At 46.1% G+C, this 72,089-nt stretch overlaps 1 protein-coding gene across 1 annotated transcript; it reads left to right on the plus strand.

The window, feature by feature from the left end:
* Positions 1-12,818: 12,818 nt before the first annotated feature.
* LOC121837332 lies at positions 12,819-58,186 on the plus strand. Its single transcript, XM_042292931.1, has 2 exons — positions 12,819-13,438; positions 58,165-58,186. Exons 1-2 carry the CDS (start codon positions 12,819-12,821, stop codon positions 58,184-58,186), a joined length of 642 nt encoding a protein of 213 aa, XP_042148865.1.
* Positions 58,187-72,089: the final 13,903 nt, after the last annotated feature.

Raw genomic sequence — 72,089 nt, forward strand, 5'->3', positions numbered from 1 at the left:
CTGCAAGACCGTCTGTTTGCATACATTTGGTTTTATTCCCCACCTCTTTGTTATGAAATCTCAAGAAATCATCAACATAAATGACCATGGCCGTGATTCTCATGTCTTTTAGGTTATCCTTGATGCTCTTTCTACGTGCTACCAGGAACAAATCACAGAGTTGAGGGGCTATGCGAGTCCAAATGCACACTCTAATTTTTTTTTAGAAAGTGTTGGCCTTGGTGCGCAACTACTATCGATGTTAGGTATCCACTGAGCAGTTCAAGGAAGGTATCTACGTTGATCCCCGCCGCATTTTGGAACGGTATGCTGCCTTGCTCTTCAATGATGTTGCGAAGACTTGACATGAGGCTGGCATGATTGCGACCATGGTTTTAATACCAAGACGCATGGGCGTACCAACCGGGGAAGACGGCAAGGGGGCGCTTGCCCCCCCCCCCCCCCCCCCCCCCGAAACAGCCGCCACTGAGCAGGGCAAACACTGGCCGGCGGCGCCCTAGGGACTCCAAGGGTACCGCCCCCCGGCCCTAGGGGGGGGGGGGCAAAAGGTTTGGTTCCACCCCGCCCAAACACATTGGTACGTCACTGCCAAGAAGATATCTCCAGAAGTACGAATTTGCGAGCCAATAGGCGATGTGCAAATGTAGAGCGCCATCGTAGCCCGCCCAGAACTACGTCGGGCGTCTTGGTGGCGGCGAGGAAACGAAACCAGTCAGCCGACCAGCAAGGAACTCATGTATGTAATAATAATAATAATAATAATAATAATAATAATAATAATAATAATAATAATAATAATAATCATCTCTGTTTCCACAAGCAGGTATTTTCCTGGGGGCGTGCTAGTCGAATCAAAAAGGCGGAAGCCCGTACGCTGGTGCGTCTGTTGGCCCAACCCCCGGAAACGAAAACAAAGCTGAACATAACAAAACAAAAAGATCGTAGTATACAAAAAAAAAAAAAAAAAAAGGCTACGCAATCGGTCGCGTTTGCGAGGCCCTAACACGGCCCGAGTGTCCTCAAAGGACGTCCAAACCGAAATCGCGAAGCGCGCGCTGAAAACAAGCGACCGTACTTCGTGCAGCGATAACGCACAATAAACCTTCGATGCAGCGGATGCAGCGATAAACCTTCGATTCGTGCACGACGTGAACGCAAACGTGAACAGGGCTCATACGTTTTATTTGTATTATTTGTTATTCACATGCTGCTTTTGGAAAAAACAATCGGCGACAACGCGAAGAAACATGCAGAGGTTATCGCACGGCGCGAACCCATTTATAAAGTTCTATTGAACTCGGGCCTAATCTTTTCACACAGTTTTACAGGATGTTCTTTTTTTTTTTTTATTCCTAATGATGTTGTTTTGTGTTTTTTTTTTGTGTGCATGTTGTAGCGTCGGCTCCATTTTTCTTGATGCGAAGCAGCTCAATGTATGCGGACGATATCAAGGCTGTGAAGCGAGGAAAAAAAATTCGTTTTAATAATCTACGCCACCAGCCATGATTGAAGATGTGTATGGTTAACACGAACAAAAGCTGAAAACACAACAGACACCTTCGTTAGAATTTCATATATATTAAAAAAAAATTACTTTGGAGAGCCAGGAAAAAATCTCCTTGCTTAGCAGCGATTTCAATACACTTGATCTGGCATTGGTAAACAAGGTTATTAAAACCCACTAAAACTAAACAGCAGCGCTTGTTCATGAAATATTCTTGAAAATTTAAAGCCAAAGCGTGGTTATGTAGAATAGAAGACATATCAGGTCAGGCATGTGGCTGATATCTACTTTGCTCTCAACTTTCACAGAGACGGAATTTTGCTGTCTTTTTTCTCGAACGTCACAGTTGATTACATCAACCGCTTACGTTTTTCGCAGTAGCTAAAACTTCGATGTCGGCGTCGAAAAAAAGTTACGCCATGGACGTCGAATGGAACAACACCGTCGATGCAACCTTCATATCAAAGTCAACTTTTTTTTTTTTGTCCTCTATTGAGGTTAAAATTTTTTTTGTTGTTGCTTTTTAGTGCAAAAGAATTCGTGTGGAGTTTTGTAAAAATCAATGCCGTCATTCTGCCAGGGTTCAACAAATCTTCAATCATTAATGGGCGGTGCAACTGATCTGTGGGCGGGGCTTAGAGAGGGCCATGACCTCATTTAAATTACGTCTAACAGCGTAAATATCGTGCGCATTATTTTTACTTGCGTAAAAATGACAAAAAAATACGTGTCCCTTCGATGCTCTTTAAAGACCCTCAAGACTGCTTACTTGTAGGAATGCGAAAGTATTTCTACACGCAGCCCATTTCTACAAGCAGCGAGCCACGTCTTCCTTTTTCACACGGCACTCCGGCGGTGACGTCACGGTCCCCCACTGCGCAGGCGCGGGGAACTCCGCCGCCTCCACGTCTTTCATGACGGTGCATCCGCGTTGCTTTGCTTTTCTTTGTGTTGTATTTGTGGGGCGCGTCCGCTTTGACCTTGAACGGCCCGCCGACTTCCGTGACGAAGCATCTGTTATGACGTGTCACAGCCAATGGGAACGCGCCGCACCCGTTTGTTTAGGTTCCTGTTTTTCTCAATGAGAGCCTACACCGGGTTGCGCTCGACGGAAAAGTTCAAGCTCTCGCATTACAAAAGCTTCTCTTTTTTTCATTGCAGTGTTTATTGACACGAAACTACTTGTCTCCAGCGCGAAGCTTTCCTGGAGATGCCACTACAACAGGTAACCGGCCAGATCGTTCGGGCCTTTGCATTACTTATTGTTGTTGTCATCGCTGTTGTTATTTTGTCTTAATTATAAACTATACTCCGCGACAACTTTTCTTGGCAATGCAGTGGAAGGTACAGGCCCGCATCCCCTCTCCCCTTTTGAGTGGACGCAGGCTCTCCTCCTCCCCCATTTCCGGGGAGAGGAGGAGAGCCCGCGCACACTCAAAATGGAGAGGGCACGCGGGCCTGTACCTTCCAGTGCATTGCCAAGAAAAGTTGTCGCGGAGTATAGCAAGATTACAAAAAAACATTATATTTAAAAACAAGTTAGAGAACAATATCCAGAGAAGGGACGTGGCGTCCGTTCAGGAGTAGTAATTACTAAACGTCCGCGTCGCCAGCTGTTTTTTTCTCGAGCTTCTGTTTCAACGCAATTCGTGACTCCTTTGCTGGATTGTGGAGACAGAAAAACGAGCATCGAGGTTCCGATGACGGAATGAGATATTCCAATTTATTTTTATTTCTCGATTTCTTTTTTTTTTTTTTTTTAGCGTTACAGATATTTATTTGTTTCTACTTTCGCGTTATGTCCCGCGCTAGTGTCAATGTCGTTTCTGTTTGAAAACCTAGCCCCCCCCCCCCCCCCCCAAAAAAAAAAAAAAACATATCCAATCTCGTTTGTTTTTTCTTTCCGACGTTATTTCAGATTGCCGGATGGTAATGTAACCCGAGTTTTCTCCGCTAAATGTCAGCTGCAGTGCAAAGTTCATACGCTTTGAAACCCCTTACACACCAAAACAACTTTCAGTAAAAAAAGAAAAACAGGCATTGCGTTTAAAGTTGCGTTCACTCTCACCAAATCAAACAGCACAAAGTTACCAGCGGCCGTCTTGAAACTTAAAACTTCTGCTGTGTTTGTCAAGTTCCGTGCCAGGTTTCAGGCCTTTTGGGAGCCGTCGGAAGTTTGCGGGGAATTTTGTTTCGACATGGAATATATTTAACCAGTGCGCAAACAAATATATTTGAGAGAATATAAACGCAAAGCTAAAGCAGTCGCGCCTTTGTGTTTTCCAATATTTATTGGCCATCTCCGGATTCTTTGGCTTTGTTCTTCCTTAAAAAAAGAAGTCCTCAAACCAAGTCAGAAATTTTTTTTCTTGTTATTGGTGGGCGGCATTGTAAAGGGTAACGAGATATTTCAACCCCAATATAAAATATATTTAGAGGTAATTTTCTTTTTGAATATTTTATTTCGCTATTTTGTTTTGTGTTTCCGTTTTTTGTTCACCTTAGAACTTTTATTTGCGATTATCCCAACTCTATATTCCGCTTCAGATTAAACAGTTTTAGGTAACCTTACGAAACATCTTTTCGTACGAAAGAAAACTGCGGGTCAAGAGTGCGCAAGCGCAGAACGCGAAAGAAATGCTAGCTTTATTGCGTACGCCCTCAATACTTGAGATTGTGCATTTCGGTCTTGCGAGCTTTGCGGACCCCTTGCGAGAAATTCTCAAGGGATCTGGGGGCGAGAGCACTGATTTCAATATGGCGGCCACGCCGACAGGCAGAATGGGCGACGTGACGTTCACGAAATTCTATGTTAAGTTCAGCTCGGCTATCCTTTCCGAGACCTGCCACAATCGAGCCAGATCGCCATGCAGCTGCAGGAATGTACGTACGTCGAAAACTGTCCATCGCCCGCGATGAGGCTGTCACAAAAGAAACTTTACACGGTCTTTTTTACCGCAAAAATACACTAGGCATTGCCGAACGCTCATTCTCCACCCAAAGGTAGAGCTAGAGGTCACAACCAGATGCCAAAGTTTCAGCCCGATCCGATAACTTAATCAAAAGTTATAAATGATTTTCTGAAAATTTCAATGGGAAAATGGTGGTCGACGGAGTTTTCGAACACATGGGGCTCTATGGCACCAGAAACCGAAGACGGGCAAAAATGGGCTCCATTTTCCCATTGAAATTTTCAGAAAATCAGTTATAACTTTTGATTAAGTGATCGGATCGGGCTGAAACTTTGGCATCTGGTTGTGACCTCTAGCTCTCTTTGGGCGGAGAATGAGCATTCGGCGATGCCTAGTTTATTTTTTCGGTAAAAAGGACCGTGTAAATTTTCATTTGTGACACCCTGTAGATGAGCGCTGCCATCCGCTCACCGCTACGCCTTACTCATCGCACAGTATGTCACCGACGGACGGAGGACTCATCAAACAATCGCCGCAGTTGTTGCCCCGCAATGAACATCAGAATGTCGTGAATTTCTAGTCACGATAGCATTGACAGAAGGGTAGGTTTCCACAGGATGATTGACGGAGGCACCCTGGCCGAATTTCGCTACGCACTCGTACTCGTAACCTCCGTACCTCGCAGAAAATCGCGGTTGACCAAGGAGCTGCGGCTAGGCTTAATTTAAAATAAAATAATGAGAACCATTTTTTATATTTATTTTGGGTAGTATAGTGGAGCTCAGAGCACACGGCTCGAGCATGCTCTGTGCCTCGTCGGAACCCAGTGACTTTAGTCGGAACAGCCGAGCGGTGACAGCATGCCGGCCGGCGAAGCGACCGTTTCTCATTCTCAGCATTGATCGCCGAACGTTGAGGGAACTCCCACGGCCTCAATCCCAGAGGAGCCTCTGCGCCACGCCTTGTTGTCACACTGCCAACGGTTGCGGAACGCACAACTAAAATCGCTACAAGCTGGTGGCCTAGCGTACACAATGCGGAGGGCAAGTCGTCTGCTTCTTTCGCAGGGGCTGCGGTGACGTCAGAACCACGGCGAGTTCTGATTGGCTTCGATTGAAAGGATAGTGGGTAGATCTCAATGCTATAGATGCCTCGAGGTCGACACTCTAAGAAATGCCTGCGCGTCTACTTGCCCGCAAAACACTCGAAGAGCCAATCTCTGCGATTTACGAAATCAGTTCAGCGAATGATAAGGCGGAACATCTGCTTAGACCTCAAAATTAAGTATGCGCTGCGGCATTACGCGATGCAAGCATGACGCCTTGAATAGGTCGCAGAGATTGGCTCTTTGAGTGTTTTGTGGATAAGTAGATGCGCAGGCATTTCTTAAAGTGTACCGACTATTTTTTTTTTTTTTTCAATCAGCCAATAAGAGCTTCCGTTTTGACATCAGCGCAACCCCTGTGCAAAAAGCAGACCAACTTGCGCTCCATACTCTTGGGTATTGCGAACGCTATAAATCGGAACTCTACACTAAAAGTGTTTAGGAAGTCCGACCATCAAAAGTGAATCGCCATGGCGCTCGTAATCTTCGTGTGCTCACAATTTCCGGCTCAACCAGTCACGTAGAGTGAACAGTGAATGTTTTGTCCGTTGCTAGGAAACGCACGAAGACGACGAGGGCCGTCACTAAACACTTTTGGCGCTGCCTGATTGGGTTCATCGGAGCGTTGGCTGCGCTTGACCTTAATGCCAAACGGAGTGTTATGCCCGCAGCGTCCCGCCATTGTCCCTTTGAATATCATTCTTGGATGGAGGGACAAAAACAATGACGTGACCATGCAAGGTCTGAGCGAGCTTCAAGCGCACGGAAAACGTGTTTACTTTGTCGATGAATTGATTTCATTTCACGATGTTCCCTATACTTTCCCTCGACTCCCGCTTTCAGCCGTCCAACCCATTGTTCTTGTCCAGCGACCGGCACTGATCGTGAGCTTATCACAAGGTTATATAGTGTATCGTAATATTACATTGTTATCGCTCCTTTGTTTCAGAGCAACCAGGCGGTCTGATTGCGGAGGCATCTACTCAGCAAAGCAAAAACACCATTAAAAATTTTCCGCAGCATTTAACAAAATACCACGCGGGTCACAACACAAACAAAGCAAAACAAGAAAACGCGAGAAGGCAGCAAAATAAATCATAAACCGAAATCAATGAAAAAGGGCGAAGACGGGACGCGACATCTCGGCCTGTGTTTGTACGTTTCGTGACACTTCGTTTATTTCTATAACCTAGTTACCTATACGCTGTAATTCTTCCAGGGTAATAAAATTAACTTCGAATTCAGAAAAAACGGGATTTTGTTTCGTTTTTTTAGCCCAAAAAATTAACCGGAAAGTTAAAATTCATATACGCTATGAAACTGGTTATACCGATTGTTAGACTTACACCTCTGGTTTCTCATAGATAGAATAAAAGAGGCCAAGGCAGCAGAGTGACGAGGCAGAGTGCAATCGACGAACCGTAACGAAAGGCAGCAGCCGCGTATAAAAAAAAAAAGGAGCAGTGCTTCTTCAATAACACCCTCAGGTATATCAATAACAGCTCCGGTAATACTTAAAATGTTCTTGATAATTACTTTCGGTTACTCGGACGGCTTCGTCGTCTGAAGGAAAACGGGGATGACTATAAAAACAAGTCTTGCAACGCTGGACATGGCTCATAATCCTTATATCTTCATCGACCATTAATAGGCTAGGTGGCGCATGCTACCGCCCGCTATAAAGTGTACAGCCGTAAACGTCCATCCATCCAGACCCGCCCAAGCTGGCTTGGCGACCTTTCGCAGAAGAGCGATATCGCAGCGCTCAAAAATAACTCGTCAAAGTTTCAATGTGCTCAGGAACTTTTGCCATGACGACATGTGCACTGGTGTGCCAGTCCATCCAGAACCGTGTTTTAGCTCAAAGCGTGTTCCCTCAAACAATGCCGCAGTCAGGCCACACGAACCGGAATTTTGCTGCATTAAGGCGCGGCTCATACATCCTTATGAACTTTTCCTGCGACGCTGTTATAATGCACGAAGGCGCCTTTGGATATACCGAATTTCCCGTGTGGTTGGTGCCTCTTAGTGCTTTCATTGCTGGAATTCATATGTGTGTGGTAAGTTTGAAATTGCTCCTCACATCTGACTTTCATTGGTTAAGTTCTGTCACGCGAAAAAACATATCGATAATTAATTATATTCCAATGCTATAGTATTATATTATATATATATAATGGAAGACAGACTCATAAATGTAGGACCTAAATTAAAAAAAAAAAAAGATATCTCGACGTCAGATAGTCTATGCGTTAGAGCTGTTTCGACGGGCCAACTGATTGCGTATCTGGCGCCCTGAATCGCTTCGCTGACAGCTACTGATTTAATATTTATTTAGCTATTACATAAGAAAGTAAAGACGATCGTGTATTAAAATTGCGGAGCTCGAGACCGTTCGAACAAAGAAGCGACCGGCGGCTTTTTCGGCTTTGCTCGCCTGGTTGAAAGGCTGGTAACTAAAATGATAGTGTGACAGAAATATGCTGTCCTGAACACCCCAAGCGCAATATTTTTGTGAGTACTTTCTTTAGGCAAGATATGAAAAGATTGCGATGTCGTGTTCGCGCAGTGTACCTTTTTGCGCAGTGTACTAGTGAGATAGGTACTAAGACAGCAAATCTGACTCGGCATGAATGACGCAGATGGTGCGCCAAGCTGAGTATCTTCTTTTGGTTAGTTTTATTAAACTGCTTGCCTCATTTTGCCAGTTAGGAAAGTAAAAACCTATTTCTTCCGTGCTCTCTCTCTCACACTCATTAAATAATGCAACAACATATATTGTCAGCACAAAAAGACTGATAAAGGAACTTCATAAAGCTTGGGCTCAATTGCCAAGAAATCGTAATTTGTAGAGTTTAGACGACTGAGGAAGCTATCAATGAAAATATGATGAATCTGAGATTATAAACTGCACAAACTGTTCACCCTGCAATGGGTGACTCAATCTTACCCCCTTGTGTTTAATTAGCGTAAATGAGGAAAAGCTTAAAGATAATATTTTTTTTAGGAAAAGCTTAAAGACAACCTTTTATAGGAAACTTTTACGTGACTGAGTTGGAGTCTTGAAAAGAGAGGAAACAAAAAGGGTGGTTTACAAAATATGTCTAAGTATTGCACAAAGTGCATAAGTACTGTAATTCTACAACGCATATTTTGTAGAGCGGATGACGACGTTGTTAGTACATCTTGAGATTCATTCTGACCATTTTGTTATCAATTAAAGGGAAGCTGAAGAGTTTCTTGAGAAAAAATCTAGTTAGAGATTAATTCTAGAGTATTTTTATGCCGTGAATCTGAATGTCACGTTCGCTTTCCCCGACGATGTAACTAAATGCGAGGAAACAGAAAACCTCCGACCACTCGTTACATTATACTAGGATCCTTCGGCCGCCAAGCGTGGGCCGCTCGTGTAAACCAGTGTGGCGGAGTTGGCAATCCGGAATTGGAATGATTCCAGAATCATTTCGCTATTTTACGACCCCTGAATGGAATGGGAATAGAATGGGAATTGAATGGGAATGGTATGGGAATGGAATGGGAAAGGAATGGGAAAGGAATGGCGGCAATGCTGGGAGGAATGGAATGGGGATGGAATTAGACGTCTTTTGCCGGAATGGAGTGGGAATGGAGTGGAACTCGGTTCTTACGCGAACTGTGTCGATTATTATCTAGGGCCTGCAGGGCTGATGGCGAAATTCGCTAGAGCATGGTAATTGGCTCTTGAAACAGCATTATTGCACTGGAGGTGACTGACGGCTTGATCGTCGCACTGGCTTATCCTCCTACGAAGATGAAAATGGAGTCCCTCAGTGAAGAAACTACTGAAACTGAAAGTAATAAAGCTGTTGTTTCTGGCGCCGCGAGACGCGACAAAGCAGCTGCTATAATCATGCGATATTAGCATGTAGCTTTTAACCATGGGTGTCGAACTGAACCCGAACCGAAAACTGGAGTAAAACCTTTATTTTAACTGAACCGGAACAAAGCTATAACCGAAATCAAGAATTTGACATTGAACCCGAACCGAAACGAAACCGTAATTTCATGTGGTGGTTCATTGGAAACGGTTTGGGGCATTCAAGTGTGAGCCGCGCCTTCTGGCGGGTGGCGGCCCAAGGCCAGTTAAATATTCGCGACCGCGGCGTCAGCGGCTCAGTTTTCACAACAAACGGCTACGACGACGTGTAGATATCAATAATAAATAATGCAACAAGTAGTTATATTTCACATTTATATGCAGCACAAATTGGCATCAGCGAGGAGGCGTACACTTCTATACTTTGTTTCACCTTATCATGAGCCGCAAAGGACGCTACGAGCCACCGGAGCCATGCTCGGAGGATGTCACGTGTCCTTACGGGTGGGCGGAGCGACGCGGGGAACGCGAAGTCACGAGACAAGTTACGAACTATGTATTGTAGGTCGTAGCGTCCATCCCAGTAAAACGGAATATATCTGACAATGCCGAAATACTAAAGAGCTATTCTTTGTGTGTGTATTTTCTTTTTTTGTTGTAGAGCAATCTTCCACAAGGAAAAAGAACATGAACATCAAAGTAAAAATAAAAAGTTGACGGCTGTCGACGTGTTTGCTCCGCTGTGGCGAAATCTGGAGGCGTCAACAGGCGAAGCCGCGACGAGCGCGACACTGCAGCGCCGGTCGCCAGTTGCCCAGTGCTTTGGACGCTGCTTGAAAGCAATTTGTGTGTGTGTGTGTGTGTGTGTGTGTGTGTGTGTGTGTGTGTGTGTGTGTGTGTGTGTGTGTGTGTGTGCGTGTGTGCGTGTGTGCGTGCGTGTGTGTGTGTGTGTGTGTGTGAATTTTCTAGAAACAGCAAATCGCGCCTTGAATTTTTTATTCTTCTTTGGTTTTGATTAATTCGCCTTTCGATTGGCTTTCGCTGTCAATATAATCTTCAACTCTGTCGTTCGAGCAAGTCGTTCGGGCGAGCGGCGTGGATAGTTTGCCGCTTCGATCTGGGTGAGCATCGTACCGGCGTGCGGTCGTATATCAGTACTGCAGGTGCCTGTAAAGACCCCAGGCTAGCAGTCGTACTGCGCTGGCTAAATTTCTCATTGACAGTGGGCAACAATGTCGTCTTAATCTGGGAGACTAAACACTCCTGCTTTCTAAACAACTAACGACTCATTTGTTTTTTGTGGCTACTTTGCGAGTACGGTGTGTACTATCGTCGCGGTCTCACCATGCGTGCTGGCTGATTGACTTCACATCTGAGTGCTGTGCTTTGGTAGTTTCCAAGCACCTGTGTAACCACGTCATGTTCATAGAACGGTGTTTACGTTATAAATTCAAGATCACAAGACGAAATTAAGCATAATTTTTTTTATTTAAGTCTGTTCAGACAATACATTTTGTCTGCAGTACCAAGGCAAAAAACCAGAAGGTCTGACGAGGCCTTGGTACCGCTACATAAATGAAATATTAAAAAGACAATAACACTCGTCGACAGCAGAGCACAGTAAAACAAGAGTCGCTCTTAAATAAAATGTAATGAATAACAAAATTTACATTTCAATTACATTTAGATAGTAAACATTTTTGATACTATAAAACTATACTATAATACCATAACACAAAAAAGCCTACAAAAAAAACAAAAAAAACAAACAACGACAACAACATAGATAGCAAAGACGATAAAACCAGGTATTTCAGATCAGTTTGCAACATTTTTGGGCAAGAGAGTTTTTTTCACTATGCTTTTGTATCTGTCTAGCGATATATTTGACGTAATAAGTGTATGAAGATAATTGTGTGTATTAAGGAAGTTTAGAATTTGAAATGAGAGCGTTTGTCGGCCCATGTATCCTGATTTTGGGGAGTATATACTTGTCATTTCGAGTGTTGTAATGGTGGTCGGGTCTAGTGCATGCAGATGGATAGCTAGGTTGTTGAAGTCTATGGTCATGGAATATGTAGAGTGCTAGTTTATAAATGTAGAGATGCTCAAAGCTCAAAATTTTATACTTCTCAAAAAGCGGAGCTGTATGTGCATCATAAGCAGAATTGTGCATTAGACGAACAGCTTTTTTTTGTAATAAATGCAGATGTGTGATATTTGTTTTTGTCGTCTGACCCCAGACAAGAACGCAGTAGTAATCCTTGGTATATATCAGTGCATAATACAGTTGGTACTTTAGCCATTCCGGTAAAAGATGCTTTGCAGATGAAATTAGGATTATTGATTTTGAGATTTCGTTTCGTATTTTATTTACATGGTGCGTCCAATTGAGGCGTTCGTTAAACCATACTTCAATAAACTTATGATTATAGACTCGCTCAATTTGAGCTCTTTTGAATTGCAGTTCAATATGTGTATTGTGGACGCGATTTATTGAGGAAAAAATTACATATTTTGTCTTTTCTGTATTTAGAGATAAACCGTTAGCCACCAGCCAGGACGAAAGTTCAATTAAATATTTGTTTATTGTGGTCTCTAGTTCGCTAAGATTGGCCCCAGAAAGAAATGCATTTGTATCATCGGCATACAGTATTAATCTTCGGTAAATGGTATATTGGAGGAGGAAGAAGAAGAAGTCACAGGCCAGACATACCGTTCCATCAGTCTGTGCATTTTACACTGAATTTCCTTATCCACGGCCATAATTTGTCAGTTGGATGGTGGCTTCGACGAAAGATTTTCATCTACGCCAGCCTCAAAACAGCCGGGGTCAACAGAACGTTGGTCAGCGCTGGAAGAATCCTTCAAGCTTGGCAGCTGCAACGGAGCTTTAGAAGGCCTCTTAGCAACTACAGCTGCTCCAGTACCATGGTGAGCGGCGGCTTTCTTCTGCAGTTGCACGAATCAGCTCGACTAGCCCTGCGTGTCTGACAGCGTAATCGCTGGAACCCAGTACTGCCGGCCAGTCGTTCAATCGTAGCGCAGTTACTCGCCATCCTGACCAGTTACCTGCCCAAGTGGCTCGCGTCGATACTTAGAGGAGTGCCTCGACCTCCCGACTACGTTTCACACACTTCAGCGAATTCCCTTATGCATATGGATTCTCCAACGATCCACATGATAGAGTGCACGACATGTAACAAGTCTATAATCAACGATGGTAGGCACATGTCGTGTTCGGATTGCAAGTCCAATTACCATCTGGGACAATCTTGCTCCGGGATTGCTGATAAGACCTTCATCACCATGGGACAAACGAAACGAGAAAAATGGAAGTGCCGTGCGTGTCGTGGGAAGGATGGTCAGGTGGGAGCATCTGAGCCGAAGTTGTCAAGCTCCTCTGAAGGAATAGGACTGCTCTCTTCACAACTAACAGCTATGAATGAGAAACTGGAAGGATTACTGTCATTGAAGGGCAGCGTCGATTCCCTTATGACACTGTCGGCCAAACTAAACGAACTTTTAGCCCTCAAGCCCATTGTCGAGAGTCTAAGGGAGACTGTGGACGGCCTACAACACTCAATGGATTTCTTTTCGGCCGACTATGACCGCCTCCTCAAGTTGGCGACCGCCAACGAACAGAATGGCAAAGCCCTGCAAACGGAGCTTTCTCATTTAAAGTCAACCGTGGAGGCGCAGGCATCCGAGATCCAAGAGATGCGGGTCGCCCTAAACGACAACGAGCAGCACAGCCGTCTGCCAAACCTGGAAGTGCACGGACTTCCTGTCTCACCTCACGAAGATCTTATGTCGTTTGCTGAGACTCTATCGAAAAAACTGAAGATCACAAACTTTCAGAAATCCGACATTCTTGCTCTTCACCGCTTGCCAGCCAAATATGCAAAAAACCCACCGATTCTGATCAAATTCGCGTCTGTCCACATGAAGGAATCCTGGATGGCAGCGCGGGGTACGCTTCGTTCGCTGGGTCAGGATAGTTCTCTTCCCAGACTGTACTTAAATGACAACCTGACCCACGCGAACAAGGAGCTGTTTTGGCGGGCAAGACAGAAGGGCAAGGAACAGGGCTATAAGTTCGTCTGGGTAACCAGAGCTAAAATCTACGCAAAGAAGGCGGTGGGTTCTCCACCTGTGAGAATTAACAGTTCGCTAGACCTTGAAAAGATTCTTTAGATGTATGGCAGATTTCGCTCAGGTTTCAAACTTTTCATCTCTTCGAATTTTTTTTGGAAATTGTGAGGAAACGTTTTTTTCTGTAGTACACGTTAATATTCGGAGCATACGTAAACATTGGGCAGAATTCGAAGTTACCTCAAGAGCAATTGCTTCTTCAGTAGATGTATTTGTCTTAACAGAAATTAACATCCCCTCTTTTGCAACAGATCAGTTCTCTTTACCGGGTTATCGTGGTACTTTTTACACTCGAGATATGGGCCATGGTGGTGGTATCGCAGTTTTCGTGAGTGATAAATGGTCATTTTCAAATATTTCGTTGACGTTCGCTCAGGCCGAGTTCATTGCCCTTTCTGTGGAGAATTCGATCAATTCCATATGTTTGCTCGCAATGTATAGACCACCGTCCACAAATATAGGGTCTTTTCTCGTAGAACTCGAAGAAAACATTAGTGATCTGAGTTCGTATGGTCAATTATGCATTATAGGAGACTTTAATATTGATATCTTGAATGGGTCTAAATCTAATGTATGCAATTACCTCAACACTTTGGCAACTCACGGTATTGAGTCCGTTATTAATTGTCCAACACGTGAAGAGTTCCTTTTAGGGAGACTTGTCTCCTCATGCATTGACCACATTAACCTAAGAACATCTTCGACTATCGTGAAATCAGCAGTTATTAAGGAAAAACTTGCCGACCACTACTTTGTGGCCTGCCGCTGGTCGATCGGCGTTCTTAAATCGCGCGAAACATCAGGCCGCATTAATGTTACAGGTATCGACACCACGGCCTTTGATAAATTGGTCTCAGCTTTTGACTGGAACCACTTTTTGAGGACCGTTAACTACACCGACGTTTATCCAAAGTTTGTGCTGGTTTTCAAACAGTTCTATGAAAGATGCCGGAGAGAAATATTCGTAAAGAAACGCAACCCTGATCTTGTATGGCTGAATGCGAATATTTTAGATGCGATAAGGGAAAAAAATGCACTATGGGCTCGCTGCCGTCGTTTACCCAATGATGCACACCTACGAATACTCTTTAAATCCTGCCGTAACAAAGTAAACGCGATGATTCGATCAGCTAAGCGCATTTCTTATCACAGAAAATTCTCCCAATCTCATTCGGATGCCCGTAAAACTTGGTCTTTGATAAATGAACTCCGTGGACACCAAAGACACTCCATTGATGATACGCTGGAACGACATTTTGGAGATAATTTGCAATCGATTGTAGAGGATTTTAACGTTTTTTTTGCTACTTTTTCTGGTCAGGCGAGAGATAGCCTAGATGCATTTGATAACCTAGTCTCTTCTTCAGCGTTCCTTCCGCCTTTTCAGGAAGCTGATCTATATTCCATTTTGTCTAGTTTCAAGAACAACAAGTCCCCTGGGATAGACGGAATTCGCTTATTTGACCTCCGCAGAAATATTGACATTCTGAAAGACGTACTTTTATTTATGCTAAATGGTTTTATTGAAACCAAGATACTTCCCGATGAACTTAAAACATCTATAGTACGTCCTTTGTATAAAGGTGGTACCAGAAACAATATTGCAAACTATCGTCCGATTTCTCTCTTGCCCATCATCGCGCAGATCCTCGAAAAGCATGTGTTTAATATAATGACATCTTTTTTAGAAAAATTTAATATCTTATCTCCAACTCAATTTGGTTTTGTGCAAGGAAAAGGCACTCAGCCTCTTCTAGAAGATTTCGCAGATACCCTATACTCAGCATTCGATCACAATCTTGTTACCTCCGCACTATTCTTAGACGTGTCCAAAGCTTTCGACACAGTGAGCCATACGATACTGTTGAAGAAACTGTACAGCATAGGTTTTCGTGGTTCATTTTTTTCCCTTCTTAAAAACTATCTTTCTCATCGCTCTCAACTGGTGTGTGCATCTGGATTTCAGAGTTCTCGAACTGAACTAAAAGCCGGAGTACCACAGGGGTCTATTCTATCACCTCTTTTGTTTAACATCTTTGTCAATGACATCGCCACCATGGTACCGGGATGTAAGCTATATCAATACGCGGACGACACTGTAATTATGACCCAACACATCAACTATGCCAATTCCATCAGCCAGTTACAATCTCAAGCAATAGCAATTATGGACTGGTTCAAAAAAAACCTTCTTGATATTAATGTTAAAAAGACAAAACTAGTATGCTTCTATAATCCACACAAAACAGTCACTCTCCACATTCCATTAGTTCTGCACTCTTCTTTCTGCCATCAATGCAACTGCATTCCGGTTGAGTATACAGATAGCGTGAAGTATCTAGGCATATATTTTGATAGTGGTCTGAAATGGAATGTTCATTTTACATACATCTGTAAAAAACTGAGAAGCATTAGTTGCCTATTATATAATACAAAACATTTTTTTCCTGTATCTGTTCGAAGAATGATTGCCCATTCGCTTGCATATAGCGTCCTTCGCTACTCGATCACCGTTTTCGGCCATTCTTCTGACTATTGGAAAACCAAGGTGGACTGCATCCTGAAAGCTATCCTGAAAAGTATCTCTTATAAACTTAAAATACCTGACAACGCTAATCTTTTCGAATATTTGCAACTACCCAACTTCCAAACCCTTTATGTTCATTCAGTGGTATTGCGGCACTTTTGGAATTCTGATTTCAAAATCTTAAGCCCACCCACACGTGATCTTCGACATACTCACCCTTTTCACATACCTTTTTCCCGCACTCGTTATGGCGAAAGTACGCGTGCGTTTTATGTGCCATATATTTTTTCTCGCTTACCACCTGAACTTCTAAACCAAACATCCCTCGGCAAAGTTAAAAAGATGCTTAGAGGTATTTCGTTTTAATAGCGAACTATTGGTTTCGTTTTAGTAGCGAACTATCGCAGACTCATTTTGCTAAGTAATGTGTGCCAATATTAAGCGCCTGCCTTTCTGGAACATTAATGAATATTCTGTTGTTTGTAGGACATTTTAACAGAAGACCTTCCGTGATTTTTTTTGTGCATATTTTCCAGTTTTGTGGTATTTCATTTTGCTTTGACATTGCTATTGATTTCCGTTTTAGTCTGTACATAATATCTTTTCGCGTAAAATCTTCAAGTTATAACTAGAGTGACTAACTTCATGAAATTATGTTTACATTTTTTTTGTCTGTTTTATATTATTGTATTTTGAGTAACTACCCATGCTACATATCGTTTATTTTTTATTGGAGGATGGCGTCGCACAAGCCACGTGTTGGCTTTGATGCATCCGCAATACCAAACTTTTCTATGATGGTAGCAATAAACAATTATTATTATTATTATTATTATTATTATTATGTATGTCATTTATATAGACGAGAAACAGTAAAGGTCCCAGTATCGAGCCTTGCGGTACGCCACATTTTATTACCCCTAGAGGCGATTTTATGTTATTATAAACCGTATACTGTGTACGAGACGTAATAAGCTTATCCGCAGTCCCGCGTATGCCATATGTCTCGAGCTTTCAAATGAGTATGTCATGTTTTATGGAATCAAAAGCGTTTCTAAAATCGATAAATAAGCCGATTGTAAAACGTAGATCTTCAATAGTACGTAATATTTTTTCTTTAATGTGCAAAAGCGCTAGTTCGGTGGTTTTCCCTTTTTGAAAACCATACTGTTCTTTGATTATGACATCGTACCTAGAAAAAAACGTTTGAAGCCTTCCATTAATTGCTTTTTCAATTACTTTTGAGAACAACGGCAACACTGATATTGGTCTGTAGTTTCCTAAGTCATGTTTCGAGCCACCCTTACTGATTGTTGAAACTCTCGCTATTTTTAATAGATCAGGAAAAATACCACTTTCAAATATACAATTACATATATGAGTAAGAGGAATTGAAATAATGCTAGATACAAATTTAATAGGTGCTACTTTAAGCTCGTCCACCCCGCAAGCTGAATTGTTTTTAAGGGACATGATGAACATAATTATTTCGTGCTCAGTTACTGGATAAAGAATGATTGAGTTTGAAATATCGTTTTTATGTACTTTCTGCGGTCACCAGGCTGACTTGGAGACGTGGATTCACCAGCGGATAGGAAATGAGTGTTAAATCGTGTCGCTAGTTCAGTTCCAGATACCGATTCCCCGTCTATTTTTAAATCGGGTAAGCAGTTGTGACGCGGCTTAAGTCTAATGATTTCGTCAACAGTTTCCCATATCTTTTTCGGATCATTTTGCGCGTCGGCAAACTTACGTTGAAAAAAAGCCGTTTTTGTTTTTCGAATATCGGAGTTCAGGCGATTTCTATACTTTTTGAAATCCGTTAGGATAGTAGTATCTCGAGTCTGAACAAAGCGATCGTACATCCTATGTTTTTCACCTATCCTACGGAAAAGTTCCTGCGTGATCCATGGCTTTCTAATTTTCCTGTTTGTTTTTTGTTTTGTCGTCCTCGTTTCCGCAGCAGGGCTTCTCACGACCTCATTTTATTTTATGCAGATGACGCAGTGTTGAACTCCTTTTCTTGTTAACGACTGGGAACTGTGGACTTTCTTTAAGAACCGGTTTGAACTGGTTTGCGCTTGGCAGGACCGGTAACCGAACCGTTGTTTCAAAAGCATTACTGAACCAGAACCGAACTGGGGCAAACAGCAATGCTACTGAACTAGAACCCGAACCGGAATAATGACCGATTCGACTCCCTGCTTTTAACCCAGTCGGTGTTCTAGTGTTTGCGTGGAACACAAAGAATTGGAATGCATATGTTAAGAAATCGCAAAAATGGTAAAGCAAACGTAAAAGTTTACATTCTGAGGTAGGTTTCATATTAGGGTGCTACAGACGGTCGTGCTGGCGCCGTGTACCGATTCCATTTTGTCAACCATTTTGTTCTTAGCCCGAGACTGAGGCAGGAAAAGAGGAAAGTTTCGAAGTAGAAGAAAAATGAACAGTCGAGGACAGGCTAAGAACAAAATGGTTAACATCCACCAGCTCGCCTGCGCAATCACTACATTAACAATTCCATTTTGTCATCGGTTTTCTGTTCTTGCCGTAGTGCATGAAGATTTGGGGCAGGTATACGCGGCGTCGCTTCTAACAGCTCACTAGCGGTGATGTCGCGCAAATACTCAAAGCAGAGAGCAAGAGAGTTTCTTGCGCCACTCACGAACTAGGCATTTTAAAGGCATTATCAGACAAACAACACGCTAACCGTGTATCCGCGGGGGATATACGGTTCTTCGTTTGCGAGGAAAATCGGTGGTTTTAATTTTTAGCGTTTGCTGCGAGTCGCAAGCTTTTTTCGCTTGATCGCGCGATCGATGTCTGCAGGGACACCAAGAGTCATGAAGAGCTTTGTGGGACCACCCTTTGGCTTAGTAGAATGAGTGCTTTCAGGGGGGCTTTTGCATACTTTTTCAGTCGTCTGCGTGTTTGATGTCATCAGCTTTATGCGGCTTTTCTCCAGTAACAATATACGTGGCTGTCAAAGGGCATTTTTTTACGTTTAGGAATTAGAGGAATGGAATGTTGAAGTTCAGCCATTCCACGAGTTGGAATGGGTCCAGTGTCTCCATTCCAAGGAGCTGGAAAGAATGGAATTGTCGGAAACTCTAACTCCGCGGAAAGGAATTGGAATGGAATGATGGTGGCGCCATCTCGCAGCTTTCGTGTAAACAGCGCGTGCAATTGCAAATTTGCCAGGTACATTCCCCCGCACTGACACCAGTCTGACGTCTTTGTCCGACCGTTTTGAAAATCGTAAGAGTGCACGTGCATAGCTTTAATAGGCACTGAAGATGCTCGAGAGCGGAGATTCGGAAAAATCTGGATATGACCTCACGGTCCGGGAAGGAGGGGCTTCAGAGGGACTCTGAAAATGATTTTCTGCATCCTTTGTTCATCAAATTGATAAATAATCTCGATATTCGTGATCCCGAAGACCAAATAAAGACGATTTAAGCGTTTTTCTTCAGATACAAAACCGCTTCAATTCCTCTTTAAAGGGATACTTCAATGAATTTGAAATATACCCGTCGTGTTCAGAAAGAGGTTCAATAGGATCCACAATATCTGTAAATGACGATCGCACATTTGTATTTTCAGCACGATGGCTGTATCTTTCGTTATAAACGGCCCACTTTGGCAAGCGGTCGAGAGCAGCCAGTGGAGAGCACGTGAAATCAAGCAAAATCGTGACGTAGCCTGCCTCGGAACAGGCAGAGCTGCGGCGAAGATGACGTCGACTATAAGATTGCAAGCAGGGCATCTGGCCACCGCTATGTCTCTGCTCGTGCGGGCAAGTGCGCGCAATTACAAGCTAGTTAAAGCTACGTTCACGCGCACGCTGCACATACTTGCACGCATGGGGTACCAGTGAGGCTATAGTTCTAGGCGAGACTGGCATCGTCACTGCCTGTCAATGTTCCTAGACGGACATTACAAACAATGTTTTAGCGATATCCACCAGGTGCCATGTGCTAATCGCACAATTTGTTTTAAAATTCAATTTCGTGTCTTTCCCACGAGAGATTGTGGTGTCCGATGTGCAACTGGTCCCTCGAACACGTGCAGACCAAAAAACGAGCGCCGAAATTTCGTTGTAGTATCCCTTTAAACTAACGTCAAGAGATTGGGGTAACGTACGATGTCTGTCAGTATCATCCATAGAATATAACTACTCAGGAAACAAGCCATTGGGGATATACTATCGTCCTGTCATAATTATCTAGGTGCTTGAATTAACCCCTTTGTCTCGGAATACTTTGCGGATGTAATCTGCTAACTGAATTCTAGGGATCACAACGCAACGATAATTAAAACTAATGAAATCAAATGAAAAAATAAAGTCATAAGAAGGTGACAGGAGCGCTCTGTCGTCTACCTCGCCCTCTTACCATTCCTTTATTTTTTTTTTAGGGTGGTTACTTTTCTTTATGAATAACCTTTAAGCATAAATCTTTGTGTAAGAAAATTAGCCTTTTCCTTTTGCGAACTGAGTAAAACAAATTTTACAGTGTATGTCCCTGACATCCGCAATAAGTGCTGGTTTGGTATTAGTATCAAAATTTTAAAGGGCAGTAATTAGCGTTCGTAAGTTTCCTATGATAAAGAGTGTGTCTAATTTGAACTGGAACAGATTTCTTTTCCCTTTTTTAAATAAAGGTTGAGAGTTAGACGAGTTCTGTCTTCACGTTGCATTTATCAGGCTCGGTGGACTATAGAGAAGAGGAGAATAGTCACAGTAAGGTGACTAATTAACTAAGATTTGTTAATTAACTTTTGAATTATTCGCTTTAGCGTCATGTTAGAATTGCAATATTGACGGCCATTACTAATAGAGACCAAACCATTTTATTGTAATTTGCCAAAGCTGTCATGTTGGTTTCTAAATGTTAACAAATCACTTTTCGCGATTCTTTTTTATTTGTATGGCTCGATTTGGGGGGAAGGGGGGGGGGGGAAGTTTCGTTTGACAAGAGCGGCGCAGGCCCTGCTCACAATGACGCTGGGAGGAAGGACGTCATCTTATCAATCATGTCGTCACTATGTCGGCAGCGTGTCCTCGGGTCCTGGGTGGGTGCACCTACGACGCAAGTAACGACGTGACTGCAACGACCAAGTCAATCTTCCAAGTTTCATAGTGGGCAGGGCTTACTGCGCTCTTTTTGCGCGCTATTTTTAAATCGGATGAAAAAAAAAGGGGAATTTGGTCAATAGATATTTTAAAAAACCCATTACATTTTCGCAATTTTTTTTTTACATTTGTCTGGGCTCTAATAATGATTGCTAGTGAATACCACAATTCTAACATGACCCCTAAAACAAGGAATTAAAAAGTTAATTACCACATTTTAATTAATTATCCAACTTAGCATGATGATTATCCCCTTATCTAATGCCCACCGCGCCTAATAAATATATGGTGAAAACGGCACTTGTCTCTCACTCTTTTTTTATCGTTTCGTGTTAAAATCAAACACCTTCTATACTGCTTGTAGACTCGTGTACTCCCAATCGAAGGATTGGGAGTACATTCAATCCTTCGATTGGGTGATCAGTGAGCAATTGGTGTAGTCTCAACAGGCTGACACTTAATCCCACTATGACTGTTGTTATGTCATTTGCTAAGAAGCTAAGGCCTTTTTATTTCTGTTACCAACTCGGCAATGCCTCATTGCAAAGGGTGGATTGCACTCGTGATCTTAGAGTTTATATAGATTCTTCTCTGTCATTTAATACACATGTCAATAACATTGTCAACGCGTATTTTCGTACGTTAGGTGTCATATCCAGAATTACACGAGAGTTTTCCACGTCGGCAGTTATACTTTTCATTAATTAGGTCTAAGGTAGAGTTTTCCTCAGTTGTGTGGAATTCTATTGGGCGTACGCACCAAGAGTCGATTGAAAATGTCCAGAAACGTTTTTTCGATTTTTTTACGACCGCTATGCTGGTTGCACTGTTTACTTTGAATATAGAAGACTTTTAGAGCGATACAATTGTTCTACTTTGAGTGCCAGACGACGCAACAGAGATCTTATATTTTTGTTCAAATGCCTTCACGGAATCATTGATTGCCCAGACCTAACTTTACCGATAAATATTCATGTTCCGAGAAGATTTTTGCGAATTTCTCTTCCATTTTATGTTAATGAATTCTTCCGAACCTGCCCCATGACACGTATTCAGACCTTGTATATTACTTTCAATGATTCTTGCATTGACATTTTTAACCCATCTTTTGCAGCGTTCAAGTTTTCTCTTACAAATCTATAACCATCTTTACAGCGTTCAAGTTTTCTATTGTCAATTTGTAGAATTCTTCTTCTTTTTGTTGTATGTTAATTATGCATCATTATCAAGGCTTCAAGCTGTTCATGAGCACAAAAAATAAACCAATCAATCAATCAATCAATCAATAAAGGATAAGTTCATAATAACATCAAGTTATTTATAAAACTCCGCCTTCTCCAGTGTACTTTTCTTTTTATGTATATATATATATATATATACTCGAGGATAACTTCCAGCGACATTTCTTAATAAGGGAAGACTGCGCATGTGCAGCTTTGATCGGCACTTAGGGTGCCACGATTTTAACGTTAAAAGAATCGGCATCTTCTACTTTTGGCAGTGATCACCTCGTCACAAAGGACAGAAAACACACCTCCTTCCTTCGGAATGTTGCGATTCCGCCGCGTAATCGCGAGGCAAAAGTTAGAATATTCTCCGACTTGCAGCCGCGAGCGGCGACCATGAGAAACACGCGGCGTGACGTCAATGGGTGTCTTGTAGAAAGATAGCAAGTTGTGCGAATACGTGCTGGATAAAAGGTAACTTTTCTATAAATCTTGTCGTTCCAACATAAATATAAATGTGTCGAAAATTTGGTATCGCCGACAAAACTTTTATTATGCGGAGTTTTAGTGGCGCCATCTTTCCTAGGTCCACAAATCCGTCAGCTCTATCTGCTACCGCGAACAGCCGCCAGAAGCCGGAGGGGGGGGGGGCGACAGAGCCGGACGGGTATGGCCGTACCCGGATGAGACTTTCCTCCTTTCACCATACTGTTCGCGCTGCGCCCGCCAGCACGTGGTCACGCCGCCGCGAGCGGATGAGTTCTCGCTGCTTACTGATGGCTCTAGAGAGAGAGCTTCACCGGAACCCCGCGCAACCCCCATTGACGTCACAGCGTACGTTACTCGGAAGATGGTGAAAGAGTTGAGAGGTGCCGAAAACCTCAATCTTTGTCCATTTTCAAAATAAAAACTTTGGCATGCAGGCAAAAACGGTTTTTTGTTGTTTACTTCAGAAAGGTCGAGACACCAACTCCCAAATTATTTAATCAAAGCACTGAAATTGTTGCAGAGCTCCTTTAAGCGCACGGCCGCACATAGCTCTGACTTCAATGCTACAGGAAGTTGCCCCCAAGTATAATCCAACACCCGGGCGTGACCCGCTTTGATTTAAAAATTATATGCTATGCTTTGCTCGTATGCATTGTTACATTCGGTGACACGTTACTAATGTTAATAATGCAGTGTGAAACTTCGCCTCCAGCGCGAGTTTACTGCCTTTGATAACACTTCGTCGCACGCGCAGTCGAAACACGGCGGAAAACAACGAGCGCGTGGTTCATTAGTACTACATCATATATCGATTAGTTTTAGAACTTTATTCAATGCTGGTTCTATTTCGCCCGTGTTGTCTCGAGAATAGATTATATAATCTATTCTGAAAACAACATAAGCGAGGTAGAACCAACATAGGCGAGATAGGAACTGCAAATGACACGCCTATGCAGACTTGTCCTCTTCACAGGTAATTACCAGTGAATGAATAATGGTGTCTGGTAAGTAATTGATATAAGGCGGGAAGAGAATGGTGTCTAGCGCCGTTTCTTGAGGCACCTGCGTGGTAATCGGTTTTGCTGGGGACTGGCGGTTCAATAGAAAAACAAGTGCGACATGCGCGCCATAGCAGATAACTTTCAAAGAGCTAAGAAAGACATCTAAAACTGTACCACACCATAATTACTGTGAACGAGTGGTATGGCCAGTAGTATCGAAGGCTTTCTTTACACCAATAAATTTCGCTACACTCTTGTTGTTCTTTTTCAGAGAGACGTTGATTAATGGAGAAAGAGTAAGGATAACGTTGGCAGCGGACTTTTTTGCTCGCAATTCCTGATGACATAGCCAAACGGCCGTACTTGATTAAGAATGCAGCAACTCTTTTTATAAATAGCCTAGGCAGCTGCTCACTAATATCGGCCTATATAATCACCGAGGTAATTTCGGACTCCACTTCTAAACATAGGTGTTGCATTTCCAACTTATGGGCCCTTTGCATAAGCATAGAGTTAAACGAGTGACTAAACATTCGGTGTACAAAAGGTGCATTAAGTATAGCAATAATAATTTTCAATGTTTTGTTTTTTTACAAGGAATGCTGTCAATACAAGCAGTTTTATTTCTTTTTGTAGGCGTTTTGGCAATAATATATATAATTTCTTGAGCAGACACTTTCTTCTCGAGAAGAAACTATGGCAAGTGGCAGTCGGCATCTCACCCTTGTTCCAGTGCAACGCCCCAAGCTTTTGGGGGACCCAAAGCATTGAGGACTACTATTCTAAATATTTCTATTGTCACACGGGACAGATTGGTCCCGCGATTTATGCTTATAAAGCCCAGCTTAATCCATATGCTATAAGCAGAACCACGGTCTCCAAAGCTATAAATAAAATGGTCAGATCGATCGTCGTATTGCACTCTGTAGAGGTATTCGAGAGTTTTATAATAGGGGGCCTAAACGCATTGGGTCCCCCAAGCGCTTAGGAGGTCGCACTGTGCATGCGCGGAAGCTCTGCGCATGCTCTGTAATACGCCTCAAGCTCTTCAGAGGACCCAGGGCGTTGGTTGAGGTCTTCCGAACAGGATGACCCCAAGGCGTTCTAAAACAACCTATTGTTCAGTCGTTAAATGGAAACAAGACCCTCTTTTGTTTATAATTTTTGCCTGCTCCATTTTTAGGGGAGAAGCTCCTCAGGGTTTAGCCTTGTCCGTCCGGCGTCCGTGCTCACATCGATCTTGCTGGTGCTCGTGCTCGTGCTCGTGAGCTCACGTGCTCGTATAGGGCAAAAAAAAAAATGATGAAAAAAAAAATGTTTGCGCAGTCGACAGATTTCGAACCTGTGCGGGGAGACCCCAATGGATTTCTAGTCCATCGCCTTAACCATTCGGACACGACTGCGGGACCAGTAGGGGGTTCTGAGATGTGGTAGCGACTCAAGAGCGGGGGATGTCATAGATGAAACGTTGCATGTAGTTGCTCAACGCCTATACAAGAAAGGGAGCTGCGGTCAAATGCTTATATAATCGCGTTAAACTTTGCATGCATTGGCTCAATGTTTATAGACGAGAGGGCCCTGCGGTCAAATGCTCAAATGCGTATATAACCACATTCCATACCACAGATTCTCTTTCTCACATGGATGAAAACGAACGAAAGGCCCGGCATGCTGCAGCTCAGCGTCTACGCAAACAAGCACCACCAGAGCTTCGCCCTAATCAACATCATTCACCACGTGGAGATGCGGTCATTTTTTCTTTTTTTAGAACTCAATTTTTAAATAATACAGTGGTCTGTTCTATTGTGGCACTGCTGCCAGCTTACCGATAGTACCATGGGAACAGGGGCACACGAGGCATGATCCGCGGGATCGCCCTTGGCCGCTGGGCGAGGCAGGCGATGGCCTCCCCTCCACTTCTAGCTCAGCATAGTTCCTCGAAGAGATGCAGATGCACGTTGCGCTCCCGCGTAAGCAGCTCGCCTATGCACGCAAGTACCCACCCACGTTAGGTCGTAAACTCACCGCTTGGTGCCGTCTTTATGCGGAAAATGTGCGCTGTAGTCTTTGCTTCAGAAAATGTTTCACGGTTCCCTCTCGAAGCGAAAATCTACGAAAAGCGAGCGACATAAAAAGACGCTCGAGCAAGAGGTGTGCGACCTCGGTGGAAGGAGCGAGAGGTGTCTCAACAAGGACCGGAAGGGGGTCAAAATTTGACTCGGGATTCGCGCATCTCTCGGAAGGGGCGCTGTTGGTATAGGGATCCTGCACAGGCGCCGTTGCGCGCCGCTCGGGCTTGAAAACGTGCACAAATATGGGCGGTTCTTTAAGCTCCTAGTCATCGTGGGAGCGACCGCTAATCCCCTAAAATCGTTTAGATGAAGTGATCATCCGATCGATCCACTTATCGCAAGATTCAAATATCAAACCGCGCTAATTAATATATAGTCAGTAAATAAAAAATATAAAAATCTGGCGTAGGTTTAACTTTTTTTCTTATTTATTTCATAGATGACACGTCATTTGAGCCTTTAGCGCAGCTTCGTTTTGGATCCGAGAAAATTACGGGGAAGTCGGCGAGCTAATCGCTTCGGTCGAAAATCGCCTCGGAACGCACACTCCGCAATATTTTGTCGTTCCAGCGGGCCGGAGGGTGCTTGCATTCTGTACATTTTTGTTTTCTTGTGACCCACTCACGCATGGAAAGTCCTCCTCGAGAATGTTCCCTTTTCTTACGTTAAGTTTAAGGAAGTCAACCGCGAACCGCGACACATATATAGATATAACGTGTCTATTGCGACATCGCGTTTTAATTACAAATGTTAATTAAGTTTCACGCGACAATCACTCGGTCGGGTTGTCACGAGGCCAGCTGCCGCTTTGTTGTATTTACCGTCTTCACCGCGGGCGATCTTTATTTCTAGGCATGTTTTTCGTTTTATCTTAGTTACAGGCGTATAGCCATTTCTTCATCCAATAACGTAACTTTGGAGAGAAATTCAAATGACATCAAAGGGCGAAAATGTTCCAATCTTTCCTATTTTTCTCTAAAGTTCAGGCAAAATTTATAGGGGAGAGGCACATAGTGTGCATGATATCCCCCCGGTGTGCAGATATCTGGGAATATTTAAAATCTAGTCAATCAATAAATAAAAAACGCCGATCAAGCGAACAAAGTAGTAAGCCCGGGAGTGCGCGCACGGAAACTAAATTCCTCCTCTCCTAACAATAGGTAATTCATCGACCAATATTTTAGTTGACTACTATTTTTAATAACCTCTATTCATAGAAATATTTTTCACATCACGCTGTGCAGTCTGCTGGTATTCGCATCACAGCCGGTCAGAGCTCGGTCACGTTCAGTGTCTGTAGCCACTGAACCTGCGTAATAATTTAGGCATACACGTACATACTCTGTAGAACAAATGCTACTCGCAAAGATGGCCAGTACACATAATCAGCAGCCTTTCTGAGGCCGTTTGAGTGGCACAGTCCGACGGACATAAGAGCATTTCTTTGAAAACGTGGCACGCTTCACACTTGCTCGGGTCCTCCGAAGGCAGCTTTTATTATCTCGCCAAGTAGTGCTTGTTGTTTGTGATTAGCAGGACTATATACCCAATTTGTATACATGTATAAATAGACACGGAGTTGCGCCGAAACAAAACAATCGCCGCGAGTGTATACGAACGACTCAATATTTGTAAGTGCCCCCGCGACCTTTAACTTTCCATAATTATACAACCGGCACCGGAACCCCGAACAGCAAAATGGCACGCATAGCGCACCACCAAACTTTCAAATGCATTACGAAAGCCACCAACGTAATATACGAACGGCTGCTGGCTGCTCGAGAAACGCACGTCATTCGATATGATAAATGTCAAATTTGCATGGGTTGCAACTGGGTCTTCGCCGTTCTTCTAATCTTACAGAATTTTGCGACCTTTTTGACTATATACCTCATTGGGGCTGGTCTCGATTCCCACTTGTCACGTTCGCGACCGACATTAGCGTCAATATCCTCGGATATGCTACCGCCAAAGTCGCTGACAGCTAAACACAGGCAGTGCGTGGAGATACCCGAGCATCTAAGCATCGCTCCCAACCAATCAGATTGCGGCATTCGCTGATAAAATAACGTAATAAAGTAACGTAAACATAATAAGTCACGCCCTGCGTTTCTTGAGCTGCTGCCAGTGACGCCTCTCGAGGCGACATGATGTCATCACAGGTGAAGCGACAAGTGTGGAGGGAGGCGCCCCCAACGAATACCAAAACCACAGCCGTTTTGGTCACCCCAGGGTGCCCGCCGGGCCGTCGAGAGCGACCAAAAGAGCTGTGGTTTTGGTCATCGTCGGGGGCGTGTCTTTCCACGCTTTTAGCTTCTCCTCTTTTGGCGTCATGTCGCCTCCACAAGCTTCCTACCTCCATGGTATAAGCCTTCAGTGAGTACAGTCATTCTTTAGAGCCTGTTTCAAAAGACATTTCTTTATTTCTCTCTCTAAAGCCTAAAAGTCATATGAACACCCACCCCCTTTCCCCCAACCCTCTCCCCAGAGGGAAAAGCAAAACATTTATTATGTGCGAGGCGTTGGTGAAAGTCTTTAAGAGACCACGCCTTTATCCGTAGAGTCCGTATTTGCAGACAAAAATAAAGTTAAACGGAAACTAAAGGATAAGCTCAGAGGAATATGTCTTCATAGACTCCGGAAGTCCCTCCGGTCGTTTCACTTCCCACAATTATATACAATACGCGTTCCAAGTTTGCATTAATGCAACAAACTTTCGATGTCTCAGAGGCCATAAAAATTATATCTAAGTAGTGCGTCGGACGGACTATTATATTGTTCTAGAATGTTCCGAAGCATTTTCGTCATTGGACATGACGAACAAAAAGGCATGGCTGACCAAGCGACTTGATGCTATATAAGGTGCCCCCTCCCCTCCCCTAAGAAAAACGCACAATACCTTTTTTTTTCACCGAAAAAAAAATATTCATCGCCAAACGTTCAGTCTCCACTTTAATGCAGCGCTAGCGGTTCAGGTAAGATGCCAAAGTTTCAGAATAATGGTCAACTCAATCAAAAGTTATTAACGATTTTCGAAAATTTTCAATGGGGATGGCGGCCGAAGAAGCCCACAAGTGCATAAGGATTAAGGACTTCGACCGCCGGAGACGGGCCTGTATTCCCATTGAAACTTTTAGAAAATCGATTTATAACCTTTGAATAAGATCCCGGTATAGTTCTGAAACTTTGATATTCGATCTGGACCACTAGCGCTATATATTGATGGAGATTGAGCGTTCTACGATGCGCAGTTTATTTTTCCGGTGAAACAAAAAACACTAAGTATTTTTTGGGTACACGTTGTACATGACTTGCGCGTGACATCCTCGCGCTACGCTGGTGATCACTTCTACTTGCCCTCGCCAAGAAAAACAAACTTAGTGGCCCAAACCGTACGCTGCCGAAGCTACGCGCTCACTATCAAAGTCATCACAATGGCACATGTTGCAGACGTCAATGCAGGCTATACTTACAAGGAAGCCGCGGAGTATATGTCTCGGAATCAAAAGTTGATCGCCGGCGCGCTGGCAGAGAGAACGAAAAAAAGACACTCACCGGGGCGTTCAACCGCCGCGTCCTGGACCATCCTACGACACGTGACACAGTCAAAGCCGCAGGTGGGAAATCCTGGCTCCTGTGCCATTTGAAGGGGCGCCGAGCGCAGGGACAGGCACGTTAGGCGACGTCCTCGCGGCCTCAAGGCTCCGGCGGACGGTCCATGAGGGGGGGTGCCGCCCCGACCGGTGGTCCTCGGCACCCGATCGCAGTGGTTCGGGCCTCGAGAGCGTCTGCTGCCGGTCTGCGATTCCCGCGAGCGGCGCCCCCGCGCATGAGCAGTGGCGACTCTTGGCGTACACCGGTGGGGCACCTATACGACCAATCGATGCGGCCTCCAGAGTCGGAGGCGCCGAGCTCTCCCCCGTCTGTCTGTCTGTCCGTACTCGAGAACTCGGGGTCGCTCAGTGGTGGTCCCGTGCGCTCGCTGGAGTCTAGGCACCCGGGGCTCCGCTTCTCTTCTTGTTGCGTTACGCGGACGTCCGGCACAGCGCTCGTGTGGCGAAGAATAGACGCTCCTCTCGGGCCGCCCAGGTCGCTTCCTTGCCATGTGCACGGTCGGCGGAACACGTGCGGGCCTGCGGGGCAGTAAAGGACACTTGAGAGCGAAATGGAGATCGACCAGCCTGGTAACTGCTCCAATTGAGGAAAATGATACGATTGAAAAAGGGGGAAAATATAGGTTTTCAATGGTGTAAAAAGGAGCAGTAAAGGACGCGCCATAAGCGTTTGATACGGACAGGTGACGATTTGACCTTTCGGCGGCGGACGAGAACTTGGTGACAGGAATGAAACGTAGGAGCACACGTGGGAATTTCACTGACCAAGGAAAATCTGCTTCTGCCCAGTGTGTGGATTAGTGTGTAAGCCTTCCGATAACAATTGCTAACTGCGTGGCTCTAGCGAAGAGGATCGAGACTGCAACTCCTGATTTCTTTTTCAACATCATTCAAGTGCATGTGCGTCTTTACTAGACATTTCCGACACACGGCACGGTGTAATACTCCCCAATGGTCACATGGGCCTTAAAGGGTTCGAAATATAAACCATAGTCTCTAAACGCCACATTCCGGAAAATGAATGTGGCATATAAGGCCTCGTGCCATGAAGTTTGCTTGAAAGGTCGCGCCATCTTACGGCCAAACTTTGAAACGATGGCCAGTCCGTTCCGTCGAGGTTCCGCCAATTGGAACGTTGTAAACCTGCGTTCTAAATGCAGTTGTATGTTGTTTTCGGATAGTGTTTCATGACAACGGTTCAAAAGAAGCCTCCAGGCATTGACGAAAATGACCCCCCGAAGAAAAGGAAGACGCATCGGTACTGCTGCGCAGAGGACTGCCATACCACTGACGGCACTCCGACCGTAAGCCTGTTCTGGTTCCCTTCCCAACCCTGCAAAAAGGAACAACAGCAGATGTGGATTGCGGCAGCGTGCTTGCAGTCGCCGAGGGTGCTGTAGCGATAGTCGCACGCGCTGTCAATAATTTCCCGCGAGAGAGGATTTAGCTGCATAAAAAAAGTAAATCATACTTGATCTTCAGGCAATTATTCATCAACGGTCGTCTTTAGGTGACAACCACTGGACGCTATATTTAAGGTAACTGTTTACACCGCATGCTCGGTATGAGTTCTCATTAAGGGTCTCCTTAATCCGGTGTCGCAAACCACCTGTGAAATAACTCGACATTAACTCTGAGCGCGTTCACGTCTTTATTTTATTTTTCTCTATTTTCCTTCCCCCTTTCTTTCCTTTCTCTCTACTTCTTTTCATGGGGAACCAGTTCAGCATTCCCGCTAGACCAACCTCCCCTGCTTTTCTCAAGCCACCTCTCTCTTTCTCTCTCTCCTAAGGAAGACAATCACTATGGTGCGCAATGAGCGTTTTGGAAGCGTTGTGGAAGCTTGCCGTCAACACAGACTCAGCAACAGCGAGCTCAACTATTGCCGCCAGCAATTACAACCTATTGTCAGCTGCTTTTAATTTCGCACTCACCTAGACCGGGATTGTACACGTGAAAAAGATGGTCAACGGGCAGGCGAGCTGGGGCATATTAATCATGATGTTTAAACCTTGATACAGGGAAGGAAACTTGAAGATATACGCCGCTTTTTTTCTGTTTCTCCTCAAATATTTTCAAGTTTCCTTCCCAGTTTCAGGGTTTAAACATTATGGTTGTACAAGTGCTTTCCTTGTTGGGAGTGACCATATCTCGGCATTCTCACTCATGACTGCGATCACTCACGATCACTCACGCTCACCGTCAAATTTGAGGTGATCGTGAGTGAGGCCGCGAGTCTCGAAAAATTGTGAGTGTGAGTGTGAGTGTGATCGTGAGTTATGTGAACTCATGAGTGTGAGTGTGAGTGTGAATCCTGAGAACCCAAGAGCGTGAGTCTGATCGTAGTGTGATCGTGAGTTCTGAGCACTTTTGAGCGTGAGTTTGTGTCCTGAGAACTCATGAGTTTTAGTGTGAGTTTTAAAAGTGATAAGCATGAGTGCGAGCGGGACTACGAGGACTCATGAGTGTGAGCGTGAGCTTGACCTCTAAGTAAAGTACTTATGAGCGTGAGTTTCCAGATCTCTTGAGTGTGATTGTGAGTTTCGATTCTTGTGAGCATGAGCCTGAACCAAGGGGTGAGTCGTAGGGTAGAAATATGAGTCCGGTGATTGCATTAGTCTGCGTGATGATGTGAGTCTGAGGACCATAGCCATGATGAGTCGCGGTGAGCGCTGGTATTATCTTAGCTGGGTTGATCACGTGAGCTCCCGGGCCATCTTAATGGACGAGGAGACTCTCGCTTCGCAAATACTGCGTGGGGTTCAGGGTTGATTTGGGTGCCGCTCGCCTGGTCCTTTGCTATGTAAACACGCTAGGTCCTGTGGAGGGCGGAGGAGGAGGGGGGGGGGTGCTTGTTCTTGTAGGCTCCTCATTGCCAACGCCCTCCGCAATGTCTCAACCAGCTGAGGATGGCAGAGGGGCTATGGAAGAAGGGGGAGGGGGGGGGGGTTCGCTTTCGTTTCTCCTCGGCGTTCGCTCTTCGGTTCATGGCGGACGGCGAGACGCCAACGGACTGATGGCGCCTCGAGGCGGCGCGGTAACGTCGGAGTTGGGGAAGCGCTCCAAACGGTTAGCGTTCCTCTCTCTGTGGCATAGAAAGGCTCGTGTGAATTTCGGCTCCTGTTGCCAAGTTGGTGCAGGTGAGCATAGTATTTTATGATTGCGTCTATAGCGCTCGCACAGCTGCGATAAAATTAGGGGCTCACATGATCCTCAACAGCACCCAGTCGCCCGAACAGTTTTATCTTTCCGCGCACCTCACCGTACCTTTCGCAATTGAGTCATCAATCAGGAAGTGCTGCAACAAAGGCGGTGTCATGATCGATCGAAGCTTCAAGTGAAATCTTTCACATTGTGCGATATAATGCTTTTATCTGTCGTTCGTGACAAAATAACGCAAGTGCATGATAGCCAGCCGGCAATCGCCAGGCGGCGCCACGAGAGTGCTGCATTCAGTGCCACAAGCGGAGGTGTCTCTGTTAATGGGGCGGCCAGTCTGCTCATCGGGCCGTGCACTCTAAGAAAAAATGGAGGAAAAAAGTAGCAACGGCGCGCCTTCCTCCCTTCTACCGACGCGCCCCCAAGCGGACACGAGAAAAGGGGAGGAACGAAACGTTTTTCTCCTTCTCCAGGCAGACGGGTGAAAGCTTTCGCCCTCCCGACTCATCGCCTCTCGGTTTCGTTTTTCGAGCAGGTCGCGCACATTGTTTAATTAATAGCTGTTGAGTTGATTGAGCTTCAGCAGCAGCGAAGGCCGCCTGTAATTCCGTCTTCTAGTTTAAACGTCCAGAACATTTCGGTTGCATTGACGTTTTTATCACTAATTTTATGAAACGAGCAAACGAAGCCGCTAGAAACAGCGAAGTTCCGGAGCAGTGCCAGCAGCTCCACGTACACTGGGGGATGGCCGTCTGCGGATTGCGTGACTCGCGCGGCACGGAACTACAGCCACTGCAGCACTACAGACTACAGTAGCGAAAGCACGCGGAACTGTGTCGACGTTTTCGACGTTATGGAAACCGCAGGAACTGCGTCCAAGACAGGCGGGTTTTGCTGCCGGCTGCCTGGGTGCCTTCCCCCCTGAGTTCGGTTCTGTTTTCCAATGCCGAGTGCAACCGGCGTTCAACGTGGTTCTGTGTTTGTGCGTGTCAGCAACATAGCTGCAACATCGTGATGGCAGTGTTGGGTTGTGAACAGAAGACTGGAATTATCGCTGATGTGACCATGTGTTCGCGTATCAGTGGTGTAACAAGAAGATGAGATCGTAAACTGTTGGGCATTGATGCCGCTGGTCGGGTTGTGATCGGAGGGGGTGGGGTGTCGCAGGTTGACATTCCGCTTTACATTAAAAAGTTTAATACCACTTGAGGGATTATGTGCAATCGATCAACGTGCGGATAGTCATGTTGGAACGCTGGTTTGAACAGTAGAAGCTCCTATCGTACAGTGGCCAATGTGACTGTCGGAATTGTCTCGTCCCCGAGAGCGATCGCGCTCAGGGGCAAGGACTGAACAGTACGAAATCGTGACGTTAAGTACGTATATTTACAGTATGGAATTTCGGCATTAAAAACAATAGTAGGTAAAATCGAAAAAAAAAGAAGGTATCCTCTATTTTGATGTTTAATTATACTACGGTTGCTGGAGAAACTGCCCTCCGTGGCGCGCTGGGATGAGCGCTAGAAGTTTTCGGGCTCGCCACGGCGTAGCTCCGTACTACTCCGTACACTTAACACCTGCCGCAAGTCGCGGCTTTGACTGCATTTAAGTTGATGGAAAAGCAATTTCTCAGTCCGTGAAGTATCACTTCCAGCTGACTGAATATCCGCTCCACAGAGATTAATTCAAGACGACAATTGCAGCTTTGCGCGAACAGCAGAAATAGAGAAACAAATAGAAATACAGGCTACGACGTGCCGTGTGGGGAAACAAACTCATGGCTTCGAACCGCATTGGAGCGGCTTGATTTTTTGGCTTTCAAATAATTACGGCATGATTGAGCGTTTACTTTTTAATAAGAGATTCAACCCCTGAGCCATTCAAAATACTCTCAGAGGTATGACATTGCTGGGAAAAAATCAACATGCTGGGAATATTTTTTATTGCTTAGGGAGTCACCGGAAAGTTCCGCACGTTCAAAACGACCAGTATAAAAGACGGAAACGCAGAGCACCGGTGTAGTGTTCGGGTTAGTGTGGTGTTCCGTTGTATTGATATTTGTGTGTGCAGTGCGTGTGCTTAATGTATGTTCACCTGATGCTTGTAATAAGTGTAATGGGTGTCATGTGTGTATAGTAGAGGATCCTCAAGGCACAGTAGTGGCCTGACCCTACTGAAAAAAACCATTTGGCACCTATATGAAAACAAACGGGTCCATACCGGTAACAGTTTAACCATACCGGTCACCAGTTTGTCAAAAAGGTCGCCCGTATGGCTCAAAGGGGTCCCCCGTATGAGCCATAACGGTCACCTATTTGGACAAACGGGTCACTTCTTTGGCAAACGGGTCGCTCGTCTGGGCAAATGGGTCGCCCGTCTGGGCAAATGGGCGACTCGTTTGGGCAAAGTTGTCGCACGTTTGCTCAAACCGGTGACCATGTAGCAAACTGCACCGGTTTAATCAAACGGCTCTCCGGAGCCCGTTTGATACTGAACGTACAGATCGGCGGCGTAGGCACGCCTAGCGTTTCAGCCGTGGCAGCCAATGTTTCCGGAAGGCTGGAAGCGCCGGCTTATCGATTTCAGATCGTCCGCGTAATGCAAGTAATAATATTTATATTTCAATTGCGCTGATGTTCGCTTATACTGCAACTAAAACTAACACTTTCCTTTTTTTTTTTTTTTTTTTTACGTGAACGCGCGACGTTGGTGAGCCGATATTTTTGACAGAACTTTAAAGCTTCGTAAAACTTTGTTGCCTCAATTTACTTATTCAGCTCGAATCTCTCTCGCAGAAGACGCGACCACGTGAAAGAATGTACGTCTAGACTCCGTTTCACTTTAATTCAAGACGCAGCGAAGGTAAAACGCATACTGTAAAACCCTTTATTTTCGCGGCCCCTATTTTTCGCGAATCGGTCACAGATAATATAATCGCGACCACTAAATTTCGCGAATTCCAGACGCCTGCGTTGAAAATCTCAAGGACCGAAATTTTCGCGCGCCCTTGAATTTCGCGAATTCTTCAATTCGTGAAATTCGCGAAAATTGAGGGCTCGCGAACATTAAGGGTTTTACAGTTCACGCGGCTGCAAGAACATCGAGCATTGCGAGAGCACGCCCGCCGTTGCAGCAGTAAAACTACGAGCTCGCGCTGAGTATTTTCTTCGCTCGGGCGCAAGCCGAACTTCTGGCTGCCCCGCCGCCATTTCCAAAATTCAAACGCGCTAAAATGTGCGCGCGCGTGTTTTTTTTTTTTTTTTTTTTTTTTTTTTTGAGGTTACAAAAACGCATCTCTCTGGAATGCCTGGGGAGGGGGAGAGGGGCTGTCCATGTGGTCCTCGCCCCTCCCTTCTCTCTTGTCACCCGAAAAGCCGCGCGCGAGCTACACGCTGATAAGCATCGAGATCCGGAAGGGTGCGTCTAGCAGCCGCTTTTTTCTTTTTCTGCTTGTTGTCAGTTCCAGCTCGAACTTCGCGCGTCCACCTGCTTCGATCTGTCGCCTAACCCTGCGGTCTTATTAGGATGTCTCTCGACAACGTATTGGATGTGCACCAAAGCTACCAGTGTTCGAAAAGTCCAACGTCTATATCGGCAACAAGCAATTCTTCAAAGAAGTCAGGAATTCTTGCGGTTTGGTTGGGTTCGGCAACTGACAGCTTGTGCGCCACATCGTGTTGAAACTTCCAAGAAGCCGTTCCCTCTCATTTGTGTTTGTGTGGTTGTCCTCCTTCGACCGTGTCGACAACTATCACGGATTATATCTCTCAAGTTCGCTATTTTTATGGTAAGTGCACTGCAACCTACTTCTTGGCAACGATGGACCGTTCTTCTACTCGTATTCTTCCAGATTATCTATATAATTATGCAGCCACTATTCTCGCGGCAGCCGGGCGAATGATTTCCCGAAAGTCTACCTTCATAATCTAGAATTACCTCGGTTCTTGTTTGGTTTGCTATCTTCTCAGTTGTATAAAAGCTTAGAGTGCCTCTCACATTTCACAGATCGCTTGCACGTTTGTACTTGTCTACAGAAGGCGTAATAAACTTTGAGTAGAATTGAAAACAATCTTTTGTGTCTGTTTTCCTGTCCATCTGCAAGCACCTACGTGAGTACATTTGTTCTACGTGTTTCCTCCATGTTATAAATAATTTTATGAGTTTCGGAACGTCTTAAATAAGTTTAAGATAACCAACCTACCAGACGATCCCCGTTTAGGGCTAGCGCATAATTTCCCGATTTGAATGGCACGTTCAAACGTGTGGTCACGTGCAAGGTCGAACGGGCACCTGTATCAAACGGGCACCTGTATCAAATGGGTGCCGTTTCGAGCGGGTACCGTTTCAAACGGCTACCCGTATCCCATAATCACGTTTGATCCAAACGGGTCGACAAGTTTGCACCCGTTTGATTTACCAGTTTGCCACCCGTTTGAATTTCAAATGGTTTTTTTCAGTAGGGGAAAGAAGCAAATTATTTTTTGTAGAACATGAATTGGGCGGTACCTAGCGCCACCTAGCTTAGCTACTTGCAATTACTCTGCTTGACCCCGCCATCTGGTGGCTAGCGATTTAACCTTATTTCACGCTACGCGATAAACAGCGGCTTCGAGTTTGTTCTTTCGAGAGCGGCTTTTGGTTCCGCGGAGTGAGTTTGCCCTTCTCCGTGATGTGCGGTTGACGAAGAAATTGTGACTCGAGGAACAGCAAACTTAAGACGCAAAGTGCGCGAAGTAAGTGGGTATCGGTTGTCTCCGTTTAACATCGCAGTGCTGTCGACGAGAAGACTGAGTAACTGCTTTCGAAACCCAGGTTTCTGTGCCTGTGGGGGGAATCTGGCTTCGGAAATAAACACAGTTTGCGAAAAGCTCGTGTTACGCTTTCATTTGCTGCTGCTCTCGTCCCGTACAAGAGACGTGGCGTCCTCGTTAAGCCTTATTGGGCTCGATTTGCTCGATTCGGGGCCGCCATATTGAGATGCAAGCGACGGAGGAACTTTGCTCCCCTGCTTCAGGGACGAAGGTTTCTCCCTTTCTAAAGGAACATAGGTTACAAGACCGTTCCTCCCGTAAGGGAGGACTATCCGTACCCTTTTTTCTAAGAGTGTGGCCAGCGACGGCGACCCCAATTTCAGCAGTCCCCGTGTGCACGTGCGCGCCATGTCCCTGCTTCTTTTATGCGGTCTTTTAAGACCACCGGAGACTTGATAGGTCAAAGTGTTTGGAACATATCTTAGAGTTGTAATTTGCACACCAGTTTTAGTAGTCTTCAAACTTGTTGGGTCGCTCTATAATAATCGCCGCCCGATTTGTCTGTGCTTCGCTCGTCCCCCAGGAAGTGACACAACACAACGAGAAGGCAGCGAATGGGGTTCCTGTACTTTCCGATTGCCCGTCTTCGAGTCCGGACCCGCCGATCCTAGTTGTCACCCGTCGTTCATAGCTCGCAGTCGGAGCCCGTGTCCACGCCTGCGAATTGTCCTTCCCACGCCAGCGCTGCGTAGGCTAGCTGTTCCGGGCTATCAAAGCCAGAGTCTCGTTGCGGAACCACTCCTGCATCGTCATGACCTAGGCCGGTATGGCCAGGGCTCGCCGTTTCCGCCGGTCCTGGTCGGAACCTCGCTGGTGGAATGCTCCGGGGATCACCATGAGCCAGACCAGCCAGAACGGCTATATCGTCCTTGCCCGGCCCCAGCCTCGTGCAGCACGCTCTTCCTCCTTCCTCGCCAGCTGGCCCCCGCTTGCGCCTCGCTCGACCGTCTCTTTCTTCTCCCGACGCCCCCACGCACTAGAATAAAATGTGGGTAATTAGAACCAAACTCTGCATGCTGTACACAAGCCTGGTGTAAAAAGACGACAGGCAACAAAGTGTACGTGTGAGAAGGATATCGTCGCAAATGAAGAGTTAATGAAACAAAGAATAACTGAGGAAACTAAACGTTTAATGGGGCGAAGTTGCGCCCAAAGCGAAAGGCAAAAGGTAACAACAAAGCGTCGCAGGCGTCGAAGTTGCCGAGACAGCAGGATCGAACGCTGAGGCGAAGCTGACTGCTGCTTGCCACGGGGAGCAGATTTTGTAACCGTGTTGGTCTCTGGAACATTTGGCCTATAACGTTCGGTGCGTAGAACATTCGTAACTCCATCAGGCAAGAAAGTTCTCGAATTCTCTTGTCTGATCTTGCCAAGTAGAAAGAATAAATAAAAGAACATTCATGGATGAAGAAAGAATAAAACAATTAAAACAGGGACAACACAACCACATCTTTCAACTAGCAACAGACGAGTAAACTTTCAACAGCGAGCAGCCGACTATACCCGGCAGGAGAAGGGGGGAGAAGGGGAGATAAGAAAACGCGAAGTGCAAGTCAGAGTGGTGGGCTTATCTCGGATTTTAAAAATTCAACCTCAGTTTTCGTCCTTCCCCCTGAAACACGAAAATAAATTCATTCCATGCAAAGAGAAGAAAGTTTACTCCATCCCCTTGAGCTGTGGCCATCAATACATAGGACAGACCGGAAGATGCACCAATCACAGACTCCGCGAACATCACAACGAAGTTTCTAAGGCCTCTCCAGATTCTTATTATCCCATAGTCATACATGTCCTTTCGTGTTTGCGTTGTCATCCCCTCTTTGATGAAACAAAAATCCTGGGGGGGCATGACAGCAGATTCGGCAGGGAGATCATAGAATTATTCGCCATGACCACAGCAAAAATCAACGTGTCAAGCCCTTCCCTCCTGCTGAAGAAAACTGACGGAAACTGAGGTTGAATTTTTAAAATCCGAGATAAGCACACCACTCTGACTTGCACTTCGCGTTTCCTTATCTCCCCTTCTCCCCCCTTCTCCTGCCGGGTATAGTCGGCTGCTCGCTGTTGAAAGTTTACTCGTCTGTTGCTAGTTGAAAGATGTGGTTGTGTTGTCCCTGTTTTAATTGTTTTATTTTTTCTTCATCCATGACTTAAACCAACACGCTCTTCTACCAAGCAAAGAACATTCCCCTGCCCGGAATCGAACCCAGACCTTCCGGAGCGAAAGCCAAGCAGTGTAATCATTCGGCCACGTACGCGCTCGCCCAGCGACGCGCGTAGCATTACTCCCCATTTTTAAAAGCGCATCGCCTCGATACGACATGCCGGGAAACACTACATCAAAACAAACAAAAATAATGGCAAACTACGGAAACTTGTGAAACACAATCCTATCAAGCGTAGTACGAACCGCGATTCACAGTCCTATCGACCGTAGGACGGCTTGCGCCGCACGACGTGGACGACTTCCGGTCGTGGAGTGCGGCGTGATGAAGTCCGTATTCCGTCGGGCATCGCCTCGTAGTTCAGATCCCCGTGTCGACGAAGCATTTTGTAGGGTCCGAAGTGTCGTTTCAGGAGCTTCTCGCTTAGACCGCGTCGTCGTGTCGGGGTCCAGACCCACACATGGTCTCCGAGCTTGAAGCGTACGTCGATCTGACGAAGGTTGTACCGGGTGGCGTCGACACGTTGTTGATCTTGAATCCGGAGTCGGGCGAGCTGGCGAACTTCTTCAGGTCGTTCAGCCACCACCTGGACGTCGTAGCTCTCATCGTCAGCTGGTTCGCGGGGCAGCATCGCGTTGAGCATGGTGGTTATTTTTCTGTCATGCACCAGCTGAAACGGTGTTACTCCTGTGAACGTTTGCACCGCTGTGTTGTAAGCGAACGTGACGTAGGGTAGCACCTCGTCCCACGTCTTGTGCTCTACGTCGACATACGTGGAGATCACGTCGGCGATAGTTTTGTTTAGTCGTTCCGTTAGTCCATTTATCTGTGGATGGTACGAAGTGGTTCGACGATGGCTGGTGCTACTAAGACGAAGAATTTCTTCCGTCAGATGAGCCATAACGATGATCCACGGTCTGTAATGAGGACTTCGGGGGCGCCATGCCGGAGGACAATAGACTCGATGAAAAAGATGGTGACTTCAACAGCAGTCCCTGAAGGAAGGGCATTGGTTTCGGCGTATCGCGTGAGATAATCTGTGGCGATGATTATCCAGCGGTTTCCGGATGTTGACGGTGGAAAAGGGCCAAGTAAATCCATTCCGATCTGCTGGAACGGCGTGGACGGGGGAGCAATCGGGAGCAGAAGCCCTGACGACTTCGTCGGTGGTTTCTTCCGTCGCTGACACTCGTGGCATGATCGAGTATACAGGTGAACGGTCCTCGGTAGCCTTGGCCAGTAGTATTTTCCCGAATCCTGGCGAGCGTCCTGCTGTAGCCAAGGTGCCGTTGGGTCCTCGTGGCAGGCTTGGAAGACCTCCTCTCTGAAGTCGGCAGGGATTACCAGCAGCCATGGCGAGCTGTTGTCTCCGAAGTTCTCCTTGTAGAGTACACCTTGTCGAATGACGAAGGTCGGCAATGCTCTCGAGAGGACATAGGGGATAGTACCCCCCTCGTCCTTCGAGGTGCTTGATTAGCGCGTGCAACTCAGAATCGTCTCTTTGACGTCGTAACATGTCGTCGGTGTTCACTGCGCCTAGGAAGCACTCGTCGTCATCGTCTTCGCTGCTACCGGGAGATGTCTCGACCGGGGCTCTGGACAGGCAATCGGCGTCGCTGTGCTTGCGGCCTTACTTGTAGACCACAGTCATGTTGAACTCCTGCAGTCGGAGACTCCATCGGACGAGACGTCCTGACGGGTCCTTTAGTTTCGCAAGCCAGCAAAGCGAGTGGTGGTTCGTGACAACGCGGAAACGGCTCCCGTATAAGTACGGGCGAAACTTCGTGATTGCCCAGACGACCGCAAGGCATTCCTTTTCAGCCGTGGAGTAATTTCTCTCCGCTTTGGATAGTGTTCGACCTTAGCAGGCGATGACTCGCTCGGTGCCTTCTTGCAGTTGAACCACTATCGCGCCAAGTCCTTCGTTACTTGCGTCCATATGAATCTCGGTTTCCCGAGATTCGTATGAATCTCGGTTTTCCGAGACTTGCGTCCGTATGAATCTCGGAGTCTGGAGTCGTTACTTCAGCTCGTCGAATGCGTGCTGCTGCTCCTCGGCCCATTCGAACTTCTCGGCGTCCTTCTTAAGTTTAGGGAGCGGTGCGGAAATCCTTGCGAAATCCCGAACGAACTGTCGATAGTAGGCACAAAGACCAAGGAATCTTCGCAGAGCCTTCTTGTCTGTGGGCGCAGGAAATGCCGCGACGGCGCGGGTCTTCTCGGGGTCTGGACCGACGCCTTCGTTACTAACCACGTGGCCTAGGAATTTCAGTTCGCCATAGGCGAACCGGCACTTTGACGGCTTGAGGGTGAGTCAGACGGTCTTTACGGCTTGGAGAACAGCTCAGAGCCGTCGCAAGTTCTCGTCGAAGTCACTTGGAAACACTACGACGTCGTCAAGGTAGACGAGACAGCTCTGCCACTTCAGTCCTGCCATTACAGTGTCCATGACACGCTGGAAAGTTGCTGGCGCCGGGCATAGTCCGAAGGGCATCACCTTGAACTCGTACAGTCCATCCGGCGTAACACACTGAATACACAGAAAGAATAAAACACATGAAGGACGAACACAGACGCACACAGATCTTTCAATGAGCAACGAACATTTATGAAATGGTCATGACACTACGACCTTGAACTTGAAAGAATTGAAGAAAGTGAACGAGAAACTAAACGAAAATAAAGAAAACGAAAATGCTCAAATTTAAAATAAAACTGAATTGCTCAAAAATTTTAAAATACCAAATTAAGACGATAGGACATTTATGGAAATTGATTCCTGAATAAAGGGGAAAAGGGAAGAAGAAGAAAGGAAATTAACCCTTGAATAAAGGGGAAAAGGAAGAAGAAAATAAGGAAATTAGCCCCGGATAACGAAAGGAAAAGAAAGCTAAACTTAATAATTGATCAAAACTGGCGTTTCCATGTCCAATACTCGATGAAACCTCAATCAATAAAACAGAGTTGATGCCAAGCTGTTGTGAGCCGCGATATTTCGTGCAAAAAAGAAAGAAAATAGAGTAAACAACAAGTAAAACCACAGAGCTGCCCTGCCTCATATCACCCTCAGTTGGAGCTCGGCCGACAGATTGGCCCGATCAAGCATCACCAACAGCTCAACACCTAAACGCACGGCGTTCACTATCTTTGTTTGGGTGTTTCCACCCACTGATACAACAACGCACACAGTGCGCCGTGATAAAGCGCTTTTTGTCTTTGTGTACCTGTTTACGTGACATCTCGCCTTCGCTTGGGCTCTGACTAAGAATGAAACCAAGTGTACTAAAACATCGACAGTTGTCTTCCTTTTTTAGCAACGCTCGCACACGTCTTGCCTTCGACGCAGTGGCATTCTCATCTCCCATACACGGACAATTGGACAAAATAGGTTGGTCGGCCTTCACTCATTAGCTGCGAAACGTTTTGACCGTGACGTATGTATAATTCAAAGAAGCAACGACAGGCGGGAGCCCCTTTGAAACAAATCATGCTCGCGTAGAGTTATTTAGCGGCTATAGAATTGCCCGTGGGTATTTATTTCTAGGTCAACTAGTCGGCGTCAGTGGGTACAGGCGCTGGAGGCGTGAGCAAAATGCTGGCAGATGTCGGCTTGACGAGCCCCACACTCCCCCTTTTTGGCAGATGGCAAATAAACCAAGAACAATATTTGTCGACGGGCATTTGATTGAATAGGCCAATCGGTAGTAGGATGACTCGTCGAAGGGTAATTCATCCAAAATTACAACTCGTTGACAATTCTCTGTGAGGCCATTCAGTTGCCACATTGCACACATCATTTGTGTTAGAACACATACACATGTTAGACATTTTCATACAAGTAAGTTTCGGGCACCAGATATTTTATTGAAACGCTGTTTCACCGAATTTCCCATCTCCCGATTCGTCGAATTTTGATATGAAATGATAATATAATTACTATACTTGTCACTTCTTCAAATAGAATTGGTTACAGATAATTATAAAATAAAAGCAGGCTTTCGGCGAAAATTCTGTCGATTACAGGCTATGCCAACGTAGCCGAAGTGAAAAAAATGCTATGAAGATGTTTTGGTGAGGGTTCAGAAAAGACAAAGGCGATTTTTCAAATGCGAACTGGTCACGCAGGCTGACTGGTAACAGGCTGTTTCGTCGCATAGGAATATTCGACATAGGGTGACTCGTCCACCGGACTGTTCGTCACAGCGAGAGTGCTGGGAACGATAATAATCTGTCCCCCATATCGTGCAGAAGAGAAGAATATAAAAAAAAAGAAGAGAAGCAACTCTTTGCCGTCATTCAGTCACGACTCACGGCAATACTTGTAACGTAACGGAAATTCCGATCTCCCTTCTTGTGGACAAGACATTGTAGGTGAACGTGGCTTCCTGGTTTGATTCGCCAAAGTAGCAACAAAGCGGCATTTTACGATCGAGCGAGCACCGCCGAAAATACTGCTCAAAATAATTTTATGTGGAGTTTCACGGCTTTCCACTGTTATATAAGCACGTGGATACAACAACAAATATTGACAGCACTAAATGTCGAATATTTTTGGCACGCTCACACTTGCTTTTTCTTCATCATTTGATGACTCATATGCTGATTTCGGTCGCGCATTCGTACTTCTGACCGGCAATTTTATTGCGCACGCGAAGCTTTTGCGTACGATACACTAAAACTCTTTATTTTGGGTGTCCAAGTTCAAGCGGTGCGTGTTATTTTTCCATCTCTATCCCAATGATACGAAGTTTCACGTTTTCATCCTGTGAGTGAGTTGAGTTGGTTAGTGCTAGCATCGAAGGCTTACTTCGAACTCTAATTTGGAAATAATGTCTCTGTTGCTGCATCGTGGACAAAAATATATATTCTCTTTTCACTGCAGCAAAAAAATGTGAGAGGATTTGTGCTCTTGTTATGATCGTGTACCTTCGTAGTCGACGTCATCCCAGCACGGCGTATGGTTTTTCTATTCTGTTCAGCCCTGCGAACCACACCTGGGAAACAAATAAAAGTTTGTACCTTGTTTGTTCAATTTTTTGTTAGGCTGCAGAAACACATTGCGCCCCGTGTTTTGAAGGCACGGTAGACGGTGGTGAGGTGGCCGACCCCCATGTCCGCCGGCGTCTCGCTCGACCTCTTCGGAGGACAGGTTGTTTTTACTGGTGACTGGTGTATACGTGGAGTAACTCCGCGCGCATTGCGCTCTCCATCTCGGACAACGCAATGTATACATGACCCAGCACTATCTCGTCATTTCTCCAAAATGACCAGTGGAATTCGCAACTAGTGACGAAATTAATCCCTGGAAAAGGGGAAAATAGCATTATCAATCTTCGCCACAAGTAAAGAACTTTTCGCACCTTCCCTCCTTTTTCTTTTGTTACGTTACGGCTTATTGCCAGCAATGAAGGCGCGCTAGGTTTGCCTGCGGGGTTTGGACCCTGTGGCGGGGAGCATTGCGGGGAAGCGGAAACAATAGGGAGTTTTTGTAGATTTTTTTCGCCGTCCCGCAATGCTCTCCGCAACCCGCTACGATACCGGAACTCTACAGTCGAGGCCGTCGGCACGCAAGCCGGCTTCTTCGTTGCAAAAGGCTTATCGGAAGGGAAACCGCGGTCTACAAAAACTCCCTAATCTATGAAGGCACTCTAATCATAGGTATTCGCAACTCCAACGCCCTATAGGTGACGGGGCGGTAGTTCCAAAATGGCTGAAGAGACGGGGAGAGATTCTCAAGGATTTCCCGTGCGCCTACTCGCTGACGCTGGTCAGCGCGCTAAAAATGATTTATTTGTCTACAAATGCGAAGCGGTGAGGGAGGGATCATATTACAGGGGACGGAGATGTTGATGCACGTTAGGAAAACGAGCAGGCTGATATTTAAAAGTTGCAGAAGCCTCAACTTGCGAACTTTTCTCGCGGGCGAGCGTGTTTTAGGCACCGGCCACGTCACTGTTTGTGGCAGAATATTTTTGAGGGGAATGAAGATATCATGATTGCGCTTTGCCTGGCCATTAGTGCTCTAAAACGTGACCCGCTCACGGTAACTGTCGAACGAAAGAAGGGCAGCGTTCACAGAATTGCAGTCTCACAGGCTCGTAACTCGCTGCTCCCCGTCTCGGTTTTAGTGCATTTCAACACATGATCCAACTGCTCCGTGGTTATTGATGGAAAGTTTGTTGCCGCAGGCTACCGTGCGGTGCGGCATTACGACAGGAAGCTCGCGCTGCGCCTTTGAAGCACAATTTTTAGCGTGCGCCAGGAGCATTGCCGTGCCGTTAGCCAACGGTAGCCATGGTAACGCTATGATAAAACTAGCTATTCACATAATCGGCGTGTTTATGGGTTTTATTTGTTGCTCTATCAAAAATAAATATTTTAATATACCGTACATTTTTTGTACCACGTTATTTGCAGCGTTGCAGCCCCTCTCGCCAAAACTGCCAATTTCGAGCTTTCATCGCGAACGGCTGGCTAACACATACGCACTTAAAATGCTTCGAGCATTTCTTTATTTGCTTTGTAATTACCTGAAAGCAAGTACGGGTATTCTGTCTTTTGAAAGTGCTTGGAATAAATGGTCATGTTCCTTGTAACGGCCTTAAAATGTGAACCCATTCCTGATGTGTACTGCTCGACATACCCGTTGCGCGACTGGTTTTCTCCTACTAATGGCAAAGATTAGACTTTTCGTAGACCGTACTATAGAGCTCTACATTATTAGCGGGAGCGTTTTCCGTCACGTTGAGCACAGATTGAGCTGAATCCCATGCACAAGACCAGAAATCCGCAGCGTATGCGATATACGAAAAGGCCCTAATGAAATTAGACACTCCGGTCCTTCGTGCAAAGCTGTTGCGAGGAGGAGCACAAGAATTCCTATTTTATACGCTCACTTTTCTCGTTTAAACGGCTTCGCGCATCAAGGCCGACAGTCCCTGTCACCGTTTCCGCGCCACCGCCGCCGCTGCCGTCCCCGCTCCTCTGGCTCTCCGTTCGTCCGCGAGAGGGCGAGCGGCGGGCTGGAGTTGCGAATATGGTTGACTCTCGTTTCTATGCGACTTTCCGAACAATAAAATTTGAAGTCTGAGTACACCTCATGGGGTGTTTTTGTATAATTTTGTGTGACAGATCTGATGTATTATATATATATCAGGGTGTCGAACCGGGACCGAACCGAACCGAAAACCGGAACCGAACCTGTATTTTTTCCGGAACTGAACCCGAACCCGAACCGTTATATTGTTATCGCGATGAACCCGAACCGGAACTGAACCGGAAAAAAATAACGGTTACCGGCTCATGTCAAAACGGTTCGGCCACGCGCTGTTGACAATGAATGTGCTATCAATGCCATTTGTTTTTTAAGTGCCGTCAACTGACACACACCTCGCTAAGATATTTTTCTTCTCCACTCAGTCTTAGGAATATAAATGCTGCATCCATGAATCTTGACAAACGCTGCATCCATGAATCTTGACATAGGAACCCGTATTGCGCTGGTTGCGGCTTGCACGGAAAAAAGAGAATTGAAAGGCTGTGAAAAAAACAAATCGTGTCACGGGATTTCATTTTTCTACAATCTCGTAAATCCTAAATGCTGCTGTGTGCTCATTTCATAACACGTTTCTAGAACGCGCGAGTTCTTGAAGCTTGCTTCCATCGGAATGAGAAAAGAAAAGGCTGTGGTGTTTGATAATAATGCATCCGGTTTGAGTGAGTGAGTGAGTTTATTGTGCAAAAGAAAAAGGGGGTAATACGGAACGAGAGGTTAGTCTCCCTATAGCGGGGTCAGCTTTCTCGTTCCGCTTGGGGAAAGAGAAACCAAGAGTGGTTAAGAGGAGGAGGATGGCTGACGCCCGTCAGTACAGCCTAGAGGCGTGTTGAGAGGCCAGTCTCTTGGAGGAAAAGAAGGATGACTTTGAATGTTTGCACCCTTAGTGCTTGTGGTCCTGCGGGAAAAAGAAGACTTCGGGTATCCTGGTTACTGCCGTTCGCAATAGATTTTTTCAGGACGTTTCTTGAATTGGCGTTTTGGGGGCATGTCCAAAAGATGTGGTCCAGGGGTGCTATGTTGCGCTTTTTGCACTCCCAGGAGACTAGGGAGAGGGAAGTGACGTCAACGACACAGCAAACGCAGATTGGGTGTTGATTTCGTTTTCTTCTGTGAACATCCAATCTGCATTTGCTGTGTCGTTGACGTCACTTCCCTCTTCCAAGTCTCCTGGGAGTGCAAAAAGCGCAACATAGCACCCCAGATCTTCTCTTTCATCACATGCGGGACAGTTTGGGCTAGACGCTTGTCTCATGAGATGTAGACGAGAGTAGGTGTTTGCACAGTTGACTCGTAGTCTATGTAGCAACGATTGTTGCGGTCTCGGGAATTTGTTTTTAGGAATGGTTGGAGGAGGTAGTCCAGAAGCAGTTCCTGGGTGGGGGTGATTAGTTTGTGCTTCATTATGGATTATGATTCGATAGTTGTTGTATGGATGTATTTCTATTACTTGGGATACATTATTGTGGGCTTCATTTGCAAGGGCATCTGCTCTTTCATTTCCATGTATACCCACATGCGAAGGGATCCACTGAAAGTAGATGATTGATCCTTCTTTAGCCATGTGGTGTACGAGTTGAACAATGGATCTTGCCAAAGGAGTTCCCCTTCTCAAGTTTTGGAGCTGTCATATCCTCCTGAGACCATGCGTCCACCAGTGTGGACATCGGATTTTGAATTGTTGAAAAAAAACGGCGCCGCACAGAGGAAAGAACTCCTGTCCACCGTCATGGACATAGTCTGTGCTGCCATCTAGAGGAGTGTTGAGCAAACAGCACTGAAAACAACTGGTTGCTCGCTATTCCCAATGGCGACCTGGAGCACTCTCACGTTCTACGGGTGACGCCAAGATATGTAATCAGTTTACATGATTTACACAAACGAAGGCTGTGTTAAATTATATTTCTAGTGTTTTTGAAAGTTCACAGATGGTTAATAATGCTTAATATTCACAACAGGATTAGTATGGGTTGCAGTAGTCGCTTGTCAAACTGTGTGTCCACGTGGGTGGACACTGGGACCCAAAAGTTGTGACATGAATTTCACGATGACCATGTTTTGCTCACCATCAATGTCAAACACTCGTGAAGTGAAAACAATTGGTTTGATTGATTGTGTTCAATTTTTCTGGACTAACAACAAGTCAGGGGAATGCCATTTTAGATGGGGTGTGCGGTGCCACACGTTCCGCGCAAGAGAGTCAAGCCGCTGCCAAGCTTGCTAGTCAGTGCGGGGCAGGCACCTCACATGGCAAAGACAGGCGATATCAAGAATGCTGCAAGGAGCAGGTACCCTGGCCGCTCAAAAGAAAACTCCTCACCGTTGCACGTCCTGTGATATCTTCCTCAGCATTGAAACTGACTGGCACTGCTTCTTTGAATTTCGTACCAAAAAATGAGCATCATTTTTTTGCCGGAATCACTCCAGATTTGTTATTCTTACGCCCGAAACCTAACTTGCAAAAATTAACTCATAAAATGTTGAATAAAAATGTGTTAATTTTGGTGATTTGAAGTTTAAAGTCCCACTGTCCATGTGGGTGGACATCCATTTTTACTAAACCTGCAAACTAACACTGCAAAAAAAAGTAAAAAATGCTCAAACTGACCCCTAACCAAGCAACTAAGGGTATTTATTATTAAATACCTATGCCGGATTTTTCTCGGGTCCCACGAGGGTAAGGCTCCTTTCGAGTCCGTGAAAATAGCCACTTTTTCATTTTCCGAAAGTGTTATTGGGTGATTTTAGATAAGATCGACCAAAGGATGGCTAGTCGACATTTTCATATCAACTGATGTTTTTATATGTTATTGTCTAGTGTCTGGTATGAACGAATCCAAACTTAGTTTTGACTAGAAAAAAATACTTGGGGACAGGAAAAATCGTAAGGCATGAGGTGGTGGACAGTTGCATTAACGCGCACTGATGGAGGGGGCCCGTTTGAGAGTGAATAACTAAAGCGATAACATTAGGAGAACTCTAATACGTTTTAGGCGCAAACTATGGGTATAGCTTGCTTGTAATATAAAATAATCATATTTATTTAAAATTTATTTATTTTTCTAAAAATTGACAAACATGCCTGCTCGAACGACAAATGGCAAACTTTGGAGGTCTGTATCTCATGAAATAATTTAATCATTATGATATAATTTGCAGATAACATTCTACTAATATATAGCTAATATTTAAAAAATAACTAAGGTATCTGTGTGATACAATAGTTAGGATATATTTAGTCAAACATGGGAAAAAAATCAAACAAAGAAAAATTCCGATTCGAATAAAAAAAAAACACCACCCTCGATTTTTTTTAAATTTAGGTAACCTGTTATACTATATTTCGGCATTCATTTCCATTAAAAACATGTTGCATCATTTTATTGAGAAAGAAGATACAACTCCCCAAAGTAGGGTCCTTTTTCAAAGCCTACACTTAGCAGTGTTTTATACAAAAACTGACTCTGAGTTCCAGTTTCATGAAACCAACACATATCTTTTATATATTTTTATTCAGATGAGGCCAATGATAACTAAAGAAATCGTTCACACACTTAAATTAAGGAGAAACTACTGTGTACAAAGAGGTATCATATTACGGACTAGTGATCCGAGAAAAGATCATGCAGCCATCGGCCACTAGGAACTTTGTTTACTTTATTCTCCTGCGACACTATATGCTATTCCCTCTTCCGCTCTACCTTCATCTCTCTCTCTCATATATATCCCTGATATATATCCAGAACAAAAACATGTTCAAGCATTCCCTTTCTGTGTGGTAGTGTTCTGTGGCTAGCAAAAATCATTTCCTCGCTAAGCTCACGATTATGGCAAAATAGTTGCCGGAAACCGCAGACGACACTCGTCGCTAGTTCTGGCAAAACGGCCGATACAATCTTTTTTTCGCATTTCCCCGCTCGCTGTCAAGGACAAGGGGGTTCGCTTCAACCAGCAAAACATGGCCGCCGACGCCTGTTTACTGAGCAGTCATGCCTGTCGCCATCTCACTCGCTGGCGTCACGGGCGATAATATCAGGCACAAAGGGGCACACCAACCGGCAGCATTATCCCCAAATACTCGAGCCTCGCGTAAATACATAGAGTGTAAACGCTGTCGCCATGTTATCGTAGTAAGACCGCCCCCCCCCCCCCTCCCCCAACGGGGGACTGCAGTACGCGACGGCGTACTAACACAACGGCGACGATATCGACATCGCGGGCTCCGAATTTTCCCATCGTTCTACTCCACGGGCATTTCTCGAAACGCTTGATATTGTGTACGCCCGCCTGGAAGGATTTCAGGCGCGTAGTTAAGATAAGGCGGTTCTCCGCGGCAAAAGAAAGCAATTTCACAAAAGCTTAAAAGCGGCGGCGACGCGTGTGCGGTGAACGCTTGTAGTTTTGGTGTAGACAGGGTGTGTGTGTTCTCATTGTTGACACCAGCCGGCGATAAGGCACTGCAGGCGGTAGCTCAGTACAGCAAGGGCTAATCCGAGTGACCATCGACGTAACCCCACCGCCAACCCCTCGCGAACCGGTCGCCGACATGGCTCAGGCTGTGTCATGAACCACGTGCTAGAAGCTCGGGTGCTTTCATATCAGCGCGTGGAGGGACCACAGTGCGATTCCGGAAAGTCTTTTTCGAAGGCCGCTGACCACAATTTTTTGTCTGGAGACTTTCCCTCTTTCTTCCTTTGACGTGGATCAAGCTTTGCCGACAGCCTCAGTTGTGACCTCTTTTTTCAAATGTACGTTTGCAGTGAGTGAGCTCCTCAGCCTCGGACTTGTCACTTGTGCACCCAGTAGTTCTTTCACTTGGCAATTATATGCCATCAGTTGGGGTTTAATTTCTATTATTTATGTATACATTATGAAGACGTCCTGGAGCTCCGAACGAGTGTTTTGTGCAGATTACTTTTGCAAACACAAAACGACTATACCAAAGCAGCTGAATTTTCGAAGTGTTGGCGAGTTGGACCTAAACTCGTTGAAGCAAATTCTTCCGCCTGACTGTTCCACCAAAGTGAGTGCGACGGACTACCTGTGCTACCATTGCTTCATGCACATCACTAAGGAGATCTCGATGCGAAGCTCAGAGCAGTGTCCTGACATATTTGTGCCAGCTGAAGAAGCAATTGAAGATCTAAATCGCAGCATACTACCTACAGATGTGTCGCCGCTGAGACAACCAAGCGTCGTAAGAAGTCGGGACAGGCCTGCCTATGTCAAGAGAAAGCAGACAGAACTGGAGCAGGTTGCTGTCAAGAATATACGCTCAAGGCTACGTATTGCGTACGACAGGGACGCACCATCGGGGTCGTCCGAACCAACATGCTCCACATGCACTGAGTGGGTGGACAACTTTCGGCAGGCCTTTGAAACCGCCACCTCTCTCCGGGAACGTTGTCAACTGCTTACACTCCTGCCGTCAACACTGACGAAGAATGAGGTTCAAAAGATGATTCCACAGGCCTCAATGTACCTCATCAGTAAATCCCGAAAACTCAAGGAAAAGCATGGCGTGTGGTATGAGCCGGATCCTTACACGAGGTGCAAGGTGAGCCCTGAGAACCTGTCTGCTGCCCTAGAGTACTTCACGAAAGACGAGCTACAATGTTCGCGCCAAAGTCCCAACCAGAAGGACGTCATCTCTGTCAGGCTCAACGGAGAGAAAACGTTCGTGCCAAAGCGCTTCATGACACGCTCAATACGAGAGGCCTTCCGTATATACAAAGACAAACGACTTGATCGAGCTTACCATCAAAAGACTTGTCACAGGGCCTCAATCCAAAAAGCCGCCTCCAAGGTCCCGCTTCGCGTGCATCCCCTACATTCATAACATTTCGCATCGACTGAAATCAATAGCTCAGGGCTTCAACACCAACGTGGTTTTCTCGTGTAAGTTCAAATTGGCATCTATTTGCAAAAAAGTCAACAGCCCCGGACCGGCGCCCTCTTGCCAAAAGAACCACAAAACCTGTTACGTTCCTTGCCGCAAAGAGTGTGTTTACTCAATACCTATGTCCTGTGGCGCCCGATACATCGGCCAAACAGGGCGCTGCTTAAACGACCGCCTGAGAGAGCACGCGAACGAGGTTAAAAAAGCGGTCTCCGACGGTTCAGAGGTCATTCACCACCCGATCGCCAAACACGCATCGGAATGTACTTCCTGCTCGGCCGTCCTTCCCTCTACTACAAGAATCGGGGGTCACCCCTCAAGGTATGGTCGGGAGATTCTGGAGGCCTTCGCCATGTGTCGATCCAAGGACAACATCGGCTCCCCTTCCATTGCCCTTTCGGGGAAAGAGACAAGATTTCTTAGTTCGGATCTATCTCCCCCGACGTTCCCGACAGCGACGACGCACCCTTGACGGCATAGTGCTCCTCCTTTCCACCCCCCTTTTCACCCCCCTCCCCTTTTTTTCCTGTATATAAGCAAACTCTTGGTGTTATTAAATGTTGTTGCCAGTTGGAAGTTTGTGTTTGTCTGACCTTTCTCGTTTTCTTCCTCAAGTTTACTACAAAGACAAGCATCCCGATTCCGGCGTTGGGCTAACGAAATTTTATTCTTTGCGCCCTAGATGGGTCCAATGTATTCCACACCAGGAAGTGTGCGTTTGTGTGCGCTGCGCCAATTATTATCTTTGTATTGCCGCTCTAGAGAACGTTACAGGCTCAACATTCAACACTGGTGAAATGAACTCGGCATTTCTGTGCGACCCAGCAACAGAACTGTGCCTTCAAGGAGACTGTGATCACTGCCCAAAAGGCCAGTTTCTTACACTCCAGGAACTTGATATCCCGGAGGATGAAGAGATTGTGCTTGCAACATGGGAGTCCGGAGACCTTGTGAAAAAAACTTTGGAACCTGAGACTTTCCTAAAAGTCATCCAAGTGACGGTTGGAAGTTGGGTACTTCACAACCATATCCGGCAAACGCAAGGTAAAGCGATCTACGATGAAAAACAGTGCATGCAACGCGGGAGCATTGTCTTTCATTTTGACTTTGCTGAAAACTGGACCATCGTGCTTCCTGACGAAGTGCAAGCATATCACTGGAAAAAAAAAAAAACAAGTTTCGATATTTACATGTGTAGTGACGACAAGAAAATCTACAAACAGCTTTGCCATCATCAGTGAGGACCTGTGTCACGACGCCGCTCACGCTTGCTTGGCTCTAGAAAAAGTGAAGGAGTGGGTTGAAGACAACGTTGCGGTATACTCGTACGTGACGTACGTAAGTGACGGCGCCGCCAGTCATTTCAAGAATCGCTACCAGCTTCCCCAATTTGCAAAGGACGATTGCCCACAAGCCCAGTGGTTATTTTCTGCATCTGGACATGGGAAAAATGCATGTGACGGAGTTGGCGGACTCGTGAAGCACCAGGCCACGCTGAACAACCTGAGAAAACGTTCAGTAAGCGCAATCCAGACGGCCAGGACAATGGTGAGCGTTCTATCAAAGAAACTGAAAGGCGTGCATCTTGTATATCTGGACGAAAATGAGGTTGTTCGGTATCGTGAACAAAAAAAAAAGAAGAGTGGCTGACGGTGCGCGCCTTCCCTGGCATTCAGTCTTGGCACGCGTGGCGGCTCAGCAAGTCATCAACAGAAGGGACCTGTGACGTATATGTAGCACGGACAGTCGGATCTGCTTGGAAGCAACTTTATTAAATGGGTACAGCGAGGAAAACCTTAGCGTAAAGTGCCGAATTTGATTTCCCAAGGACTGCTCATTTTGAATGCAGGGACATCTTATTTATCACATTTTTCTTCACGGGGTATTTAACGTACTGTTTTTGTTGGTGGTTACTAATAATTTTTATCTGATCACTATAAAAAAATTCCCAGAATGTTATCCTCGAGCAGGATAAAATATATCGGCTGGCCACGATTCATTCATACACCGAGAGCATCGAAGCTGCTCCAGTTAGGCACTATGGCATCCGTCACCTGAAATTGTTTGTAATCGTAAATACACAGCCAACCTAAATATCTTACTATTATATCTTTGTTTTTGTGTGTGGAAGTAAAGTTATTTATTTTACTCTAGATGTAAAATATACCGGAAGGTACAACTTCACACTGCATCATCTTTTCTCAAATCATTAGTCTCTAATATGATACCACTTTGTACGCTTATGTAAAATGCTGTATATAGTTTCTCCTCCCTTTTACTGTGTGAGCGATCGCTCTTTTTATCAATGACCTCATCTGAATAAATGTATATAAAAGATTTGTGCAAGTTTCATGAAGCTGGAATTCAGAGTCACTTCTTGTATAGGACACTGCTAAGTGTAGGCTTTGAAAAAGGACCCTACTTTGGGGAGTTGTTTCTTCTTTCACAGTGCAATGATGCAACATGTTTTTAATAGAAATGAATGCCGAAATAGAGTATAACGGGGTACCCAAATTTAAAAAAAATCGAAGGTGGTGTTTTTTTTTTTATTCGCATTGGAATTTTTCTTAGTTTGATTTTTCCCATGTTTGCCTAAATATATTGTAACTATTGTGTCACTCAGATACCTTATTTATTTTTTCAATAATAGTCATATATTAGTAAAATAATGTCTGCAAGTTATGTAATAATGATTAAATTATTTCATGAGATACAGATTTCCAAAGTTTGCCATTTGTCGTTCGAGCAGGCATGTTTGCCAATTTTTAGAAAACTAAATAAATTTTTAATAAATATTATTACTTTATATTACAAGCAAGTTGTACCCATAGTTTGTTTGTAAAAAGTTTTAAAATTCTCCTCATTTTATTGTTTTAATTATTCACTTTCAAACTTGCCCCCTCCATCAGTGCGCGTTATTGCAACTGTCCACCTCTCCCTGCCTTACGATTTTTCTTGTCTCCAAATTTTTTTTCTGGTCAAAACTAAGTGTGGATTCGTTTATACCAGACACTAGACAATGTCATATAAAAACATCAGTTGATTTAAAAATGTCGACCAGCCACCCTTTGGTCGATCTTATCTGAAATCACCCTATTAACTCGGAGAGCGCGAGCCATATCGCAGCAAGTTCTGCTGTGGTCGTGTCGGTACAGTAGCTCAATTTGGCTGTAGAAGATTGATTAGATTCTGGTATGATGTAAGCAGCTGTGGTGGATAAGTCTTTCCTGCTTCCATCGGTATATATGTGCTTCATGTTGCAATAGGACTGGATGACGTCATTTGCGATGTCGCGTGCCACGATATCGGCGACGTGGCCTCGTCGTGGGAGGTCCATGATCTCTGTTGTTATGTGGAGGTGATCGTTCTGCCGGTGTGGAGGGGGGAGGGGAGGGATGTTCTCTGGGTAGCCGACGTGGTCAATGAAGCGTTTCATGGTCTTACCGAGGTAGGAGTGATGGCTTAGTAGTATGCTGTCAATGAGTGTCTCGCATGATGGTACTCTGAGCAGTCTGGCTGCGTGAAGTAGTGTTCTCTCTTGTGATTGTGTTTTTAGTGGTGAGTCACCTGCCTCGACTATAGTGGAGACGTTATGTGACGAGCGTGGTAGTCCGAGACAAATCCTGAGTGCGTTGCGGTGAAATGTCTCGAGAGTTTTCCATTGAGAATCCAGAATCTCCAGCAGGGGGAGGGAATATAATATTCGGTTGACGATAAGGCCGCGATACAGCGTAAGCATGACTTGTTGACTGGCACCCCAGTTGCGGCCTCCTATTCTTCGGATAGCGCCAAGTAATTTGCGGGCCTCATTTAGTGTATGTTTGACGGCTGGGCGCCAATTTCCTCGGTCGTCAATGATTGCACCAAGATATCGCACCTCAGTGCTTCTGCGAATCCGTTTGCCATCTACGCGTAGCGAGCTGAATTTTCCTTTAAGTCTAGCTCTTGGCCGATAGCTCAACGCCGATGTCTTTGTTACTGACAGCGTGAGACCCGTGTGGTAGAGAAATGCGGCTGTTGTGTTCAAGGACTGTTGGAGTTTGGCTTGTATTGTAGTCGAGATGCGCGTTGGCCCCGTACACCAGAGCGCAACATCGTCTGCATAGATAGCGCAGTTGACTGCGATTGTGTCACCTTTAGGAAGCGCAGAAGGTAGGCCGGCCATCACTATGTTAAATAGCAAGGGACTTAAGACGCTTCCCTGTGGTACTCCCTGGGAAGAGTCGCGGGGCGAACTTGTATGCCCAGCTATTTTTACATGGAAGGTTCTTCGTTGTAAAAATGACGCAATAAACTTGTACGTTCTCCCTCTGACACCGATATGACGAAGGCGCTCCATAATCACGTTGTGTGGAAGTGCATCAAATGCTCGGTGAATGTCTAGAAAGACAGCATGAAGAACGTGTTTTTGTGCCTTGGCTTGTTCTAGTGATGATGTCAGATTTCCAATCGAGTCCGCTGTTGAGCAGCCCGCGCGAAACCCTGATAGCTGTGGTGGTAGCGCTTGTGCGTCTTCAAGTTGCCAGCTGAGCCGTCGGTGGATCATCCGCTCTAAAAGCTTGCAGACACAGGAGGTTAAGGAGATTGGACGGTAAGATGTTATGATGGCTTTCGACTTGCCTGCTTTTGGGACGGCTACTACAGTAGAATGTAGCCAGGAGGAAGGAAGCTCGCCGGATCGCCAAATCACGTTGAGGTACTCTAGAAGAAGGGGTCTATCCGTAGCGTCAATGTTCTTGAGGGCTTGGTTTGTAATGCCGTCGGCTCCTGGGGCACCCTTGCGGCGACAGCGAGTCAGGGCATAGTCTAGCTCTGGGTTTGTGAAGTCGTCGTTTATAGTGGCTAGGGTGAAATATGGGACTGGAGGCTTTGGCGCTGGAGGTTTTTCTTGCGGTGGAGATACAGGCCTTGAGAATTCGTCAGCGAATTTTTCTGCGAGGTTAGCCATAGTAAGGTTGTCTTTTATCGCTATCTCAGCAAAAGGATATGCTTGAGATACAGGCTCAAGTAAGCATCTCACAGTGGTCCAAGGTAGCCTCGACCCCGAATCAGTTTTAAGCGATTCGCTTCGAAGTTGCCATTGTTGTCTGCCTAGGCGTCTGGTATGACGACGTAGTTTTGCGTCTATTCGCCTTGATTTTGTCCAGTCGGCGGGGGCATTTGTGCGTCTCGCAATTCGCTGAGTTCGTCGAGAGGCAGCGCGGATTTCGAGATATAGAAGGTCAGGAACTGGGTTGTTCGCGGGTAGGGTGACTGTTTTGGTGGCTTTAGAGATAGCTACACATATTGCATCTTCCAGTGGGATGCTACCCGTGCCAGTGCTTTTAAAGAGTTTTGCTAGTATTTGTCGATACATATCCCAATTCGTTACTGTATGTACACGATGTTTTGGTGCGAGGCCGCAGCGGGGAGTGAGGTGAATTGGAATATGATCTGAGCCCCATGTGTCGGGCTCGAGACTCCAGACTATCTCTATTTCAGGCGATACCAAAGTGAGGTCTAGGACGCTTGCTTTTTCAAGGTTGGGCCGTACTAGTGTAGGGTCTCCGGTGTTCATGCAGCGGAGGTTCAAATCAGCGATGATGTCCAAAAGTATGGTGCCGCGTCGCGTAGTGCTGTCGCTTCCCCATGCTGGATGGTTTGCGTTGAAGTCGCCACACCAGATGATGGGTCCAGAACAGCGTGCACGAATTTTCCGATTGCGTTAGGATTCCAAGGTGTATTTGGTCGAACATAGGTGGATATGACAGTAACTTCCTGCTTGGCTATTCGTATGATTGCCGCGACGTGTTCGTCATATGTAGAGTTGAAGTCTTTCAAAGGTATTTCTTTTTGACAGATTGATTTTTTTATGAATAAGGATGCACGAGATTTTCCATCGGGGTGAATTGTATCACTGTGGTACTGGACATATGGGGAGAATCGGTGAAGCCCTTTAGGTAAGTAAGCCTCTTGTAGTGCGAGAACATCTGTTTGCAGTGTAAGGAGGCGGCGCCGAAGTTCAGGTAGGCGAGGACGAAGGCTGTTTACATTCCATTGTAGTATAGTTGGCAAAGGTTTTATGCCCTTGGCCTTCTTCGTTGATTGTCGTTTAGCTATTGGAGCAGAAAAGTGAAAGCATTGGGCTTCGTGGAGGCGTTATAGACCTTTTAGTGCGAGTATGACGTGCTTGAGAATAGTTCAGAACGCCATTGAAATAATGGACTCTAATGAAAGGACTGCTGTGATCACTTGGTGGAGCGTTGATGGTGGTGGTATTGTGTCCAATATTTTTCGAAGGACGGAGAAAATTAACGGCACTATCACTTTAATCAGTGAGGTAGGTGCTCTTCCATTCGCCTGGTTGGGAGTCGACGCATGTGTATGAGGAGACGAGTGTGAGATAATGTCTTTGATGTGTTGTTTTTCCCAAAAGGATGGTTTCTGAGAATTTCCTAGTGTGTCTGATGATGTGGATGCCGCGGTGGGGTCATCTTCAGCCGTATTCCCCGAGCTGCTCAAAGGAGGGAACGCCTCATCAGTCAAAGGTGGCGCTGCCGTACTGGCTATGTTAGGTGTCTGTATATGTTTTCGATTCACTTGCTTGTTGGTTTGACGTTTCGCGTACACAGCACCCCTTGCCTCACGAAGTGTCGTGTTATTTTCGTGTTGGTATCTCATAATTTCTGTTTCCCTTTGCTTGACCGGGCATTCTGTTGCATTAGAGGTGTGATTTCCTCGACAATTCACGCAGCTGGGGGTGGCCTCACATGCGCCTTCATGACTTTGCCCACACTGATAGCAAATTTGGAACTCTGCAGCGCATGCAACTGCAATGCGACCAAATTTATGGCATTTGTAGCATTGCAGGGGTCGTGCTCGATAAGGAATTACTGTAGTCCTCACAAGGCCCACTTTGACATGCTGGGGTGCCATTTTACCTGCAAATGCAACTCGCACAACAGGCGATGCTTTGCCTAGTCGCTTCACTTCTGTTACTCCAATGGAGGACTGTAGCTGCGCCTTGACGTCTTGTTCGGTATAGTCGGGATCAATATCTCGAAGTACGCCGAAACAGTTGGAGCGTTCTCGAGGTATAAAAGCTCTTACAGGCACGTCACAGAATTTTGTTATCTTTAGAAGTTCGGCCTTGTAGAGAGGTCGTTTCACATCTACTGCAACGATGTTACGTGCTGCGTTCACTCGAACTACACTGACCATGCCTGGAGCAACGTTGTTGAGGAAGTCCGTGAGCTTTAATTTGCTGAGAGATCCCACTTTGTCGTTTGCTGTCGGGATGAACAGTACTGTGTATCCGACCTGTAAGTTGGTTTCGTTCGTAGGTGGTGATGCAGGGCTCTGGCTTGTCTTACGTCTTTTCTTTCCATGCACTAGTTCGTACTGTGCGTCATCGGAGAGCATGTCGTCGTCGGCACGTAGGGATACAATTGTCGATGAGGAACTACTGTGTGAGTCATTTATGGAATCAGTAGGTGGAAGGTCACCTATGGGGCCCGTAGCCTGGTCTTCGTCCTCTTCCATGTGGAGTTGGTTCGGTGGGGTCAGAGGCTCAGTTGTCATTTCCGAAATTTTTCCGGCCTCCCAAAAGGAGGCTTTTTGAACACAAAGGTCAGGTACTTTTCTCTAGTGGTAGTCACAGAATTGGAGGTTACTCAAAACGAAAAACGGTAGTTTCTTACGATTACTTCGGAGAGCACAAAATGGGTTACCAAAGATAGGATCGTCGTTGTTACGATGGGACTTCGTCGTCTTCATTTTTCAATAGGCAAGAGGCGCGGCCTCAGCACGGGCCACGCCTCACGCACTGTTCCTGATTGAGCTAGCGACATGTTCGCAGGGCTCCTAGCTCACCTCCGATCTCGGCAGTCTTCTCCTGTAAATAATATGTAAATAGACCACCACTGAATACTGGCGACGAGGATAAACCTGAATGGTTCAGCGAGGATGGCGCAAGGTCGAATTCCGGACTACACTCCCGGTACGAGTTGGACGTCATGGAAGGAACGGCTCGAATTTTATTTCGAGGCCAACGACGTGACAGACCCGGCAAAGAAGCGAGCGCTACTCTTCAGCCTCTGTGGGGAGGAAACCTACGGCGAGGTTCGAGATTTGCTTCACCCACAAGTGCCATCTGGGGTCTCCTACGACGACGTTATGCAGCGTCTATCACGCCATTTCGAGACTGGTCCATCGGAACTACTCGGGAGATGGCGATTTCACAAGCGTGACCAGGAGCCTCACGAAACCAGCAAGAAGACTCATCAAGTGAGTGAGTCGAGTGCTGACCATGATGCAGAACTTTACACCCTCTACAAAACGTATGAGGAATCACCAAGTGGACCCCATTTTCAGATTACCCTCACCATCGACGGTAAAATTTTGCAAATGGAAGTTGACTCGGGAGCTGCAATCACGCTCATCAGTGAAGTAACCTTTCGCAGACTATGGTCTAAAGGAACAGCGAAGCTTCAGTCTGAAGAAAAGCAACTGTACACCTGGTCAGGGCAAAGGCTGCCAGTTCTCGGAAAAATTCAGGTAAACGTCCTGAAAACAACCACAGCAAGAACGCAGCCAGTCCAACTCACTCTGCGTGTTGTAAAAGGACAATGAGCAAGTCTCCTCGGCAGGGACTGGTTTGCACCGTTGGGCATTTCCCTTTCTGGAGTGAACGCCGTGGCCTCCACCTCACTGCAGAACGTCTTAGATAGATACCAAGATGTTTTCACTGAACTACAGACCGGTCACAAAGGGTCACCCATATCTATTCCAATGCAGCCGGACGCACCACCCAAGTTCCTGAAGTGCCGCCCAGTTCCATTCGCTATCCGGGATTCTGTGCTGAAGGAGCTGGATCGCTTGGAAGAACAAGGAATAATAGAACCTGTCCTTTCTTCTCAGTGGGCAACTCCAGTAGTGGTAGTGAGGAAGAAGGATGGATCGCTAAGACTTTGCGGTGATTATCGTAGCACAGTCAACGCATCTGTCAAGCCTGGGACCTACCCACTGCCGACTGTACCAGAGCTCCTTACCACAATCAGTGGAGGAAAGCACTTTTCAAAGATTGACTTGGCGCAAGCCTACCAGCAGCTTCGACTCGATGAAGCTACGTCTGAGGTATTGTGCATCAATACGATCAAGGGGCTGTACCGCGTCAAGCGTTTACCCTTCGGCGTATCTGTAGCCCCGGCTATCTTTCAAAAATTTATGGACGTATGTCTTGCTGGGCTACCGGGCGTCGCCACATACCTTGACGACATCCTCATCATTGGCTCCACCAAGGACCAGCACTTAAAGCGACTCGAAGCAGTTCTACGACGTTTGAGTCAAGCTAACCTCAAGGTCAAGAAAGAAAAGTGCCATTTCGACATGTCGGAGGTTGAATTCCTCGGATACCGAGTTGATGCTGCAGGCATCCGGCCGACACAAGAAAAAGTCAAGGCGATTGTAGAAGCGCCAGAGCCAAAAGACAAGTCGGAACTACAATCATTTCTTGGAATGATTGCCTTCTACAATCGGTTCCTCAGACATCGAGCAACTGTGGCCGAAAGCTTGCATCGCTTGCTCGACAAAAATGTGCCATGGAAATGGGAGTCCCGACATAAGAAGGACTACCAAGCGCTGAAGGACCTGCTCTCGTCAGCAGAGGTCCTGGCGCACTACAATACTGATAAGCCGCTCATCTTGTCTTGCGATGCCTCTCCCTACGGTGTAGGAGCCGTACTTGCCCAGCTAGACAACCAAGGCCGCGAAGCTCCCATTGCTTACGGGTCTAGAACGCTCGGTAAGAGTGAAAGGAACTATGCCCAGCTTGACAAAGAAGGGTTGGCCATAGTGTTCGGAGTTAAACACTTTCATCAGTATATTGCTGGAAGGTCCGTCACAATATACACTGACCACAAGCCCCTGCTAGGCATCCTCAACTCAGACAGGCAGATGCCACTGGTACTGTCCCCGAGGATGCTACGCTGGTGCCTGCATCTCCAAACCTATGACTATAACCTGGTTTACCGACCCGGTGCACTCCATCAAAATGCGGATGCCCTGAGCCGTCTTCCACTGCCCAGCAACGTGGACGAACCACACGGTCCAGCAGACATCCTTATGATTGAGGCGCTCGAGACACCATCCCTCTCAGCAAAGGACATAGCCCGTCTTACGGCAAAGGACCCCCTCCTGGCGAAGGTCTACCAAGCCGTCCAGTCCGGAGCCTCCAAATGCATGACCGGAAAACAGTTCGCAAGCTATATTAGGCAATTTACCGAGCTATCGACCCACAAGGGATGCGTCTTATGGGGATCACGTGTGGTTATCCCGAAAAGGCACAGCCAGCAGCCATGAAACTCCTGCACGCAAACCATCCAGGAGTAACAGCCATGAAACGCTGTGCACGAAGTCATCTTTGGTGGCCTGACCTCGACAAAGAAATCGACAGATGCGTCCAACTCTGCTCAAAGTGTCAGCAACAAGTACGTGCTCCTGTTCCAGCACCAAGTCCAACTTGGGAACGCCCTCAGGAGCCATGGAGTCTACTTCACATGGACTTCGCCGGTCCTTTTGAAGGAAAGATGCTTCTGATAGTTGTTGACGCGTATTCCAAATGGTTGCAAGTCCACATCTGCGCGTCAGCAACTGCTGCCACCGTCATTGACGCCCTCCGATCCATGTTTGCCACATTTGGCATCCCGAAAGTCGTCTGCAGCGACAATGGCACGCCATTTTTAGCCAAGGAAACCAATCAATTCCTGCAAGCCAATAACATCCGGCACATCACAAGCGCCCCCTATCACCCAGCAACCAACGGCCAAGCCGAACGAATGGTTCGGGAAACGAAGGAGTCGCTCCGCAAACTTTCAGAAGGAAGTCTGAACTGCCGACTGGCACGGTTCTTGTATAAGCAACATACAACACCAAGCTCAACAACTGGGAAAACACCAGCAGAGTTGATGTTCGGACGACAATTGCTTTGCCCATTGGATTATATTCATCCACGGGGTAAGGAAGGTGAAGAAGGCTACAAAGACGCTAAGTTCAGCAATTCACAAGCCGTCTTTATTAAGGGATTCGCGGGACAACCGAAATGGATAGAAGCTAAGGTGCTCCGTCAGGTTGGTTCCCGATCATTTGAAGTAACGACTTCAGATGGAAGAATACAAAGAAGACACATTGACGACATGCGAAGTCGGTTAGCCCAACATTCGGAACAATGCAGTTCAACATCGTCTCGAATTTCAAGTTATCCACTTTTCGACTCGGATCCCGATGAACAAAAAGATGTATGTGCCTCAGGCCAGGCATCTTCAGAGACGGAATTCTCAACAGCGAACACATCTGGTGCGTTTTCACTTCCAGAGCCTACACCGATCATCAAGGGACAGGGCTCTGTTATGCCGAATACTGAACCGACATCAGAAAGTTCTCCTGGACCATCCTCCTCGTCTGTTCCGGTTCCTCTACCCAGAACACGCCCCAAGCGCGTTACAAACAAACCAGTGCGTTTTCGAGAAACTGATTAGTTTTATCGAGAAGGGGGAAGTGTTATGATGGGACTTCGTCGTCTTCATTTTGCAATAGGCAAGAGGCGCGGCCTCAGCACGGGCCACGCCTCACGCACTGTTCCTGATTGAGCTAGCGACATGTTCGCAGGGCTCCTAGCTCACCGCCGATCTCGGCAGTCTTCTCCTGTAAATAATATGTAAATAGACCACCACTGAATAGTCGTCGTCTTCTTTCTCTGCTGTCCATCCGGTTTAGTATAGGCACTTAGAAGCTAACATATTTGTGAGACAGCGAACTCTTCTATTTTAATATTTATCCTATTACGGTCCTTCTGGCGTTGCGTTCGGTGAAGTGTTTTTCATATTCCGTATCTTGTTTAATAAAAACTTCTTTAACGGTCTAATTTGAGTTACCGAAGGCTAGTTCAAATAAAGAAAGCTGTATTTTCTCCCCACTGTTCCTTCAATCGCTTACACGCCGAGGTGGCGGGATAGTTAGCGAGTTCTACTTGTAAGTGGGTTTATAAGGAGGTCGCGGATTTTACAGCTACTGCGTCGGACCCAATTAGATGAAGTCCGAATGCGTAAACGTCGGTGAGGTAACCTTTGAGTGCGCATAAAGAAACCATTCCTGGTAGAAATCCCTGAGCCTTACACTGCGATGTATCCCGTTTCGTATGTGCTGATTTCAGATGTTTTATTTGTAATTTATTTTGGTGTTGCAATTTGTCATTTATAATTTCCGAACCGGTTCGCGAACCGGTTCAGCGCCCCGAACCGGTTCGCGGATCGAATTAGTCGAACCGGAACTGAACCGGAACAAAATAAATTTATTTGAACCTGAACCGTAACCGAACCCGTATTTTTTTCGGTTCGACACACTGAAATATATATATATATATATATATATGTGTGTGTGGGTGATTTTATCTGAAATCGTGCAGGCAAAAAGGGTCGAATTTTTAATTTCGCTGAAAAAAATATATGTTATGGTGTCGTCTCTAAAAACGCAGTAGCCACAAACCGCAAGTTCGTCAGATTTTTGAAGGCACTCTACAAAACCCCGAACTCCGTTTGGGGTTTTGTAGAGTGCCTTCATACACACGCGCAGACATGTAGGCACCCTAGGGTTTTGAGTTGGCGCGCGCCCCCAACGTGAAATTCGAGAAATAGCGTGCGGTCCCCAATTGCTTGGGGCCGGGTTGTGTCGGCAAACATGGCAGCGCCCTTTCCGCTCACTTCGGAGCAAATTCGTCATTGTCGCTGCAGTATTAGCCAATTTCATTGCCAATGAATTGTGCAACCGGCTTTCGCTTTGCTTTATCTCGCTCAAGTCACAAAGAATGAGTGGTGGGCTCGCCCCATGTTAAAGATCGTGCCTGACTCTCGCCGTTCTTAAGCCTAAACATACGTCGTAACTGTTGACGTGGTGACGTATTGCTACTCCGCGGCGAAAGGCTCGTTCACACAGACCCGTCTTTTTTTTTTTTTACGTTACGTTACGAAAAGTCACCAGAAAATCTATACTTCGTATTAAACTGTGCCAGCAACAGGTCGACCCGGTCGCGGATGACTCGCGTGGAGAAATTTCTTCCGATTGCTTCGGAGATCCTTTCGGCAATTGAAGTCATCTCCTGGAATCCTGGAATGGTTTAGTGACGTACACTTCGCGCAGCACATAAATGTCATCGTCGATCGAGAAGCGAACGCGCGCGGGAGCCTTCTCTTCCGCCATTTTCTTCTGGCCTTGGATCGGTCTCGACTCGTTCGGCCATCCCGCTTCGGGTGTAGCCGAAACAATCCAACCCGTAGCGCTCTAATTTGGCGCTTGTTCTCGTAGTAACATGAGAGTTGAGCTAGCTGGTACTTAGAAGACATACCTAAAACAGCGCACAAGCAGAGGAGGAAGATAACAAAACACAGGAAGGGGCGCTGACTCCCAACTTATGTATTGTGAAAGAAAGAGAAAGAGGAAGCTTCAGAAATGAAGCCCACGTTGTTGATGTTGTTGTTGTTGTTTTTTTTTTTTTTTCGTTTTTTCTCATCTTTTTTTTTTTTTTTTTTTGTCGTGACCTTATAATGTCAGTTTTCTCCTTTTCTACTGCAACTTAGTGATGTATCTGTTTTTATTCTTTCTTCTTTTTACCTTGTGGGTGCGCGTGAGTTTCATGTCTGAAGCTTCTTTTTCTTTCTTTCACAATACATATATTGGGAGTCAGCGCTCTTTCCTGTGTTCTATTTTCTTCCTCCTGTGCTTGCCCGCTGTTTTAGGTATGGCTCGTTCTCGAATTTCTTGGGCGTTCGTGTGCGCTTTGACCATCTGCAGCCGAAGATTTAGGCCTTCAACTATGCCGAGACTGAGACGGACGCGAGCGCGCATACTCTGCGAGCAGCTGTACTATTTAGATCTGAGCTGAAGCGACTTTGAAACTTTGAAATACTTGTTTTCAAGATGCAGGTATAGCGCCACGAACGAAATCTACTCGGAGCCACGGAGTAGCAATACGTTGCCATGTCAACGGTTTCCGCGTATGTTTAGGCTTAGAAACGGCCAGAATCGGGGACGATCTTTAAAATGAGGGGAGCCCACCGCTCATTCTTTGTGATTTGAGCGAGATAAAGCAAAGCGAAAGCCGGTTGCACTATTCATTGGCATTGATATGGGCTAATACTGCAGCGACCATGACGAATTTTCTTTGAAGCGAGCGGAAAGGGCGCCGCCATGTTTGCCGACGCAACCCGGCCCCAAGGAATTGGGGGCCCAAGCGCAAACCCAAAGCCCCACACGGAGTTTGGGTTCTGCGCATGCGCAGTGGTGAGCCCCTACTTCTTTGGGGCCCCCAAGCTTTGGGGCCCCCTATTCTAAAACTCTCTAATAAATAAAATAACATTCCCCTGCCTGGAATCGAACCCAGATCTGCCGCGCGACAGCCAAGCATGGTAATCATTCGGCCACGTACCGTGTACGCGCTCGCTTAGCGACGCGCGTGGCAATATTTACGCTTCGCATGAGCTTTTTCTAAAAAAAACTTTTGCATCCTGTTTTCTGCACGCCGTCACATTTGTTACCAAACTCAGCATTAAATTTGGTAGCCGAAACAAACAAACATTTGTACTACGAAAATCCACTATTTGAAAACTCGCCGGTTTGGACAGTTTTGGTTGCGACCGCGCGTGCCGAATGGCGCGCGCGGTCGCAACAAAATTCACGCTTACAATTACGACTGCCGGAACGGGCCAACGGGCATCTCGCTTGAAGACCTGATCGCCTGATTCTCGACATCAGAGCGAAGCAACAATCGGCCCAATTTTTCTTACCGTATTTCTTTCTGTGGCTGTCTCAGAGACTCGTAAATCAACCTGTCTAAATATGCTATTTTGCCGAGTAGCTTGAAAAACGAGTTTGTCAGACCACGGCCGGACTCGAAGCGCGCGCTCTCTTTCTCTTCTTACGGCCGTTGCAATCGCCCGGGGTTCAATGGCATTTTTTCTCCGTGTGTAGTTCACTTGCTTGCCGCCAGGGGCGCAGCCATTTCACCCCACTTCACCCCACTCGGAGAGTCACTTCGAGCTGCTTGGCGCTGGTGTTCGAGCTTCGTAGGTTGTTATTTTGGCAACGGTTCACTGAACTTCGCTCCGATTTAAGTCACTCTACCGCGTACAAATGTGCACGAAGTTCTGCAACTACACTGTTAGCAAGTCCCGTGTATTTGGCGAATATTTGGGGTGAAAAACACGCTATTTACACAGATTACCATAAATTTACACGATGAGTAACGGATAATTCGTTCAGAAATCATGCGAGGTTGTAAAAAACGTGTTTTGGTTCGGTCATACACGCATAACCGTGTAGCCGACCTCGATAATACGCATCGCCCCCGGCGACAACCACGGCATTGCCGGCTATCGAAGCACCGGAATGCTTGGGGACACACTTAGAAAGGACCGTCGAGACAAATGCCGCGGAAAGAAACATGTCTCGGAGACAGATATGCACCAAAAGCAATTGCGCCATGTCGCAGGACGTTGGCGAAACTCGCGCTTACCGTGCTCGCCGCCATCTTCTGGTCGATGGCAATGCGGCTTCCCTCATGTCGCCCATGTTTGTATTTAGTTTAGGGGTCCTGATAACAGTTTCTTAGACACCACAAATAAAGTCATGGGTCTAATTATTCGTTCCAAACAGTTAAAATGGATATAAAAAGCGTGTCCTCGATGTGAACACGTGACATTGCAGTTGGTTTCGTTTTTGCTTCAACCTTCAACTGCAAGCGATCTGGCCACGGCGCAAGCGCAACGCCGATGTACGCTGGAAGCAAGCGCCGGTTGACTTTCGTTGTTTTTGTTTGACCGGAGAAAATCTGGCATGTACGCATGGCGCCGCTACTGTTTTGGTTTGACGGGACGCGAGAAGCTTCGCATAGAGTTTCGGAGTTTGCGAGCATATAGTGAAGACGTGACCGGAGAAGTGCCCCTGTGATGTTCCTGGAAGACGGAAAGTAGCATTCGTAATCGTCATGTGTGCTTTGAAAGCGAAGGGAGTCACAGGGTCCACGAGTTCGCAACCACAAGCCAAGGTTCACGACAGTGCGGCGTTGACTTCGGCGATCTCGTTCTGTTTGGTGCAACCCGGCGATGCGAAAAAGAGCTGAAACATTCGTCGTGTGTGGTGCGGTGCATTGTATTCCGGGTCTGTTTGAACCACGCTTTTAACACGGAGCGCAAATTGTTTGTTGCGTGGTGGAGGTTCAACGGGTACAGTCCCGTCGTCGTCAGCTGATCCGGTCCAGCCGGTCCGGGAGGACGCAGCGAGCGTTTTTAAAAGTAAATCTTCCTTCGTTCCGTTTGAAACTGTGGAAGTATCCCGACACATGCCGTGAGTAAGAAGCAGCGGGCGTTTTCAACAGAATTACGTTGTTTTAATTGAATAATGGACTCCGGATTGTTGTCTTAAATCTGCCGTTTTTTATGCTTCGTGTTGGACTCCGTTTGCATAGCGACGCACACCGCTCGAGTAGATAATTCGGTCCTGCAACGAGTTTGTTGCGTCAATCATGCGGCGTGAATAAATTAGGGCAAGGTTTCCTCCCTGCCCACAGATGCATGTACTGAGACCATTTTTTATGTTGTGAACGTAGTGCTCTTTCTTTATTTTGGAAGACGCGTTGGTGCATTTATTATGGTACAATCACTTGAGAGTTCAGAAATTGGAGAGCGAGCAAGCTTTCTCAACTTTGTCTCTTTCTCTCTTGCACTGCCCTGTTTCAGTTTCAGTAGGCATATCTACTAGCAGGTACAAACTGCTCTAAAGCAGGTAAAAAACGGGGAGCTTAGGACGGTGCGGACTCCGTGTTTCGCGCTTTTCGCAAGGTGACAGGGTAAATGCTTTTGTGAGATATGCGGAATATGCAAGCGATTTTGTTATGCTCGTCGTTTGCGTCTCTCCAGCAAAACGAATAACATGATCTACTACAAAGGCGCAATCACAAGCCACGACTTAAGATAGCAGTCGTTTGCTTCGGTGATCCGTGTAGCTGTATTTTACCCTGCTCTCTGCAACACCGTGTCATGACGAAGAGCTGGAACGGTCACGGTTTGTGCTGGCCTCCCGGTTGACAGAAACCCGCGTCGCCCGCATCGGCACCGAGTGCGCTTGGGCTGTTGATGCTCAAGCCTTTTATCCGCGGCTTGTCGCCAGCTCATCCTGCTGCTCAACGGTGAGGAAGCGGCGAGAGTAACCTCGGAAGTGAATGTAAATCCTCGTTCATTCAGTTATCCGGTGTCAAAGTGTGGAAGATGTCCAACGTGTACTGAAAGCGAAAACTACGAGCGTTTTTTTTTTTTTTATTGCGTCAGTTTTGCCACGGGGCATCAGGAAAGGGGGATAGGGTTAGGGAAGTAAAGATTATAGGTAGGCATGCAACTTGGTTTCGCGCAGGTACGCGCACAATGAGTCAGTGTATAAATTGTTTGTAGTCCATTCATCATAGTCCGAGGGACGATTGCTGCTAAGGCCCACTTCTCTGAGCAGGCGATCGCGCACAGGGGCTGTTTCGGGGCACGACCACAAGAGATGTTTTATGTCACATGCATCAGCGGGAGCACTGCAGTGTGGACAATGACCCGTCGCTGGTAACGTCCGATCTCTCCAGCGGTGACGGACCGCGGGGGTGAGCGCCACGCCTGCTCGGATCCTCCGCAGGGAAGTCTCCTCCTCTCGGGTGAGGTTACGAGGGAGGGGATGTGAACACGGGGGAATGAGAGCACGTGTTCGCATGCGGAGGAGGTGAGAGCTGGAGATGTGAGCCAGGAGTGGGTCAGGAGGGAAAGGGGTAGGAGAAGAGGAAGTAGCGGTTGGAGCGCGTGCAAGGGAATCTGCTAGCTCGTTGTTTGAATCGCCGTTGTGGCCGCGCACCCAATGAATGCGGACCGAGGTGGGATAAGACGAGCAGAAGGTATGAATTTCCTGAGCTACCTTCAGGGTGCCGCGGGTAAGCTTTGCTTTTATAACCTTGCTTTTATAACCGAAACTTTTATAACTTGCTTTTATAACCTTGCCTTGCTTTTATAACCGAAACCAGACCAACGAGATAACTGCCTTGCGTACTCTAAAATGACGGAAGCAATAAGTTTCAACAGGTCGAGTACGTCACCGGGGATGTAGGCGAGACGGTGCGCACTGTTTAAACGCTTGCAGTATCCACGAGTGGTACCAGGAAAGCGATGTCAACAGAGAAGGAGCTCGCGATTCAGCATAATGCACTGCTACGGGCCCGTGTATCTTCAAAGTTCGGGGTGGTGGCAGTATAAAAAAAAGACGCATCAGCGCCCCACACCAGTGTTCACGAATAACACCGGTCACAAACTCCCAAGCCCCACCGCTCTTCTCGACACCGACACGACATACGACAACAAACTGCATCAAAACGCCCCAAAAGTGAAGGCGTCTGCTCCCGTACTGCAACTGCTGCAACTAGCGGAAGTGAAGTGTTGGGCGGATATCCGGATGTCCTTCACAAAAATATATAAAAAATGCTTTGCGCAAGGATCATTTTCATTTATTATTGTATACGTAATGACAAAATCCCAATAATTTGTTTTCCTATCTGATTCAAGCTAGTCGGACTGCTCATAACAGTGGTCATGCAAGAAAATAACAAAAATTTGAACTTTTTCATGACCGGTTTAAGATTTTTTGTTACCATATCGTTATTTATTGTAACGGACTAACATTATAGATTTTGCCTCCATACTTTTTAAATGCAAACAGTTCTAACACACGGCTGTCCATTCGCCGTGTTTTGTGTATTCTTCTATAAATCTGTAATGGTCAGCGACCAAAGAGCTCACCCGCACATGTCAAGCTTATATGCGCCGCGGGGAGAAATGGATATCGAGTAGGAAGTGTCGGGCGTAGTGTCGGTTGTTGTGTTCGTGTACATGTTGGTGCTGTGTTGCCTGCGTTGTATGTAGGGTTGCTGTGTAGTCGTGGTCGTTCGCAGTGTTAACAGACGCGTCTTTTTTTTAAAAACAGGCTGCTAGAAATCTCGATAGGTGGCGCAAGTTACTGCCCGATTCTAAATAGTTTGCTCAAGTTATTTATCCATGTAAATTCGGCATTCGTTTTTGTTTTGTTTTTTTGTCTAGGGGCTTGTTGAAGCTACCGATGCCGCCGACCGCCGACCGCCGACCGCCGACAACGCACGTACGTACCTTTGCAAGTAGCTACGTCCGCCGCGTGGAGACTTTACTGTGTAAAAGACATCGAACGAGATTTAACGCGCCCTGTGTGCTTTCAATTCGGCTGAAAGGCGCGCGGCTCGCTGGGCTCGTCTCTCGCCTGTTCTCGGCCGCTGGCCGCCATGTTTCATAAGGAACACGCTCGAAACGGTTTTCCGGAAGGCGGACACG

Source organism: Ixodes scapularis, unplaced genomic scaffold (assembly GCF_016920785.2).
Source record: "Ixodes scapularis isolate PalLabHiFi unplaced genomic scaffold, ASM1692078v2 PGA_scaffold0__279_contigs__length_252992795, whole genome shotgun sequence".
NCBI lineage: Eukaryota > Metazoa > Arthropoda > Arachnida > Ixodida > Ixodidae > Ixodes > Ixodes scapularis.

Coding starts and splice junctions, on each gene's coding strand:
- LOC121837332 (XM_042292931.1), top strand. CDS start 12,819: ATGAATGAGAAACTGGAAGGATTACTGTCATTGAAGGGCAGCGTCGAT. Junction 13,439..58,164: donor GCGAACAAGGAGCTGTTTTG/GCGGGCAAGACA, acceptor TCTCTATTTCAG/GCGATACCAAAGTGAGGTCT.